The following is a 72,089-nucleotide window of genomic DNA, read 5'->3' on the forward strand; positions in this document are numbered from 1 at the left end:
AAAAATACTTATAATGACAGCTAAAAGCCGTCATAAAATAGGTTTAATGACATTTCTTCGTTGAAGAAACAACTGTCATTATAGAGCCCGTCATAAAAGTTTACAAAAACCGTCATTAAATTTATGACATTTTTTGTAAAACCGTTATATATACTTTAAAGATTTTATGTCAAAAAATAGTACTAAAACCATCATAAAAGGCATAAAAATATTGATTGTTGCATGATAACTGTCATTAATTTTAGTACAACTGTTATAATTTTCAGTAAAAACTGTCAAGAATCTTGTTCAATTTGTGATAGTTTTAGCAAAACCGTCATAGAGAAATACATTTTCTGAAAAAAAAAATATATTTTATACCATGAAAATTGCATGAATCATTTAGAATGTATACAATCAAACTCCATTGAAACTTAACATGGTCACGAATATAACATCCTATCCAGTTTGTGATCTATTCACAAAAGAAAATCTATTACATTCAATCATTTCAAAAATTTACATACATTTATCCAAAAATATCCCCAAAATATGTCTCAACAAGAACGGTTTACATTGTTTGACTTTCAATCATCGAACCTTGTCCAAACTTCACTTGCAAAAAATCAAATTCGATAATAAATAAATAAAATAAGCCTATCATGCAAAAAAAAAAAATCCCAAGTTATTGGCAACCATGTTGTACCCTAAATCACCAAGGACCTAACTGCTAGGAAACCTAGTACATTAAGACTTGTTCTCAAATATAGGTCTCTAGTAAGTGTAATTACTCAAACGTATAAAAAAATTCTCAATGAAAAAAGGCAGCAGATACAACTCTCTATTCATAACTACCATAGTGAAAGAACATTGCTCATAGAGATATTGCTGAAAACCGCAAAAGAAAAAAATTACAACAAGTAACCTTAAATTAATAAGATGCCCGCTTTTTTGAAGAAAAAACCAATATGCTCACCAAACAATCACCATTATTTTAGGTTACAAGGAAACTTGGAAATACCTTATTTGCTTCTGCCTTCAACTAACAAACTCTGTTTATGAAGGACATGAAAACTCTCCAATGTATTTGTACTGTAAAGGACACTTGGGACAAGACATCGATTTCTATTGTCGCGAACCTTTGTTGCATGGGTACGCCCTAATTTCCTCTGTATCGCGTACCCGTGTCTTGCGGACACAAGTACGGACACCCGGACACAAGCAAAACAGACCCTAATTCTCAGATCTCGCCATGTCCAAATCGTCGTACCCGTGTCCAAACCAGACACTCCGTCCCGTACCCATGCAACACAGTCGCGAACTATTGGTGCTTCTACTAATTGTTCACCCAACTCAAGTGGCAAAGATTTAGCTAGTAGTGTCAAATGATTTGAATTGAGGGCGTGTGAGCAAGGTGCATAAAAACCTGTTCAAAAAGCAAGTGCACATATTAAAACAAAGAACAACCCTCATAACAAAAAACACACATTCTAGAATAAATTCAAGAAGCAAGGTAATGCTCATCTCCCTATATATTGCATTGTCCAGAGTCAAAGATCTTGAACTAATTTATCTCCATCGATCTGATACATGGAACTGAATATAGTAAGAAGAAAAACTTGACATGCAAAAACTTGGGAAACTTAGAATTGTGGGGATGATTTTGACATGTATAGGCTAAAAACCCTCGTGTATAGGGTAAAACCTTACTGATTAGTTTATCTTAGTGTGAACTTTTCCCACTCGAGCTCCAGTCTATCCCAAACTCTTCCACTCCCCGGTTGTTTAAACTTTCCAACATAACTTAAACTATGAAATAACCCATTTGATACTTGGTTACTGACATTACATTCAGTCTTGTGATAATTGTTATAAAACCGGTGTCCAGACTGTTTAAAATAACATGAAATAACCCATGCTACCAAAACATTAGAGTTGGAGATCCAAGTATAAGGTCATTCCGTCATTGATGCCTCTGAGATTCATTATCTCGACACTTGTTACTCAGACTATAGCAGCAGAAAATTTATATTTATATCTGCAGCACGCAGGCACAGATCTCTGTTTCCTGGTTGTGTTGGTAGATATGTGGCAATGTTAAAATTAGCTATGCATTTCAGCATTTGGAATATAGGAGAGGGATGTTTCTCACCAGGATTTAAAGCTACTTCCAATCAAAGCATTCCCTTCTTAACAAATTTATATCTTTAACTCGTAGAGATCCTGCAAGGAAAAGTACGCATAAACTTTACTCCATTCATATAGACCGAGCATTCAAACCCAACTGGTGATGATTACTCTCATAGGGAACAAAAAATAACTTTGTTTCCAAAAAGCTAGCCCTAACATGACGAAACCCATCAAACAAAGTTTCGATATCATTTAAGATAATCACAATTTATAAAAGAGAGAATGAATTTACCAGTGAAGTTGATGGGGGACTGGTCGATACCTAAAGTATCAAGTTTGAGTGATGAGAATCTATGCCAGAACCCTTCATCTATTAAACTATCAAACGGTAGAGGAGGAGGCCGCATTCTCGTTTCTTCATTTGATTCAGATGAAACGGTCATAAAACTATTCATCTGATCAAAGAAATCAAATAATGATAACACAAATCAAAACACAAGATGCCACCCCAATAACCTCGAAAAATGAATTGAAGCAGTAATATGTTTAAGGAAATTGAGATAGAGATGCATACCATGATCGATCCAAGGCGCTAGTTCTAAGACCTCTTTACCGGAACGAAAATACGAAGATGCGAACAGATAAGAAATTTGGGAGAAAAGGAGACCTTTTTCTCCATGGCCCAGAGAAATATTCAATTTTTGCTTGGAAGCTAAGTAGAGAGCGAATGAACATACCTGCGAAGATGGAGGAGTACGATTGTGTCTGATGGACTTAGCACGCCCTTTCCTAATTTTCAAGTTTAGCACATAACAGACAAAGCGATACGACCTAATATGGGTTGAAGAAGAGAGAGAGGAATTTATCAGAACTTAACAATTTCTACTCGATATATTTCGTTGCCTTTTCTTTTCTCTTGAGTCTTGACGCTTCTCTGAAATAAAACTTTAATCGTACAAAACGTAAAACCCAGTGCCCTTGACGGTTTAGAGAAAATGTGTTAACACTTTTACCAAGCCTGTCATACTTATTATTGATGCATGTCTTAATCAGGTTAAGAATTAGCCACACCCGTCTTAAAATTATCATAATTTCACATCATAATGTTGAGACAGCCATCATAAATTATTATATTTTCTTGACACTTATGTCGTATGGGATATAATGTTGCAACAACTATCATAAAAATATCACTAAGACACCTATTTTGACAATTTTATTGAAAATCGTCAAGATAGATCGATAAAAACCAGACGTCATAATATGTCTTTTTTTTAGTAGTGCATGTCCGTGTACATTCTGTGTCCAAACCACATCCAAACCGTGTCCAAACTACCCTAGCATGTAGGATACGCACGTGCCACATTTGACAAGTGTCCAAGCCACATCCGACATAGACACGGTGTAAATTTAGAGGTGTTCGTGTTTTGGAGCTGATAAGAGCCCAAAACTGTAGTTTTAACCCTGTAACAATCATACTTTTAGACCAATTATGTGAGTAATAATTAAGAGTTAATACTGATTACGTGTTTTTATCGTTTCGGGCTTCAAAGTCAATTATGTGCAGAAAGGTGCAACTTTGATGAGATAAAGGAGCAATGGTTGGTTGCTAAGGAGTTCTGTGAATAAAGGCCAAGATTCAAGGAGACAAAGCCTTTGTAAAGCCCGGTCAAAAGCTGAAAAGTCAACACGGGCAGAAACAGTACACAAGTCAGCAGAACTTCTGAAGGCCGTATCTTTGAACTCAGACCTCGGAATTGGGAGTATCTTATGTCAAAATGACCGGCTCAGAAAGAGCTTTCCAATGGTCCAAGCTTTGGCCCAATCAGAAGAGCAGAAGTGGACGAAACATTTGTCGAAGCCAACTGCAGCTGAATAGCCCATTTTGGACTAAAGAAATTGGGTTTTGGGCCCAATTTTCCAGCCCAAAACATAGCTCCAAGCCCATGCACGATTTTTGATCTGAAAGTATAAAACAAAAGCTTGACTCTTTGTTAAGGGAGGTAGTTAGGTTAGGAAGCTAATGTTAATGGAGTTTAGGGTTAGAAAAAGATAGATCTAGATTAGTTAATTACTTAGTTTTCATTCCATTAATTAGTTTCATTCTTTGTTTTAGATTAGTTATTTAAATCATTGAATATCATTCATTAGATAAATAAAATAGTTGTTATTCATTCAATCATATCTTGTTCTTAATGTTTTATTAGATTTATAAAGTTAATTACTTATTCCATAATGGCATGTTCTTATTATTATTCTTGTGTTGGGAATGGTAGTATAGAAATTTCACATCAAATCATTACTCTCACCATTGTTCCTTTTGGGTTTGATTAGTTGAATTCAATTTAAGTCTAGACAGTTAAGAGTGGAACGAATCCTTACTCATTATATTGCTTGATTATGTTTTGAGAGTAAGAAGAATTGATTTAAACGTAAGAACAAGATGGGATTACGATTAGTGTTGTTAACATTAATATTTAGGATTCTATTATTTTTACGGATATCAAATGGCGCCGCCGCCCATCTTAATCTCGTTCAAGACAAGAATTCAATTGCTTGAATCCAAGGCAATCCCCATTCTCTACCCACCCACCCTTTTTATTTTTCATTCTTATTTCTTGAATTTTGAACTGTTCAATTGTTTTTAGGCATAGGGCTGCGGATTCACGAGAGAAAAAACAACGCGGTGAAGCATTAAACTTCCTCGGAAAAAAAATGCACGGAGCGCACTGCGCTAAAGTTACTGGAAGAAGCGACCACCCGCTCAAACACAAACTTCCTCGAAGTTTTTACACGACCAGCTTCATACCGAAGGCGCGACCAGCGCCAAAACACTGGAACTTCGAATTTACCGAGCGCACTCAAGCTTCCAAGTGAAGCGCACCCGCGCCCCGAATTTTGCCGGATTTCCACAGGTTTGATTCGAACTTCGATTTTTCAAGTTTTTCAGTGTTCTAACTTGTTATATACACTGAACACGCGTAAACAAGACGCTATTCATAAGCGAAGCAAGGACGCAATCAGGTATTCCTTTCTTCCACTCCTCGTTTCTTTTGTCAGAGGAGTTTTAATTCTAGTATAATCAGGCTTGTTTTTCGTAGACATAAATACCACACGCTATCTAAGAATTTCACACACACTGTTTCGGCAATAAACTGCTTCAACACAACGAGAGCAATGGTGACGAATGCACTAAGAAACAGAGGATTTTGATGTTGGGGGAGATGAAACTGAACCAAATAATGGCTGCCTACGTACCCAAGATCTATTCTCTAGGGATCAAGTTTCCACGTAGTTCCTTATGAAAAATGGTTTGGTATTTATATCGATAGAGTAGAGAGTCCTTGTAGCTCAAGTAATCTTGTATCTTGAGTAATTGTGATAGAGTATAACTGTCAACTGATAACTATCTCTTTGATAAGAAATGAATCTGGACATAAATCAATGTATATTAGTGGCAAGCCATGTGGCTAAGGTTCAGCCTTAGACACATGAGTTAATGGGCCTGTACATTGATCCATGATATTGCGAATTGGGCTTTAGCCCTGTTGATTAAATGAATAAAATAGAGACCCCTACTAATGGACGTTTGCCACGTAGGTGGGGGTGAAACGACCCCCTCTTTTGTCGGGTGAACAAAGTTCACATGGCAAAGAAAGTAAGCGAATAACATAACAAAGTGTCGTGTGAACGTAAAACGATAAGAAAATGGACAATCGGAAAAAAATTCGGGATTAGCGGAAATGAAAAAATTCAAATTAACGTTATCACGGGACGCAATGACGTAGTTAAATAAAAAAAAAAAAAAAATATAGATAGAATAAAAGATGCACATAAATAAAATTGCAAAAGAAATTGATTGGCTTAAAACTGCATCAACGCGTGGCGGATAACGCCAAATCCGAATTCGATGAAGCGTGCCAACGGAATAGCGATATTTGGATTATACCGTTGAAAATTAAACGTAGGAAAAATCCGCGAATTATCCGATAGAACGGACATAAATCGGGGAATTCGATAGATGTCCGAAATAACGAAAAGATGTCACGTGAAAAGACTACCGAAACTAGGACTCCTAAATTAAATCCGGATTGGATAAGGCTTATCATCAAGTCTTGCACATGAAGTCAGTTTGGCTAAACAGAATTACATACGGACGTAAACACTGGACCAGCGTATATATTAAAAGATGAACACAGAGAACTACGTACTTAGCAGAAATCTTAGAGAGGAAAACACCACCGTGTTCTCCAAATTATTAAACCATCGTGACAGGAAAAGCCGTACGGTGTCGTCGCTCGTTTTGAAGACGAAGAAAAAAACAAAGGTTAGTACTGTGTTTGATAATTATACGGTCCACTGGTTTCAGGCAACTCTGCTTCTCATCTTCTTCATCCCATCTTTAACTATCGCATCAGTAAAACTGATCGGAAAGGTCACGAAAAAAAAAAAAAAAAATTCCACAAAGCTCACTCTGTTATTTGGACGTCTTTGAGAGCGGCACTGTTATTCCAACAACTGTTGAAGCCATCTCACACTCGTGTTAAGGCGTGAGCAGGATTCCAATATGTAGCACTTTCAGCGCATTTTGGATTCCGATGATATAGCGGTAATTAATCTTTGGGCGTTAAGCTGTTTTGTTTTGTTTTTGCATGGCGTTGAACTGTTGAACCCCGATTAAGATTTGGGTGAGGTAGAGCGGTGTATTGGGTTTTGCCTTTCCCTCAACTGTTCTCCACCGTCATCGAACAGAAAGTATCGCGAAGAACCACAAAAACCCACAAAAACACGACGCTGTGTTTGTGAAAGATGAAGCGCCATTATCAAAACTGGTTTTCAGTTTTGAAGTAAAACATGATACGGTGCAGCTCTCCCAAAGGAAGGGCACCATACCTGTCACATTAACAAAGTGCGATACTGATTTTAAGTTTTAGAAACAAAACATGATACGATATAGTGCATCGCTAGTAAGGAGGGACATCGTAACCGAACTTAAAAACATGGTCCGGTGCATGCGGAAATAAGAAATACAAACAAGATACGGTGCAACACCAGCAAAGGAGGGGCACCGTACCTGTGTTACATTAATCTGGCCCAGTGAACCCGGTTTTTGAGCTTTCTGACCCGATTTATGACCTATCTGACCCGATTTTATGTGCTTTTTTTCAGGTAGAAACTACCGCACTATACGGGCGAAAAAACACTCGAGAAGAAAACTCGATGACGATCGCAGACTTGGTGAGGTGGAAAGAAGGTGACAGATATAGCGACCAGCTGGAACCGCGTCGATGGTCGCTTAAGGAAATACAGAAAATACTAGGACTCGAGAAATTTGAGATGGATGAAGTGTACGAATTTGAAACGAAAGTCGAAGAAGATGAAGTAGTAATGGCTTACACACAATTAAATTGCGTAAATGCAATTCCGTTGAAAGCGCAGAAATAAATAATTCATTGGAGTGGTGGCAAATTGCACCGACAACCTGCCGATATCGCTCGGTTAATCTTTACGAGAGCGACCGTTTACAAAATGAATTTAACAGTTTGGGTTCGGGGCTCAAGAAAATCTTCGCGTTGATAATGACCGAAAGCCATAATCGACGAAAGGGTACATAAAATTTGAAGTTGAATTCAAAGATTCAAACGAAGTTTTAAAGGGTTCCCAAAAGTATACACGGATGGGATAGATTTTTGTACCGCTTGGCGAGGGAAGTGGAATCCGGCCGAGTTTAAAGTGCCGTAACAGATTTCGAGGTAAGCCCAAATATAAGTATTGAAAATTGTACTACGAAAGTAAACCTGTTGACTAACACGAGTCATGTTGTGTCTAACAGAAAACGCGAGTACACTACCAGACATTGAATTGGACAAGGAAGTGGAGAACAACCTTCGTTTCTTCTTTCATGAATGCTCTGACGAAAGATTGGTAGATCTGAGCTACTTTGATGACATTGTTGATTTCCGTCACTATGGGGGTATAGAACAACGGGCCGATAGGTCCAAGGAGACACGTAGTGAAATGGCGAAGAAGAGTAAGAGTCTCAGAAATGCAATATTTGGCAGCGATAGCGATAGTGAAAAAGAAGATGGAACGGAGTTAACACACGCCGAGAACTAGTCTTTGAGTTTGCCAAGCAAAAAAAGTGAATTGTACAAAAGAAGATGTGCCACAAGAAAACGGGCGAACGGGGACCAAGAGAGACAACCAACGTTACAATGTATGATGCCTCGAGGGACGAGACTACAATGCACCAAACATCCCAGACAAAATATAATACATACGCAACATCAAGCGAAAAAGGTATGTACCGTAGAAAACATAGATATGTAAAAGTGTGGTGAAATGTAATATCTCGCTCGGTTTGGTATATACAGAAAAAAGAATGAAACAAATGATACTTACAAAAGATAGTGCAAATGGAGAACACAAAGTCGGTGAAAGAAAATAAATGGCAAAGCAAAATGCAGGAGCAAAGAATCCAACAACCACTGGCAAGTGGCGTCAGGGGTAATACTACTCATGGAGGAAAACCACAGAATCTGTTAATGGTAAGTTGACCGTTGATTTTTACTATTATTGTTAGGGCCGGTAAAGAAATTTGTGTCCAACACTAATCCGATGAAATTGGTAGATGAAGCAGAGATGTTCAAGTTTGGAAAACGAAGTGAAGGGATCGCCCGGGATTACGCCAATGGAAGGGCTCGAAAAATATAAAAAATGTGACCAGAATACGGAGAACCTCGGAGAATATGACAGAGCAATGTCAATGATTTTCGATAGTATAAACCAGGTATGATAGTATCATTTTTATCAGTTAGCTTCAAATTTTGGTTAAGTCTGAAAGACTAACGAAAATATTTGTATTTGCGTCGCAGGTTGAAACGGCGGAATTACGAGCAAAAAATATTGAGGAAAAGTTTCGAACGGAAAGATCACAATGCCGTAGAGAAAAAAATAATAAAGAAGCTGAATATAGTTGTCGCTTAGAAAGTTAACGTAATGCGAATTTTTTGCCGGAGGAGAAAAAGTTAATGAGCCTCGAAAGTTTCGCCGAAAAGTTCGGCTTAATGCCTTAGAAAAAATAATGAAGCTGGAGAAAGTTTTCGCGAAGAAAGATGACGTAATGTGATTCTCGCCGTACGGAGAAACGACGGTTTTACGAGCCTTGGAAAGTTTCGCTCAGAAAGTTCGGCTTAATGCCTTAGAAAAAATAATGAAGCTAGCGGAAAATTTCTGTCGGAAAGATTGGCACAATGCCTTAGAAAAAATAATGAAATGGGCAGATAGTTTCACTTGAAACGGAAAGATTTGTACGAGTTGTATAAGCGAAAAATTGGGAAGGAAACATTGGATTTTCCCAAAAACCAATGATTATGTGATTGTGTGAATGTAATACTATAGAGTGAAAAATTCTTTTTATGAAAAATAAAAATAAAGTATGGGTTTGCTATTGAATATTGTTGTTGTGACAGATAACATACCTGCGGAAAATTGACAATGTTGTTGATTTATGTAGTTGAAATGAAATAGACCGAGACGCCTCCATGTAGAGAAAAACGCCCCCAATGCTAACTTAACTCGGCAAAAATAGACTAAGCGAGTGTAAAACCGTTCGAACTTTGATTGACAAAACGAAACGCGGTGACTTAGTCGGATATTGTCGTAGTGATAGTAACAGACTAAGCGAGCGTAAAAGCATTCAAACTTAGACTGACAAAGCTAAACGTGATAACTTTGTCAGATTTTGTCGTGGCGATAGTAACGGACGAAGCGAGCGACAAAAGCGTTCAAACGTAGGCTGACGAAGCTACACGTGGTAACTTTGCCAGATTTTATTATAGTGATAGTAACGAACTAAGCGAGCGTAAAAACGTTCAAACTTAGACTGACAAAGCTAAATGTGGTAACTTCGTCAGATTTTTTCGTAATGATAGTAATGAACTAAGCGAGCGTAAAAGCGTTCAAACTTAAGCTGACGAAAAGATGAATGCAAAAAGTGATGTGTCTTGACCCTTCGCTTCTAACGGTGGCGGAGAGATAAGCCAATGAATCAGCATGACGTAAGTCATTTCGGGGTCTTTGAGTGAAAGACGATGCTATCAAATTATCGAGCAAGACTATATATCAAACTAAGATAAGCCGTCATACGCTCGTCTCTTGCTTCAAAAGACCCACAAAACTGATTGGCAACAAGGCAAGAATCCGTGTATAACTGGAGCTTTCGCGCCCCCAGTGTCAAAGCTGTTCTCAAGGCACAAATGGCAGCCTCATACTCGGCTTTGTTATTTGAAGTGGCGAAGCCAAGTCGCACAGACTTCCCAATCTTTTCTCCGCCGGGTTTAACAAAAACGCATCCAACTCCAGACCCAGATTTACTATGGGAGCCATCTGAGTAAACAATCCATAGGTTAATAGGATTAGGAATCGCGTTTTCATGTTGGTCTTCATTGCCCCCAGTTAGTGGCGGCAGAATGTCTTCCATAGATTCATCCTAGCGCAAGAAATCGCCAATAGGAGAATCATCAATCGGAAAATTAGCTATCAAAGAAGCCAGAGCATGTCCTTTTTCAGTAGTACGACGTCATCAATGAAAAGAACAGCACTAACAGCTTGAGTTGTAGCTGCTAGGTATATGTCACTAGGTTGACCCCTTGAAGGACTTGTCAATATAGGAGGACTGACCAAGTATTTCTTCAGTTGTTGCAATGCCATCTCACAATCAATGTTCCAAGTTGCCGCCCTCTTTAAAGTCTAGAAGGAGGGATGACAACGATCGGAATATTTAGAAATAAATCTATGAAGAGCGGCAACCTCACTAGTAAGTCGTTGAATTTTCTTCTTATTTTTGGGTGATGACATATCAATAACGGCGCGTATCTGATCAGGATTAGCCTCAATACCTCTACGAGTCATGAGGTATCCCAGAAATTTTCTAGAAGAGAGGCCCAAAAGAACATTTAGCGGGATTGAGTCTCATGTTATACTTGTTAAGCCTATCAAAAACAAGTTAAAGATCGGGAATATGATCACCCGTATCCTTCGATTTAACGACTATATCATCGATATAAGCCTCCATTATTTTTCCCAGCAGATCGGAAAAAATTGTATTGAAGAGTGAAATCCATTTCACCCAGAAGATTTAAACAGACAGACGCCCCCGGTCGAGCCTATGTGGAAGATGACACCTGCCATTACCTCTTACAAGAGTTAGAGATTTTAGGCGGTACACACTTTCGGTCCGACCGAGATTGTCTTTTTTCTTTATGCGTAACCAACCTATCTAGGTCGGTAGTTTGTCTGGGATTGTGGTCTTCCCTCTAATTGCTTCTGTGACACCTTCCTTCCTTGTCTGGTCGGACCTATCTAGAATGACGATTTTCCTCAAATTTGAGAGGTCGGCCTTCCCTGTCAGGTCGGTCCAGTCTGGGATGAAGGTTTTGCTTATACTTTCTTCCGCGACGCCTTCTTTCCCTGCATGGTCGGACCTATCTAGGATGGCGATTTTCCTCAAATTTGCGAGGTCGACCTTCCCTGTCAGGTCGGTCCAATCTGGGATGAAGGTTTTCCTTATACTTTCTTCCGCGACGCCTTCTTTCCCTGCCTGGTCGGACCTATCTAGGATGGCAATTTTCCTCAAATGTACGAGGTCGGCCTTCCCTGTCAGGTCGGTCCAATCTGGGATGAAGGTTTTCCTTATACTTTCTTCCGCGACGCCTTCTTTCGGAGGCGTTTGTACCGCCGTTTGTGGTAACGGCAAAGCGGTGTTCTTTGCCTTCCTAAACCTAGTAACAAAAGTACGTAAATTTTCGGCCACGCTTGTCGCTTGATGTTCAAAAGTGAGTCGACATCTTTTGGCGCCTTGCAATTGTGGGCGTAAACGATTAACAAACCGATTTTCTAGTTCATTGAATTGGTGAATTGATCTTGAAGGCAACTCACTAAACCGGTAAATGCTTCTCCCTTTAGAGTCGATGGAAAGAGCTTACATATGAGCGGATCATCTCCACCCCATAACACCAACTTATTTTTGAACGATAGAACATGCAAGCCAGGATCTCCTTCCGACTCATCATAAAGTTCAAAATCGGGTTGTTTGAAGTCGGGATGGTGGTAAGCTTCTTGAATGTCGACTGAAAACTTATCAAGTACGCCATCATTGACTGTCAAGTTTTTCATTCTTACATCCCTTGACTCTCTATCGTTAAGTTCTTTTGCAATCAACTCTTTCCGCTGTTGTTCTGTTAGAGTTAAAGTATTGGCTCGAACAACTGGACGCCCCCGGTCGTGCCCATGTGGAGAAGGATACCTTCCATTATCTCTTATTGGAGCTAGAGATCTTTACAGACGCGCACGATCGACTCACCGGTGATTGTCTTTGTCTATCCTCGTAACCCGTCTAGGCCGGTAGTCACCCTTTACCGGGTGGTCGGTATAATTATACCGCTTCCCATGTTTGGTTGCTCTTATATGCGGGATGCCCGCCTTCCCGTGTCGGACATATTTTTCGGATGGCGGGCTTCCCCGAAATTGCTTCTCGAGGTAAATCTTCCCTTTGAGATCGGACATGTCTAGGGTAGTAGTTATCCCCGCCAATCCGATTCTCCCCATAAGTACGGGTAATAGGGTCATTACTCCTAGAGCGCGTAATCGGTTGATTGTTATTAGAGAAATAGCACGCTTTGAGGGTGACGACGAAGTGGATTGTCAAGACGGTCCCATACACTGGAATGGCCTGCATCCCTTCGTGGTTGCCTTGATGTTGTTAAATTTGCAACATCGTCCACCGGCCTTTGCCTCTTTGCCAGCTTCCTTCTCAAATTCCTGTTTAAATTTTTGACTCGTCGTAACTCCCCTCAACCGTATTAGGGGTGAATTGGCTGTTACTATCACCTTTTCCGCTAGTTGGCGGAGAGTAATGTCCACATATCCATATCCATGTCAACCAAGGATCGACATGGACAGACGGCGGACCGCATGGAGGACTACTGACTTGTCGATTTTCTTGTTGCAAGGCTGTTAAGGGTGGTGGCACTTGTACTGCCTTTTGCGGAGGCAGAGGCGGTTGCGCTGCTACAGTCGGATGTTGAGAATTGATCCTACTATAAGCAACTTGATTGTTCAACGGTTCATGCATCGGCCGATTTGAATTTCGAGGGTTGCGATTCTTGTTAGTAGGAGGAATATGTTGACTATTTGGTCTACTTCTCGTGCTTACCATCTTAATTGTTTCACGTGATAATGAATTCTTTTTCCCCATAGACGGCGCCAATTATGTTTCGGCAATAAACTGCTTCAACACAACGAGAGCAATGGTGACGAATGCACTAAGAAACAGAGGATTTTGATGTTGGGGGAGATGAAACTGAACCAAATAATGGCTGCCTACGTACCCAAGATCTATTCTCTAGGGATCAAGTTTCCACGTAGTTCCTTATGAAAAAATGGTTTGGTATTTATATCGATAGAGTAGAGAGTCCTTGTAGCTCAAGTAATCTTGTATCTTGAGTAATTGTGATAGAGTATAACTGTCAACTGATAACTATCTCTTTGATAAGAAATGAATCTGGACATAAATCAATGTATATTAGTGGCAAGCCATGTGGCTAAGGTTCACCCTTAGACATGAAAGTTAATGGCCCGTACATTGATCCATGATATTAGCAATGGGCTTTAGCCCTGTTGATTAAATGAATAAAATAGAGACCCCTACTAATGGACGTTTGCCACGTAGGTGGGGGTCGAAACACACACCACCTGATATAATGGCTGAAGAAAGAGAGACTCCTCTCTCTGACTTCTACAAAGCCTTGAGCGATAGCCCCAAATCTTGCATCGTTCTAGCGCACTCCAGTGGGGGATTCCAATCCCTCCAAATATTTTTAATTTGTTACCCGTATTTCATGGTTTACCTTATGAGCACATGCGTAGGATTGAAAAAGTCCTAACAACATTCCACCATCCCACGGTTGGTGCGGAACAAATTAAACTGAGGGTATTCCCTTTCACCTTAGCCGATAAGGCGGCGTCTTGGTTAACTGCCCAAACGCCAAACTCTGTGGACTCATGGGCTCAACTTGTTCAATTGTTCATGGAACAGTTTACCCACCAATCGAAGATGATGAAATGCTTCACAAGATTCATTTCTTCAAAATTTAATCCTCATGAATCCTTTTCAGGGGCCTGGAATCGTTTCACTAATCTTCTCATTGAATGCCCGCATCATAATCTTGTGAAAGACACGCTTGTTCGTGCTTTCTTCAAGGGGCTTTCACATTATCATAAGGAGGTTCTAGATATCATGACTGGGGGTAGTTTTCTTAGTAAAGGAGCCTTGGAGGCTTATAAATTCTTAGAAGATCAATCTAAGAAGAATAACAATTGGGGAGGTAACGATTCCTCCCGCTCCTCTCCTTCTTCTCTTGAGGTTAAATATGATCCCGAGCTTAAAACTCTTATCGATGCCCTCACTAAAAAGGTAGATGCCATCTCTATTCAACAACAACCCACTCCAGTCATGAACATTAACTCTACTCGTTGTAATGTTTGTTGTAGTCTTGAGCATTCCGACTTCTATTGTCCTCTTGTCTATGCACAAACACTACCACAACCATCACACTTCAACCAGTTAACTCAACATCAAGGACAAGGGAACTTAGGTGACCAGAATAGAGGTTTAGTACCCATAACCCAGAACTATCAACATCAAGACATGAACGCTCAACAAGCTTTAATTCCAATACAACCATCTACAGACAAAGTAGTAGTGACCTTGTTGGAGAAACAAAATCAAATTATGCAACAAAACTTCAACTTGATGAAAGATCAACATGATCAAAACTCTAATATGATAAAACAAACGATGCAAATGATGCAGTCTTTGTGCCAAAAGGTTATTGACATGTCTTCTAACCAAAATAATAACCAAACCGGGCGTTTTCCAAGTCAAGCGAAGGCCTAATCCTAAGTCAACAAACACCACCTTTGAAATAAACGGTATTTACCGTAATGGTAATATAAACCAAGGGGACCTACAGTGATCCACTACCCTTCGCTCAGTATGCAGTAGTTGATAATCAAGTGACTATGCCTAAAGATTACCCAAACTAAAAATGATACCATACCAAATACTATAATAGAAACCTAAGACCCTACAACTATAGAAGTACCTCGTTAAACCACAACCAAAAAGGGAAAACATTACAAGACCCAATAATAGAAAGTGAAGACCCTACACCTGTAGAGGTTCCAATATGGACACCTAGATGGAAAACGGCTAGAGATAAAGCAAAGACTAATAATAATTTTATCCCTTCTGCTAAAAATAGCGATAAAACACCATATCCCCAAAGACTAGTTGTGTCTAAAAAGGACGAGAATTTTGATGAGATTAGGGAAGTGTTTAAAAATTTGACTATAAACCTACCTTTTCTAGAAGCTATAAAAAGTCTACCTGGACACGCTAAGTTTCTAAAAGAGTAGTGCACCAAGAAGATGAAAACCAACATACCCCACGAAGCATTCTTAACTGAACAATATCCTTCTTTATCTGAACATAATGGAATTGTTAAGTATAAGGACCCTCGTAGATCCCTCTTACAATGCACCTTAGGTGATACCTTCATAACAACCGCTTTATTAGACACGGGCTTAGTGTTAACTTACCCTTTTTATTTATATAAACAACTAGGTCTAACAAAACTTCAACCAACCAAAATGACTTTGCGTTAGCCCGATCGTTCTATTAAGTATCCCAAAGGTGTAGTTGAAAATATTCTCGTTAAAGTTCAGGATTTTTACTATCCAAATTTACTTTGTTATTCTTGATCTGAGAAGTTGCTCATGATTCCATTCCCATCATCTTAGGGCGTCCTTTCTTGGCAACCGCCAATGCCCAAATCAATTGTCGGGATGGCTCAATGACTCTTTCTTTTGGAAATCATTCTGTAGAAGTTAACATGTTTAGACAAAAACAGGGACAACTAGATTTGCCGGTAGAAGGGGAAGTGAAGTCCATTGAGAGTTTTGTACCTCACATTGGTGCGGCTGACACTTTAGTCCCCACACTAGTAGATACCCCTCTTATGGAAGAAGACAAGGATCACAATTTCTACTCCCAAGACGTGGATAACATCAAGGAGGATTTCCTTCGACTCTTTTGCAACCCTTCTTTGCCGCCTCGCGAGTTCTCTCCTATTGACATCCATTCATCTCTTGACGCCATGACGGAAGAAGAATTTTTCGCCCTCTATCCCAGTGATTCTTCTTACCCACCTATTGAGGAATGTCTTGCATATCTCAAGGCCTCTGATGATATAGACCTAAGAACACTAGTTGAACACCATTCACCCACCTCACATCCTCATGTCACTCATTCACCTTCCATCACGAATGTTCCTCGCCCTCTACCTTTTCAAAGAACCATTGAGTTTGTACTTGACCTTGGCGTTTCTCCTATGCTTCATAACTATCTAAAACCAACTGGTGAAGAAGTAACACCCAAGGACAAGCCACCTGACACTTTTTCATTTTTTTCATTTTTTCCTTCTCAAAATTATCCACATCCTACGTATCTTCCACAACCATCAATTTTCTCACGTTCATTTACTTGGCATCCCCTTCGTAGGAGGACAAAGAAGAAACTGTATGCTCGATTAGGTTTTAGATCTATAAGGCTTTGCTCTCATTCCACTAAGCTACGTCATAGGAAATCTTGGTGCTTAATTATGTTTGATGGTGCATTCCATGTTAATTATTTGTGGAAAGACCCACAACTTTTTCGATTGTTGATATATGGTAAACTGCATTTTAATACATATATATTAGATAAAGTCTCGAGTATCTGACTATAAAAGACTCATTTTATTCTTCGGTGTACTCCATTCCAATCTTATGTTATGGGAGTGCACTATTAAGGCAACCGGACCCTCCTTTAGGAGTGAGTGGTTGTAACTGTCGGATTCTTAGTCTACGTTTCATGTGACTCACGCATTTATCTCTTGCACTTTTTCTCGTGGATTGAGTAGTACTTCTCTATGGAGTGAGTTTCATTTTTATTTCTTTATCGTAATTTTGTTTTGTTTTTCTAAAAATCAAACATATAAAAACTAAATAAAATAAAAACATAAACATATATTAGTAAGTCTAGGGAATCTGACTTTAAAAGACCCAAGTTTTCGTACAATACCAACTTTCTGGAGTATAGGCCAAAGAAAATTTTCTAACTTAAAAAGAGTTTTCCAATTTTGTTTGGGGGTGGTATTTTTGGTATTCATTTCAAATCATGTTGCCACCCTAAGCCCTTTCATGTTTTGCTCCAAGGAGTTTGTGTTAGTTAGTGCGCACCCGTTTAATTGTGCTTCATATTATCATATCATCTTTACAATATTTCTATTACAGTCTTTTGAATTTTTTGCCACGTTTCTATGGTAAATTCTTTCCTTATCTCTTTACACTTTGAGGACAAAGCGTTCGATTGTTTGGGGGTGGGATAGAAACATTTGCAAAAATTAGACACTTTTAGGATGTAAATTACGCACTTTTATTTATAAAATGTTAAAAATTATAAAAATTAGTTAGTTACATAATTTAATTGTGCTATTGAATTGAACCCCCTTCTCCCAAATTGTTTGGGGGGTGGTATAGAAACACGATATAAATGTTAAGCACATATTAGGTTGTATATTACGTATTATTTGTCTTAAAAATAATAAAAATAAAAATAAAAAGTTTATGCTATACAGTTAGGAATATTAGTATTGTTTCTTTCTCTATGCTCTTAATAATCTAGAAGTCTCACGTAGCTTTTGCATTAGAATAGTTTTTAGAAACTTAGGTTAATATGTAGGTAATAATCTTTGCATCTATCTATAAATATATTACATGAGTATCTATGATTGTTTGGCAGTAAGTTTCTAAAATCTAGGCTAGAGTACTTATTCTACAAATCCTGTGAGAATATAGCCTAAAGCCTTATATGAGTGAAACATTTGAGAAATGACACAAGGGAGAAGTATATTCTGAATAGAGAAATCACACGTCCACTTGCTTGACCACTATACCATGTCCTAAGAGAGAATTTAGGCCCTTTTTGGATCGATATAGCTAGAAATTCTGACCTAAGTATATTTTCCTAATTAAGCCCCTTAATCGAGCCTTTCATTAGCCCTTCCATAAACCACAATTCCTTTACCCCTGTTACAAAAACAAAACAAAATATATATATAAAAAATCAACCTACCCATTTTAGAATAAGTCCGAGAATAGGATGAGTGAAGAAAAGAGAAGAGAAAACCTCGTGTAAAATGTGAAATTAGTTAGTTGCTTCCAAAAAAAAAAAAAAAAAGAAGTTTCCATCCAAAGAAAAGAAAAGAAAAAGAAAAAGAAAAATAGAAATGAAATAAAAACTCCAAAAATAGAATAAAAGGAGTCGAAAAGCCAAAAGAAAAAGGCTAAGGATGGAAACAAAGTATAGAAGCAAAAGAAAATAACAAGGTTTTCTCTAAGTTACATAATATGAAGACTCTATTATCTCAGACTTGTCCTTTTGAATATCCATTTCCTTCATTCTTAAACCATCTCCTAATCCCCGCAACACCTAATAAAGACCTTTAGCTCAATTAGGAATAGGTTAGTGTGATAGTAAGTGGCAGATGTGTTTGATCGACTCTGGCTTCCTTGTTGTCATTGAGATTGTAAGGTAAAGTGTGCCTACTACACACTGGAGTAGCGAAACTTGAGTGGAAAAATCAGAGGGTTGTATCTTGACTATTATTGTGAGAACCTACTTAAGGACGCTATTCCGAGTTTTAGAAACGAACCTGCTAGGCATTTCATAGTATTACTCATTGTATATATGTTTATTGTAGATGATTGATTATTATGCATATATTAGCTTAGGTTTCGACTTGATTACTCTATATGCATTGCTAGTGAGAGGTATAGTTAATTTAGAGCATGAATAAGGAAACAATAGTTTTATTTCTTAGTCGTTGTAGTATAGATGAAGTTTGTGAGTACCTTCACTGGAAAACTCTCACGAGGCTATAACTCGTCCACTAGGGAATTCCTAGTGGTTTAAGGCCTTGTTGCATATGGTCAATACAATCGCACTCAGCGAAACGAGAGTAGATAGAACTCCATTTTTGGTCACTTATTCTAATTTCTCATCTTTGCTTGAGGACAAGCAAAATGATGTTTGGGGGTGGTTTGATAAGAGCCCAAAACTGTAGTTTTAACCCTGTAACAATCATACTTTTAGACCAATTATGTGAGTAATAATTAAGAGTTAATACTGATTACGTGTTTTTATGCGTTTCAGGCTTCAAAGTCATTTTTTTTGCCACTTTGGTGAGATAAAGGAGCAATGGTTGGTTGCTAAGGATTTCTGTGAACAAAGGCCAAGATTCAAGGAGACAAAGCCTTTGTAAAGCCCGGTCAAAAGCTGAAAAGTCAACACGGGCAGAAAGAGTGCACAAGTCAGTGAGAACTTCCGGGCGTATCTTTGGACTCAGACCTCGGAATTGGGAGTATCTTATGTCAAAACGACCGACTCGGAAAGAGCTTTACAATGGTCCAAGCCCTGGCCCAATCAGAGGAGCAAAAGTGGACGAAACATCTGTCGAAGCCAACTGCAGCTGAAGAGCCCATTTTGGACTAAAAAGAAATTGGGTTTTGGGCCGATTTTCCGCCCAAAACATGGCTCCAAGCCCATGCACGATTTTGAATCTGAAAGTATAAAACAAAAGCTTGACTCTTTGTTAAGGGAGGTAGTTAGGTTAGGAAGCTAATGTTAATGGAGTTTAGGGTTAGAAAAAGATAGATCTAGATTAGTTAATTACTTAGTTTTCATTCCATTAATTAGTTTCATTCTTTGTTTTAGATTAGTTATTTAAATCATTGAATATCATTCATTAGATAAATAAAATAGTTGTTATTCATTCAATCATATCTTATTCTTATTGTTCTATTAGATTTATAAAGTTAATTACTTATTCCATAATGACATGTTCTTATTATTGTTCTTGTGTTGGGAATGGTAGTATAGAAATTTCACATCAAATTATTACTCTTACCATTGTTCCTTTTAGGTTTGATTAGTTGAATTCAATTTAACTCTAGACAGTTAAGAGTGGAACGAATCCTTACTCATTATATTGCATGATTATGTTTTGAGAGTAAGAAGAATTGATTTAAACGTAAGAACGGTATGATTACGTATTAGTGTTGTTAACATTAATATTTAGGATTCTATTATTTTTACGGGTTATCAGGAGCCCACCAACACAGTTAATACATTTCCTCAATCCAATATTCACTCTAATTCTGAAAATGCTGATGTGATTTATGAGCCATTTATTCTAGAAAAGATTAAAAATGTATTAGATATAATACACTAGTACTGAACAATGGGATTGAGTCAGACCTACCCCTCTGAGAACTCTTGACCTCAAAAATTACCTGCTCATTTACAGTGTAACTGAGGCCCTGATATGTAGGATCAACAAAGAGAAACATATATTCACCTTATATTAGTAGATACCAACCAAGAAAACTCCATAGGACTATATTTATAAGAAGAGTTTCCATATAAGGGGTTGGATACAAAATCTTTCTTAAATGAAAACTTAATAGATTGTCAAAGCACAAAACTAATATAAGAAAGAAAGGAAGAGCCTCAAAAAATCTATGACAGTATAATGAAAACAACTGACAACTTAAACACAAAAGCAAAACTTCAGCTATACACAATTATTACCTTGAGGGCATGAGGTGTGAGATAGATCCATTGAATATCTCCACACACAGAAAGAATTTGTCGAAGTTTAGTTAGATCCATGTGTGAGGGAATTCGACTTAAATAGCAAACTCTGTGTTTTTCAACTTTCTCAACCTCCCATAACAAATGTTTCTTTGTGCCATTTTCCCGTGTTTCCATTTCTTGGTTGTTACCTTCAGTATCCCCAACATTTTCCTCCTCTATATAACAGTTCATGATTTGATCTCGCTCTTCTTCAGTCATTTTATAGTCCAAAAGAAGATGAGAACCAAAATCCACATAATAAAAGCATAACAACACAATTAAAATGATACCTAAAGAATGCATATAATTAGCGAAATATGTACGCACTTTATAATATTGCCGGTTTGATTAAATCCCCTCCAAAAATTCAAAATAAATAATAAAAAATTCAACAAAAGGTATTTCAACCTTTATCATTTGAAATGAGAAAAAACATCTATCAATCAACATTACTAAATTTAACAAATTCATAAAAGCATCAAAAGAAGCCAAAATAACAATGACCAATTACAAAACTAAACCTCAAGTGAGAGATTGTACCATAAAGGGAGGCATAAATTTCTTGTTGTGATCACATTTTTCCCTTTCAGCTAAACCCTAAACCCTAATTTCAAAATAAAAAATATAACGGATACTACTATTTTGGGCTATGGGTACCCAGTTGGACCGGGTCATTGATTATTTTTCTACTTTTGGGCCGAATATTAAAGCGCACACAGGAAATCCATGTTGGTTTAAGGTTTTACCATGCGATCATTTTACTACTTTTATCTTTTTTAGATACTGAAAACTACTTGTACAAGGAAAAAATAGGATTTTCGGGCTTTGACTATAACTACCCACATTTTGTGGAAGTGGACAATTTAGTTATTGAGTTTTATAACCATTTTATTCTCTCTTTTATCTTTAAATAACTACCAAATATTTTCACTAAAAATAAAGTAATAGAATTCACTTATAACCACGTGGTTTGCATTTTAATACTGTATATCACAAACAAAAAACCACAAAAATTAAACCACCTACATTATAAACTTAATATATTTTAAAATGCAGATGCACAACACATTTTAAAATGCATATGCACCCACATTATAAACTTGCTTACACATTTTAAAGTGCATATGCACAATGCATTTTAAAATGCAGATACAAAATACATTTTATTATGATGTGGGTTCGACCAACTACTATGAAATGCAACGAGTTGGTTTATGGTTTAGTGTTTAGTAGTTTAGAGTTTAGGCTTAGGGCCTAGTTTACAGGGAGTTAGGAGTTAATGCCTTAAGGTTTAGGGTTTAGGTTTAATGTCTAGTTTATAAGAATTTTGGGTTTAGTGTTCAGACATGTAGACCACGTGGTTTGCATTTTAATACTGTATATCACAAACAAAAAACCACAAAAATTAAACCACCTACATTATAAACTTAATATATTTTAAAATGCAGATGCACAACACATTTTAAAATGCATATGGACCCACATTATAAACTTGCTTACACATTTTAAAGTGCATATGCACAATGCATTTTAAAATGCAGATACAAAATACATTTTATTATGATGTGGGTTCGACCAACTACTATGAAATGCAACGAGTTGGTTTATGGTTGAGTGTCTAGTAGTTTAGAGTTTAGGCTTAGGGCCTAGTTTACAGGGAGTTAGGAGTTAATGCCTTAAGGTTTAGGGTTTAGGTTTAATGTCTAGTTTATAAGAATTTTGGGTTTAGTGTTCAGACATGTAGGGTTTATGCTTAGGGTCTAGTGTCAAATGCCTATACAATATGGGAGGCGTAGCAATTTTTATGTTTTTACACCATTTTTATGCATTTTAAAATATAAAGTACGTTATTATAAGTGAATTCTCGACTATTTATTTTAAAATGATGAGTTCAAATAACTTAATTATCGAGTTAAAATGCATTAAATCAAATGCATTTTAATATTTATAAAATTTTAAGAGATTATGGAGGAGGAAATCTCGCTATTTCCAGTAGTTGCAAATAAATAAAGAGGGTATTCTTGTCCATTACTTCTAAAAGTGGGTTTACATGTGTCGAATTTTGGTTTTGGTCAAACTTGGATGTAAAAACTAAATATATTATGCATCTGGCTTTGGAGTCCAAACAATTCTTAACGGACTCCCTTAAACTAATTTTTTGTTTGTAAATTGTAAGTACTTACAAAAACCAAAACACAAACACTCCCTAAAAGTCATTTGAAAATTGAAAATTATGTCACTATTGATATGATTTTCAATAGGTCCTATTTTTGACATACTCCATTTTGTGTTGGGCAGACCTCGACCCAATTTGGGGTCTATAATTATGTTGGGCACAACATTGAGTGTTGGGCAAACCCCATCACCAAAACCCGAACCAAAACAAACCGGATAAAACCAGTTACACCACCCAACCAGTTTCTTTTTCAGTACGTCTCTTTCAGCCCCCAAACCAATTTCTCTGCGTCAGTTTGTCTCTTTCATCCTCCAAATTGACTGATGATAAACCTAAACCATCGTCTCTTTCAGCCCAAATTGACTGATACCATTGATTGATATCAATAATCTCTCTCTTCATTGCTCTCATTGCTCTGTGATTCGAAACTGCTCTCATTGCTCCCAATTCGATTGTCGATCAACTAAACTGTGTTTTACTACGTGGTCGGTGAGTATCTAAAACCACCTCAAGCTCTTCTATTTGTTTTGAGTTACCTTTGTTTTTTGCTTTCAGAGTGAGTTTTTTTATGCATTGTAGTTTTTTATGCATTGTAGTTTGTGAAATGTTAAGTTTGTATGAAGTGTTGTGATCTTTGTGCGGCATTGCTGCTTGTAATTTGATAGACTAATTTGACATTATAGATTGTGTTGTGTTTCTATTAATATCTTTGTGCGGCATTGTTGGGCAAAGATTATGTACCTGTTGAAGCAAAGTCTACAAGCAAGATTGAGGAGATTTCACATCCTCTCCAGTCCTAGTGTCTAATGAGAAGGAACGAGCAATTATACCTTCCCATCTTTACCTTTATAGGTTTAGCTTCCAATGTTCTCGTGTGATCTTCCTTTCAAAATATCACAGAACACGTCTCCTTTCAAAATGTTGTACTAAGCACTGTTTATCATCACTAGTATACCAAACATGATTTTAGTCTCTACTCAGTTTGTGAACTTGTATGAATTCGTATCACCGTACCTTAGTCAATGTAATATATAGATCATTGCAAGTTGTATGACATGTACCCTTACCCTTAAATACCACAGTATAATATGGATGTACTAATTTCGATGACCTTGTACTAATTTTGAGAGCTAAGTTGAGTTGTTGTTTTTCTCGAGACGTTATACTAAGTTTAATTTTGCTGCACTTTTTTCTATTTAGTAATAAGTTTTTTTCTCGAAAGATTTATAGTTGGACATCGTTGCTTTTTCTAAGGTCTCTGAGTCTTAGTGGTGCTTTCATGATGCAAATATATCTTGTTGTTTATGGAAGCGATTCGAAATCTCTTATAGTACTTATTGCCTGGACACTTGTTTTGTTTTGTTTCTGGTTTTGATTTTTGAGAAATATAATCCATTATGCAACATAATTTGCTGATTTACATATTTATGTAGCTTGTATCCCAAGATTTTCATGTATATATAGACCTATACAGGAGAACAATATAGATGAAATAATTCCTCTCATGGTATCAATTTAAGATCGATTCCTAACAAACACTAGGCACCAGGAAGTATATATACATACCCCTACAAGAGAAAAATACACATTAAACTTTTTACTTTTCATATATCCTTACCTGATTAATGACTTTGTTTGCTCATTTTTGTGGATTCTGACTGCTAGATGTCTAATGTCTAAATGATCCAAGAATACAACATGAGTTGTTAATATTCATTTAGTTTTGATTCAACTTTTGTTATATGTACTAATATTTGTTTTTTTTCCTATTTATTCTGTAGCAATGCCTCGAACAAAGAATGTGAAGAATGTAGAGAAAACTTTCTACACAGGTGCAAAGAAGTTATTAAGTGGGGGGAGTAGTAGTTCAGGTCATGTGAGGCTTTGAGAAAAAGAGAGAAAGGAAAAATAACACCTCTGCATCAGTCCGTAGGGGATCGAAAAGCGGATGATCCCATCAATGTAGTTGTAAGTGGTGTAGAATTAGAAAAGAAAAAGAGAATAAATGGAAGTGTTCCGAGTGATGTAAGCAATAGTGATATGGATAGTGATTTTAATGTAGATTTAAATGAAGATGTAGATTTAGATGAAGAAGATGTAAATATGGATCGTGGAAAGACTATAGTTGTAGCTGATGATGATGATGATGATGATGATGATGATGATGATGATGATGGTGGTGAAGAAGATGACGAAGAAGGTGTTGATAATGGAGAGGAGGGGGAGGATGAAGAGGAAGGTGAGGAGGAGGAAGAGGAGGGTGAGGAGGAGGAGAACGATGTCGAGGTAGCCCCTGTACCTCCATCGGCTATTGTGAGAAAGTCTAAGAATGACTTGGAGTTCCAGAGAAGAAATTATGGAGGTGGCCCTTATGGGTCAAATCTTTTGTATGATTATGCAGTGCACGTGGCTCACGATGTTTGGGAGGGGCAGGTGATATCATATAGTATCTATTAGTATTTAAGTTTTTTATTATAAAACCTTGTGCATACATTAATACTAAGTTTTTGTTGTTTTAGGCAGATTGAGGAGCTTTGAAGTGCAATGGGCACCTAATTACCAAGTTGGTACAATGGGATATCGTCGAAGAGTGTTCAGACTGCTCAAATTTTCATGAGGAGTTTCAAAGGACCGGCTTATGTGCTATAGTATTCGGTGTATATAGGCATCAAGATCCTGTGTTGGTCTCTGTGTTTGTAGACAGGTGGCATTCAGAGACCAATACCTTTCATATGTCATGGGGGGAGATGACAATCACGTTGGACGATGTTTCCCAACTCCTGGGAGTTCCGATCAGAGGCAAAGCAGTGACTGGAGACACTGATTTGAGTCTGGAACTGATAAAAGCCTAAAACTGTAGTTTTAACCCCTTAACAATAATACTTTTAGACCAATTTTGCGAGTAATAAATAAGAGTTAATGCTGATTACGTGCTTTTATGTATTTCAGGCATTGAAGTCAATTATGTGTAGAAATGTGCTACTTTGGCAAGATAAAGGAGCAAGGGTTGGTTGCTTAGAAGTTCTGTGATTAAATGCCAAGATTCAAGGAGAAAAAGCCTTTGTAAAGCCCTGTCAGAAGTTGAAAAGTCAGAGTCAACGCGGGCAGAAACATCACACAAAAGTCAGCAGAACTTCCGAAGACCGTATCTTTGGACTTAGTCCTTGGAATTGGGCCTACCTTATGTCAAAACGACCGGCTCGGAAAGAACTTTCGAATGGTCTAAGCCTTGACCCAATTAGAGAAGCAAAAGTAGACGAAAAGCCTACTGAAGTCAGATCTAACTGAAAAGGGCCCTGTGGAAAACATGGCTCTTCAGCCCATGCACGAAAATGTGGATCTGGTCTCCTCCATTTACACACACAAGACTTAGCTCTGAAAAGATACTTAGATTAGATAGAAGATAGCCATTAGAGATACTTTCTTGTTCAAAGACCCATGTTTTAAAACAAATTTTCTAAACTCTGTTCTATAAAATTTGTTTGGGGGTGGGGTGTTTGGTTTTTCCATTTTTGATCACTCAGCTTCCTATTCTTATCCCTTCCTCATCTCGTAGCTAGATTTCTTGTTGTTTGTTGTTTTGATGTTGTTTTTAGTAGATTGGATGTTAAGTTGTTAAATTTAGTAGTTAAATTTGAATTCGGTAGTTAATTGAATTTGAATTTCGATTTGAATTTAATTTGATTCTTTTCAAATTATGCGTTGATTTTAGTGTTAATCCCACCTTCCCAAATTGTTTGGGGGTGGTATTATTTCTTTTAGCATGGTTTTGATATGATTAACAATTTTAGAAATAATTTTGCAATGATTGTTGGGAATGTTGCCGATATTGGCATGGCTATGATTAGTTATTATAGTAGGATGAAATTTCAATGAGTTAGGAAGTTACTATGCTAAATACAACCTAAAAGATATTAGGCACTGTCAGTCAAAATTTTCATCCCGAAGCGACCGCCATCTTAGGCAAAAGTGAGTCGCCTCTTCTAAGTGCTGGAACTCGAAATTCACTAAAGCGCCCCACCCCCTACCCCAGTATCGCAGTCGAAGCGACCCAGCCATACGACCACCTTGGGCATGAAAAATTCCAATTTTTTGTGGGTTGTTCTAGGATCATTTACAGCTGTTCCAGCGAGTAGTTTGGTGATGACATCCTCTCGTATCATACCGGAACAGTCTTGTGAAGACTTGTTCCAAAGTAACACCTATGGTGCGTGGTTTTGTGAAGTGATCATTTTAGTAGGCTGGGAGCCCCTATTGGTAAGTCCTGATGAACTTTATTCTCCTGCACTTACATCTTATTTTTATGATAATTGTAAGTTCTTTTATAGACCAGATGGAGAACAAGTGTTCTCCATCACCATCGGGGATGGACCGATGGAAATTTCGAGGTTCTTGCTAGACTTTGTTCTTGGACTTGCTATGCCCGCTGAAATACAAGACTCATGGGCCTATTTGGTAGATAATATATACATGTATAACTATGAGGATTTGCATGAGCATTACTGGGGTGAATCTTTAGGATAGAGAACCAAGGGGATTATATCGTCGCCCTTGGTAGCCTGTTTATGAACGTGGGCACTGTTATGTTTTGGATCATGCTAAACATTAGAGGGGAATGGTGTTATTCTTCTGTGAATGACGAAACTTGTGATATTTTCCTTGCTTTAGCTGGGGGACGTACACTCTATGATATTCCCCAGATCCTAATGTCTAGTTTAGCCCGAGCCCATAGCAAGAGGCATAAGTACCTTCTTATGCCTGTTTTAATTTGTCGTATTATACTATGCTTCTTCCCTATTTTTTGTGCCCGTTTCACAGATTGGGTTGGGGTCGACATTGTGAGACCCACCAATTGTATTATTCGATCGTTCCGTGCAATGATTTAGCAAGGATGGAGGATACAACTTCATCAGGTTATACCTTAAACCCCATCCGACCAAGTGGCGCTTGACATGTTAGCTATAGTAGACGATAAGTGGCGTGAAGCCTGGCAAATCATCATGGCGTGGCAGGATGCGAAAGAACCTCATTTATGTATAAATGATGAGGAGGATAATGCTTAGATGCGGGAGTTAAGGTAAGTTTTTAGTTTCAGTTAGTGTCTGCTTATTTCCCAAGCAATTTATTTCTTATTAACCCCATAACGGGTGGAACTCATATAGAGTTGCGTATGTTCTTCTTTTTCTATATTAGTATGTTTTAATCTTGTTTTGCAGATGTTCCAGAATTTTACGCATTTCTATGGTATTTCTCTACCCTATTTATTTAAATACTTTGAGGACAAAGCATGCTTCTTGTTTGGGGGGGGGGGGGGGCATAGAAACACGCGTAATTAAGGCATCTGTTAGGATATAGATATGTATAATATGTACTTGTTTTCTAGTTAAAAATTCAAAAATTTCAAAAATAAATAAATAAAAAGTTATGCTATACACTTAGGAATATTGGTATTGTTTTCTTTCTCTATGCTCTGAATAATCTAGAAGTCTCACGTAGCTTTTGCATTAGAATAATTTGTAGAAACTTAGGTTAATATGTAGGTAATAATCTTTGCATCTATCTATAAATATATATTACATGAGTATCTTTGATTATTTGGCAGTAAGTTTCTGAAACCTAGGCTAGAGTACTTATTCTACAAATCCTGTGAGAATATAGCCTAAAGCCTTATATGAGTGAAACATTAGAGAAATGACACAAAGGAGAAGTAAAATCCGGATAGAGAAATCACACGTCCACTTGCTTAATCACTATACCATATCCTAAGTGAGAATTTAGGCCCTTTTTGGATCGATATAGCCAGAAATTCAAACCTATGAATTATTTTCCGCTAGTCGCCCCTCTGAACCTTTATTTAGCTTTTCATAAACCGCAAATCCTTTACCCTGTTACAAAACAAAACAAAACAAAATAAAAAAAAAATCAACCTACCCATTCTTTGAATGAGTCTGAGAATAGAGATGAAGAATAGAAAAGAAAAAGACCTTTGAAATCAAGAATTAGTTAGTTGCTTCAGATAAGAAAATAAAGTTTCCATCCAAATAAAAAAATAAAAATAAATAAAAATAAAAATAAAATAAGAGTTAGAACTCCAAAAATAGAATCAAGGGAGTCAAAAGCCAAGGAAAAAGAAAAAAAAATATGGCTAATGATGGAAACAAAGTGTAGAAGCAAAAGTAAAGAACAAGGTTTTCTCTAGTTACATAATATAAAGACTCTATTATCTCAGACTTGTTCTTTTTGAATATCCATTTCCTTCCTTCTTAAACCATCTCCTATTCCTTCTTAAACCATCTCCTAATCCCCGCATCACCTAATAAAGACCTCTAACTCAATTAGGAATATGTTAGTGTGATAGTAAGTGGCAGATGTGTTTGATTGACTCCGGCTTCCTTGTGTGTCATTGAGATTGTAAGGTAAAGTGTGCCCACTGCACACTGGAGTAGCAAAACTTGAGTGGAAAAATTAGAGTGGTTTTTGTCTTGACATTTATGTGAGGACCTACTTAAGAACGTTATTCCGAGTTTTCGAAAACGGACCTGCTAGTGCATTTCATAGTATTACTCATTGTATATATGTTTATTCGTAGATGATTGCTTATTATGCATATATTAGCTTAGGTTTCGACTGGATTATTCTTATTTAATTGCTAGTGAGATATATAGATAATTGGGAGCATAAAGAAGGAAACAATAGTTTTATTTCTTAGTCGTTGTAGTATAGACGAAGTTTGTGAGTACCTTCACTGGAAAACTCTCACGAGGCTATAACTCGTCCACTGGGGAATTCCTAGTGATTTAAGGCTTTGTTGCATATGGTCAATGCAATCGCACTCGGCGAAATGAGATTAGTTGAACTCCATTTTTTGTCACTTATGCTAATTTCTCATATTTGCTTGAGGACAAGCAAAATGCTGTTTAGGGGTGGTTTGATAAGAGCCCAAAACTATAGTTTTAACCCCTTAACAATAATATTTTTAGACCAATTATGCGAGTAATAAATAAGAGTTAATGCTGATTACGTGCTTTTATGTATTTCAGGCGTTGAAGTCAATTATGTGCAGAAATGTGCCACTTTGGTGAGATAAAGGAGCAAGGGTTGGTTGCTTAGAAGTTCTGTGATTAAAGGCCAAGATTCAAGGAGAAAACGCCTTTGTAAAGCCCGGTTAGAAGTTGAAAAGTCAGAGTCAACGCGGGCAGAAACAACACACAAAAGTCAGCAGAACTTCTGAAGACCGTATCGTTGGACTCATGCCTCGGAATTGGGCCTACCTTATGTCAAAACAACCGACTCGGAAAGAGCTTTCCAATGGTCCAAGCCTTGACCCAATAAGAGGAGCAGAAGTGGACGAAAAGCCTGCTGAAGTCAGATCCAGCTGAAAAGGGCCTTGTGGACTGAAGAGATTGGGTTTTGGGCTCGATTTTCCGGCCCAAAACATGGCTCCTCAGCCCATGCACGAAAATGTGGATATGGTCTCCTCTATTTACACACACAAGACTTAGCTCTGAAGAGATACTTAGATTAGATAGAAGGTAGCCATTAGAGATAGTTCTAGATCTAGTTTTGATAATTTTTAATTAGTTTATTAATTAGTTTTTCATATCTTGTTTTAGATCTAGTTTTATGTTCAAGTAATTAGTTTAGAACAAAGTAGATTATTAATTTAGTTATTTGAATCATTGTTTATTATTCATTAGATCAATAAAATAGTTAGTTCTTCGTAATTTTGATTTTGTTATTTAAAATTGTTTAGATCTAATTTCGATTCTTAGTTGTTAATGATTTCTTAGTTATTAATTTAGATTTGAATTATTGTTAGTTAAATTTAGTAAAGTTAGAACCTTTATATGATGTCTAGTTTAATTTCATTAGGAAATGATAGTTTGATGAATCAAAGCTAAACCTCCATTAGAGGGGTTTGATGAAGCCTTGATGAAAACTTGATTGTGTAGTGTAGAATCGTTGTAAGAGTCTATTCCACTCTAGAAGGGAGTTGATTCGCCATGGGAATGGGTAGAACTTCCTTACATGCTAGTTATTAGTTGGTAGAGATTGCCATGAATGATTAGGGTTTAGAACGACCAATTCTTTTCATAAGAATGTAAGAATTGGATTACAACAATCTATGCTAAGTTATTGAGTTGAATTCAAGGTGGAATCAAATTCCCCTAATTCTTTATCTATATTTGATTCATCTATATTTAATTACTTTAGTTAATACTAGTAAATGGGCACGTGCGTTGCACGTGCTAGAAAAGAAAATGAGGGTGTAAAAAATTAAAGGCATGAACTTATGTAAATTAGAATAGTAACAAATTACATATGTTTGAATGGATCGAAAAAAAAAGAAAAAAAAAAGGATTATGTAACATGTTTTAAATTAATACAGGTCGATTATATAACATGTAAATAAGAAACACGTTAGTTGTGTTCTTTGTTCAATTCGATTTTTGTTGTTCTTCCATGTTGCGAATAAATATACTCGAAGAGGTATTTAACCGCCTGTAATTTAGTCAATATATAATTATTAGTGCATAACTGCATATGCCACAAACTAATTTACCAAAAATATAGGTATTATGTTGATGAAGTTAACCTTGGTGCTACTGGTTGTGTAATTATTTTGTCGAGCATTTATTTGTGATTGAGGAATATTGTTGGATTCATATGAGTGTGTTACCTGTAAGATATAAAAATATTATATCATGTTGTGCGACATAATTGCTATTCTACACTCGAGAATAAAATATCTCAAAAAAAATGCAAGAAGAATAACCTTTTTTTTTTATCATTGTCTTCAAAATGATATAGTGAATCCATCTGTTATTTTTTCTTTGTCGGCTTAAACAAACAGGTAGCTTGGACAAAGAAAGAAATTGTAGCTAGCTAATAAATGTCATTTTTTTTTATATATTTAGAAACGAGTATATTGAGAAACAATAAGAAAAAAATACATTGGACACTGTTAATATTTGTTCTATAGATCTATTAAGTCGGAAATAATATGTGGAGTGAATTGAATGTGTAAATAAAAGCTTTCTGGAATATGTCTATATGGCTAGATTACCATTTAAAAGCTTTCAATATAATGTGGATCTTATTTCATGTATATGGAGATTGAATGATTCAAATGATGGAGTGATGATTTTTTCAAATTGTTTGTATAGAGGCGACAAACGGAAGAAATTATGGATGCTAGTCGCGACGTTAAATTACATATGTTTCATCCTGTCATTAGTCGCATAGTCCTTTGATCAATTCTTGCATTGGTTATTGGTCCCCATTCTGAAAATGTTATTATCACCCAACTCAACATGCAGTACTTTGGCAGGTTTTGGGCTTCCACTTGATTAACATAATGCAATGGAATGTTGGTTCTTTGAGAGTCAAATTAAGTGTAATGAGTAGTTAGCAACAGGTGTAGAGTGCATAGCGAAGGAGTGGACAGGCATTAAAAGCCTGACCCATTGTGCATACTCACTATTATATGCCTAGATGATTATAGAAACAATTTGATTATAGAAACATCCATAATACAGACTGGTGTACTGTGAAAAATGCTAGTGGTCTTCATAAAAAAAAATTGTTGGAACTGGTATAGAAAACTCTAATATTGCATCCAATTGATGCCTCTGTCCTTTGTTTCCTTGCCATGAATCCCAAATGGAATCCATCGGGTCCTCCAAAATCCTTAACACTGCCAGTGAGATTGGTAGACTAAAGTTTTGCAATGAGTTCGACACCGTACCTTAATCAACTGGCCTTTGTATCTACCAACTTAGTTGTCCCTGCTACTCAATTATGAACAATATTAAATATGTTGCAAATTTTTCTGTCCTAAAAAAAAAAGAAATTGGATATTCGACAGATGAAAGAAAGGATGGTAGAAATAAAAAGAAATAACTAAGCGAACATGTCAAAGTTCTAGGACAAAAAGGAAAAACTGAATTAGAGTAGTGCTTCTAGGTTTATAACATTTTATCCGTTCACACTCCTGCCATACCAAATGTCTGATTCACGCACCTTACATCTATGAACCTCTAAAGAAAAAAAAAAATTGAAGAAGAAATCGCGAAAAGAACAAACTCATTGACAGGTCACATATTCCTTATTAATTGTATATAATGGAAATGTAAGTGACCTTATAACAATGTAAGTAACCTGAAGCAAATCCGGCAACAATTGTCAATGTGTAGCAACCTTGGGGAGAAAGCATTATGAGTAGTGTACTGAAGACACTGAACGTAGTTCACCACTTCCACTTGAGCAGAGGTCAGGTACCTCAATTCGCCTCAAAGCACCATCGTTATAAACCACTATAAGTATCAGGTGTGGGAATCATTCAGAACCAAATTTTTTTTTTTGGTTGCCGCCTATGTCACCGACCGAAGGAGAACCGAACGAAGGATCAAAGGACGGGCAACCGGACTTGGAACTGAAGCCATTGAGCCTCCCAACCGCCTCTCCCGGTTTTGGCGAGGTCCGGGACACCGTGCTTAAGGACTTCGTTTCTCCTAACTTGGCCGATCCTATCACCGGATGTTTGCCACAGGAGGTACCTCTAATCTAATTCTTGTGGTTGAAGCTAAGCTGCCCATATACAGGACTTGTAAAACAGCTGTGTTTTAATTGCTCGACATAGATATACAGAAGATTTTCTAGATTTAGAGATGCATAGCAAAGAAATGTAATACTGCAAATACCACAGATTTTTGGCTGAAATGCCTATTAAACATTTGCTTCCAATTCTATACTATTGTTACATTACACTTGGCAGATTCAAAACACATCAGCTCAACTTGGGACATGAAGTTTAGATATGATTCTTGTTCATGGATATATATTACATCTACTTATGAGATTAAGCTGAATCATAAGTCAGCTCATCCAGGAAACTCACGGTCAATCAAGAAACAAATTGAGTAGAGAGTAATAGATGACTAAATTGAATGAGTAGTTAACTGTGAAAGAGTAATCAAAACTACATACAAAAAACTTCCAATGAAGCTAGATAATCATAGTAAAAGTATTTTAGAATATTCGAGTCAGGAGCCATTTATCTATGTTCTAATGCCAATCCCATCAATGAAAGTTGAAAAAGAATGCAGCAGATAGGGTTACATTCCAACAAATAAAGAAAAAGGAACAACGGAAAACTGGAGTGCCACAGAAGAAACTCCTCTTATCGACTTTGATCTTGAGACTCCCTTTCACCAAGTTTCTGAAAGAGAAAACATTGCAAACTTAAGTCAGAATCTGGAGCAACTAATGCAGCAGAGATATACCAGAAAATGATATAACAGAGCTTGAAGATGCAGCGGAGATGTTATATTGCAAGTCACCAGGAAAAGATATAACAGAGTAGAAGTTTCCTAGTTAAGGTGAGTGAAACTACAGAGCCTCTCTCTCTTCTATACCGAAAAATAACAATATCTCAGATATATATTAACGAACGAAATAGAAACAACATGATTAAAACATGGACTACACCCTTCCAAAAACAGAACCAAGCATGTTGAAACCACAGCAATGAACTTAAAAAGCTCGGTAAAACCAGTGCATTGCGGAAAAAAAGATATTTCATCCAACAGTTCAAAGACTAATGAATCAAAAGATTTAAATTTGTGGTTCTTGGACAACATAAACACAAATTTCGAACAAACACTCATTTACTATGTCAAAATGCTTTGCTAGATGAGATTTTGAACTTGTCATGTTCAAAAAAACAACTCTGACATTCTATAAGGTACAAAGATACTAAAAAAAGAAAACAATATAAAAGGCGAAATAAATGGGTCATCTAATTTATTAGGAATAAGCACAAAATGCAAGGATCTTCTAAAGTGAGGTCCCTCTAAAATAGATGTAAAGCAAAGTTCAACATGTGCAATGAAGATTAAAAATGAAATTTAAAGACGATAGAGTTGTCTATCCATCAGTAATTGTTAATCAAAATTGCGTAGTTAGAGAAGTATCAAAATAGTAAGAAGTCAGAGAAGTATCAAATGAGATTTGTTTATCATCAATTGATTCAGTTGTAGGAGTAGGTGTAGTACACCCCTTATATAATTAAACAGATGACAACAACCAAGAAAAATAGAAAATAAGACAAATAAGTGTCATCAATTGATTGAGTTGTAGCAGTAGGTGTAGTACACCCCTTATATAATTAAACAGATGACAACAACCAAGAAAAATAAAAAAAAAAGACAAATAAGTGTGGATAGTTTCAGGTTAGATCAATACCTTTCACACGTTAATTGACAATGGATTGATTGATTTGTCTTTAATTTGTTGAGCATATGTGGCATTCTTTGTCGGCGTCTGCTTTCGTGTTAGTAACATTGATTTGAGCATTGTGTTGTTCTTTTGCATCCTTTGAACCACGACGAACTAAAGTAGAACGGAGATAAAATGGAAGGCAATTATGTTTTATCTAAATTATGAACGACATACTAAGAAATTCACACATATTTTTTTTCCCCGCATATATTGAAGGTGAGAAGGTCACATACAAACACAGGTGAAGGTCGCATACAATCAATCTCATACAAAAGAAATATGGATGGGCTAAATGTCATACCAACAATGAATCCATTTAACCAAATTCAAAGTGAATACATTTTTCAAGACCCAACTAAAGTGTTTGAAATGGAAAGTACATAGTAAATTTTATTTTAATTTTTGAAAGAATGTAGTAAGTTAGTAATGCCTTTTCATTCATTTTTTTTTCCCTTCGAAGGCTTAAATTGGAATAAAAAGTTAACTGGAAAATTAATTAAAATGTGGAAAAAAAAAACAAAAACAAAAATGAGTGAAAAAGAAGACAACAATTCTGAACGAAAATAAAGTTTTACAAAACAAACAATATTTAGATTCCACAAATATTCTGAAGCATACCTGGCGGTGTTTATGTAATGAAGTACTCCAGCAACAACCTGTAATTGACAAAGTGAATTTAACCAATCCAAATAAAACATAAAAGTGAGGATGAAATTTATCTTGCATTTTCTCAAACGATTAAAAGTGAACGGGACAGAAAGAAAAGGTAAGTAAATCTGTTTCTAAGAAGAGGAGTTTTCTGCAGTTATCTGCAAATTAAACGAACCAAAGAATATACTCGTGATTCGTGAAGAATAAACCCACCCACGGTGAATTTATTCGCCATGGAATTTAGATTGAAACTTGGAGGGAGATAGAAGAAGAGAGCATTGTTTTTATTCGTGAAATTGGTACACTCCAATCGGTGCGTTTTTTTGAAAAGATAACGAACAATTGGTTTTTCTATTAGGAATATCGGCGAAACGGTGTGTCTGTTCCACGAAAGTTTTTTTTATTAGTCCGAGAATATGTAATTTATCAATTTACCTTTCTAGCGAAGAGCAAAAAGAAAGTGACTGTCCAACTTTCCGGTACCCTTTGGATTTAAAACTTTGGCCTAAAACCGGGAATATGGGAACTAATCCAAAAATCCAATATCCGCTTTAAATAATCAACGAGGGAACATAATTGGTGAAAGTGTGGGTCTGGCCCTAGCCTGGGTTGTCATTTCAAGGGAATAGGGTAGTGCCAAACCTCCAAGAGCAAGGTCTACTGGAACCTAAACCACATCAATACCTTGTATTTTCCTTTCATTCTATAGTCGCACTTTATAGCTCGTTTGCGCTGATTTCCTGCCCTAAAGTCATAATACTGAGATATTTTCTATACCAAAATGACTTTTCAAAGCTTCTAACTTTTCTTTTCTTAAAACAATATGTATCCCATTTCTCTCTTGATTTCTTGCCACATAACCCACCCTCTCTTGATTTCTTGCCCTCAATTCATAGATACTGAGTTTTCCCTGTAGTAAAATGATCTTCCAAAGCTTCTAACTTTTCCTTTTCTTCTCAAACAATTCCAAACCTCTTTAGCCAATCCTATTTTTCTCTTTCTTTCTCATATCTTACTTCCGGTCTAGTACTAATAAGTTTAGAGTCTAGAAGCTTACTACTAAAGTATGCGAGTCACTAACCAAATGAAATATACGTAATCAAACGGTGATGGCTAAACATGCACACCAAGGGGTGAAATGATACTTAGATATATCAGGGGGTTGCTAAATGGTAAACATTAGATATATCAGGCGTAAGGCATAACTGTGTAGCTTGCTCCTGGTGTGAGGTGCTGACCTGGCAAGAGAAAGCACCGAGGGATCTTTCTTTACATACCAGAGTCGAGAAATTTTTAAACCGTCTCTCGTAATGAACATTTTGATAGAAATAAAAGTATGCTGGATGAAATAAGGCCATAAAAGACCACAAATGACTATAAGAGAAACAATACAGTGATACACTACAACCAAGTAAGAGTGCAAGCAGAAATTATCTCCATTCTCCACAATATAAATATACATATTCCACTGCAGATATTTAGATAATTTTTGACTTATGGAGCTCCGCAATGAAAATATTATTAAGAGAACAACGGTAAGAAAATGCAAGAAGTCTATACCTGAATTTTTGTGCTTCCAAAATCACAAAGCTTTACGTCATGGGTATGAGTATCAACCTGCTCCAAAAGAAGAAAACTTAAACAATACATCTCATAACACTTGAATTGAATATAAAACACTGAGAGAGTAATTACCAGAAGATTTTGTGGCTTCACCAGGTACAGTGTGAATATATGCTAGCCATCTAAAGATCTGAAATAAATTCATCAATTACATAGTGTCCTATCAAAGTACCATAATAAAAAAAAAAAATATGAAAAAGAAGGGAACTACATACTTGGTATGTATAGAGTTTCACATAGAGGAGTGGCATCCTCTGATTCATGTTCGAGTAGTCATTAAGAACTCTGATTAAAAACAGTGCTTTAATGAAACAACGTTTGGGTGATCCATTGAACACATCAACTGAAGCTCACGATTCTTATATCTGTCCTGTAAAACCTTCTTTATAGCCACAGTCTCTCCAGATTCTAAGCATTTAGTCTGACATGAAAGAGGGTGGAAAGCATGATATCAAAGAGAACGGACAACTCCAAAAGATCCATTTCCAACAACCCGGTCTGCCATGTAGCTAATGGTCTGCAAGATGAAGGACAAACAACATTAAAATTCAAATCGCCCGAGAATAGTTAATCTGAAAGAAAAGAAAATACTAAATTATGGCAATGTAAAACCAACGAAAAAAAAGAGAAGATCGACAAACGACAGTAAGAAAACCAAAGTTGCATAAGTTGCATACTAAGTAATATTAGGAAAGAATAAAAATAAAAAGACAGCCAGACCTTTTGATTTGAAGAACGAATCATAGTTGTTTGCAAACCCTGGAAAGCGCGAAGGTTGAAAACATACCTCTGACATTGGGACTGGAGAGTGACTAAATGAAAATGAATTGAACCGATGACATAAGAGAGATTGATAATCTGGTAGGACAATTTCGGTTCAGTAAAACAAAACGAACCAAAACAATGAATAATCAAAAAACAAACAGTGAATTAGAATTTGTGGTGAGTGAGTTTCGGAAGATGAGGAGAGTCGGGATGATGATGAAAAGCGTTGAAGATCATTTGTGTGGCAGTTATTTGTTTCCGTTTTGTGATTTGTTTCCGTTTTGTGAAAGGGTACGTCTGTTGTTTAGTGTTTCTCGGTTGTAATTTAAGTGAATTAAAGGGCAAAGTGTGTTGACGATTTTACCCTTTGTGTAAAGAGCAAAACTAAAGTGGTTGTCTAACTTTCCGGTACCCTTCTCATTAAAAACTTTGGTGTAAAACTGGGAATACGGGAACTAATTGAGAAATATGGTATCGGCTTTATATATAAGATTAGTATAAGGTCAATTGATAGTATTATCTCTTAGTATAAATTCACATCCATAATTATTGCTCTCACTATTGTTCCTTGTGTTTGTTTAATTGAATTTGTTTAAGTCTTGAGAGTTAAGAGTGGAACGAATCCGTACTCTATATATATTGCATGAATCTATATGTGAGAGTAGGAAATAAATAATTGATATCGTAAGAATAAGGTTAGAGTAATCTAATTGAGTTTTTACGGGTTATCAGGAACAGACAAAGAAACTCTTCCACAAAGGTCTTGGCATACCCATGGACAAGATAGATGCGGAGATGAAAGCCAATAAGTTCACTTCCAGAGTTAGGATGGATTTCTTGTTGAAGTAGTTTGCTGGAAAGGTGACGAATCAAGATTTACGTGATGGAAATGGGGTTGTTGTGAAGAAGGCATCAGCCCAGAAAGAGTTGCAGTTTGCTATGAGAGCTTATCTCTTATTTTTCTTTGGATGTACCGCGATTCACCGACCGCCTGAATTGTAGTTCCCGCTTGTTATCCGAGGTCGCTTTTGAAATTTAACGAGATCGAGACTACTACGGCGTTGGGTGCAGCCTTACTGTATACTTATACATGGGTTTTGGGACTCACGACAAGTGCCAAGGTGAATGGTGTTTCAGGCTATTTAACTCTCCTACAGGTATGAGTATTTTCGGTTTTCTTTTCATTGTTAATTTTATCTATCTATTAGAATGTTAACTGGGTGTCTATATTAATCTAGGCATGGATCTATGAGTACTTCCCGAGATTCAGGCCATTCCCAAACTTGAATTATAACTTGAGCAAGTCGCATACTCATAGGCACTCAGTTACTCAGTTGAGCTATGCTAATATAACAGAAGCATTGAACTATACTCGAGCGATACTTAATGATTTGACTTATCCCGATGTAAGTATTTTGGGTTTGTAAATAATTTTATTTATTAATTGATTATTGAAGTTACTGGTTAATGATTGATTTCCTCAATCATATGCTATTTGACAGGTTGAATGGTATCCCTATGATAATGTCCGAGCCACACGCCCGGTGGATGAAATAGCTTTTTTCGAGGGATTTATATGTTTCCTTGATGTTATGGAACATTATAATGTTTCTAGGGTTATGCGTACGGACATGTTCAGTTTGTACCTTTAGATCCCCCAAGACCAAAGACCTCGATGAGAATCCTTTCTGGATGTGGCTACGACGTGAAATATAGTATTGCGCATGCCTACTGGGGTAGATGGCAAAATCACGTGATACAACCCCAAAATCGAGGACCTACAGCTACTTATCCATGTAAGTGTGAGAATAGGTACATGTATTGGTATGAAAAGCAAACTCATATTCTAATGATTAACCGTGATCTTCCTATTCACTTCTCCCTATAGAGTTGTCCATATCATAATCTGGTTAGTTAATATTCAAACTTTAGTTTTTTTCTTTTTTCTTTTGGTCTTTTAGAAATGTATATACTAATGTAGTTTTACATTTTAATTTTGGCAGCACCCCATCATCGATGAAACTACTCACTTGCTTAAAAAGGGACTTCAATTGGGTGGGACTGCAATTCTAGAGGAAGCACGGGATGAGTTCATGAATGCATACAATTTGACCTAGTGCAAGTTCTTTGGTGGACAATATCGTGCTGATACATCTTAGATAGGAATTTGTTGTTTTGGATTTAATGTATTTGGTGTCTAATGTATTATGAGATTTGATATATGTAATTGTGGGTCTTTATGTATTTTTAAGTTAAACGGATGTCTTTGTATTTGTCTTAATCTTTATTGGTTGTTTTAGATTTGTCTTAATATTTATTGGTTGTTTTGGATTTGACAGGGATATGATTTTGTTTGGATATGAAAGTCCCAAAAAACCAAATGAATTTTGCCAAGTTTTTGTCCCAAACGATGTGGCCACATCAAGAAATCCACTCCCCAACGATCTGATGGGTTCGTTACAGAGCTAAAATTCCAGCAGCATCAATTTTTTTGTCTCGAACGATCTTTCCAAATCGGGGACTTCACTTCCTAACGAATTGGCCATATCGTTCCAAAGCTAAAATTCCAGCAGCATCATTTTTTTGGTCGCGAACGATCTCCTCACATCGAGAGACTTCAGCACCAAACGATCTCACCACATCGATGGGCTTTAGTTCCAAACGATGTGACCATATCAAGGGACAGTAAGTCCAAACAACCACATCACATCGTTCCAGAGGTACACTTGAATTTTTTATACTTTTAAACAAATGAATTGATATTTGTATAAATTTTCAAATAATTTTAGAAAATTCAAAATTATTATGATTTAAATATTTTTTATTTGAATATAGCAATTCTATGAAATATGTTCAAAATTTCAATTTGGATACAATTTTTTCGTACGAAAACACTTCTTCATAAAACCTAAATCCTAAATTTGGTGCAAGTAGTTTTTAATGATAAAATGAAAAATAACAAGTTTAGATTTTAAAAAACTAATATTGTACTATATTTGCTTTGATTATAATTATTCTCATTCAATTTGTTTGTGTAAACCCTAAGTTGGTCATACATGTATTTCGTGCTGATACCATCTCATAACTGACAAGTCTTGCAACTGTTACATGCAAGACTTGCTATAATTTTAATTTTTCATAATTCAAATTTTCAAATCAAATTACAATTTTTTTATCTTGATTGGTTGTGTTGATATGTTATAAACTTATAAGACATATGTCAAAACCCTAAACGTATTGAGATATACATTGAGTTGATGTAATTTGGTCGATAATTCATCCAATTTAATCGATTATTGTTCAATTAAGTATTGTTAATTGAATTTATAAAGTTTTAATTAATTTCACAATTTGTAATGTTCAATTAGCGTAAACTGTGTTGAATACATATGTCAAAATCCTAAACTTACTAAGATATACACTGAGTCGATGTAATTTGGTCGATAATTCATCAATTTGAATCGATTATATATTGTTCAATTAAGTATTGTTAATTTAATTTATAAAATTTTAATCAATTTCACAATTTGTAATATTCAATTAGCGTAAACTGTGTTAAATACATATGTCAAAACCCTAAACTTACTAAGATCACTACAACATAAATGACATTTCCCATCACTTAAAAAGTGATGTCAAAAGTATAAGACATCACTTTTGAGAGTGATGTGAATGGTGGCGACGTGAAAAGTCAGGGTTTTCCACATCACTTTTTAAACGATGTCCACAAGTGATATTACTTCACATCACTTTTTAATTGATGTCCACAAGTGATGTTATAACTTTGCATCACTTTTTAATCAATGTCCACAAGTAATGTTATAACGTTTAACATCACTTTTTAAGTGAAATCAATAAGGCCGATTAACATCACTTAGGAAATGATGTTTTATTCAGATTCCAAATTACTTGTAAAGTGATGTGAAATAACTCTATAAATCACTTTAAAAGTGATGTCTCATTTATCACAATAATAAAATATAACATAATATAATATAATAATAATAAAAACAAAATTGCCAATATCATCCCAATATAATACTATTTTCCTGGTCATTTATCATCAAATAAAGATGAAATGTATATTAAAATCACATTCATCACACAAATATCATCTTCAATTACAAATATTACACTATATACAAAAAATTGTAACGAGCCAACATATACCAACAAAATCTAATCTGCAGTACCGAAATGAGCCAAAGAGAACTACAATCACCTAACCAAAAACCTATCACAGCCTGGCTTGATGCAATCAATTTAATCTAAGAACCTATCACAACCTAACAAATTACTCTGTTTTCTTTTTTTTGTAGTATGAAACATTGTACTAGAAAATCAATGCAAATTTTATCAAAGGAAAATAAACAGATGGAACATCCCCATAATATAGTACCTAAATGACAAAGGAAGTTCTACAGAAGACAATTACTTGTGTTCAAGATCAGGTCCATCCCTGTGCCAAAAGCTGGTTAGAGGTTGAGTTAAAATAAAAACGTTGTCGTCCATTTTCCTGCATCACTAGCGGAGTAATCTAAAACTTGTGTCTGCCCAGAAAAAAACATATAAATAATTGTTAATGATTTGGGCAGTAACACCAATAGCATGTAAGCTACACCAATGCTTCAGGTGCACCAAACTCTTTTCCAATGAACAACTTTACCCAACAAACGATTATTACAAAAGAAGCCTCTTCAAATAATCCATCCCAACATCCCAACTATTACAATAGAAACCACTTCAAATAATCCATCCCAACATCACAATTATTACAAAAGAAACCTCTTCAAAGAATCCCAAACAACATTTTCCCATACCAATAACCTGACATATGACATATTAAACATATCTTTAGTGGTCATCCACACGGAGAACTAATGAGAAATATAAATAGGTACTCTGTAAATGAAAAGATTAACAACTAGAGACAACATAAATAGTAGTTTAGAGTCTTAAATGAAAATATTAGCATCTAGACAATCTATTCCAACTTGAAGACTACAAATGCGTCCAACATGTTGCAATGGCCAAATATATACTTTTTGTGTCTTAGTTAGTAAAGATGGAAGTGTTTGTTGACAACTTATAGATTGATTGATTAACCAATGAACAAATATATATACTTAATGTATCATATGAACGGATGTTTAACGTGGAAATACAAGAAGCCAATGATAGATATAATAATCATAATAAAATTAAACCTACTTATTAAAAATTGAATTCAACAAGCTAAGTTTACAATTTATTTGGACCACATGGAAACTTACAGATCGAGGTGGAAGTGTGGAACAGCTAAGGACTTGGTGCAGACATAGGTGGAGCAATTGCTTGTGCAGTTGAACAAGGCTGTTTCGAGTTAGAAAAAATGTTCAATGAGAAGATGAGATGACATAAAAACTTAAAAGTTAACCAACAGACGACACAACCATGCACCAATACCAAAGCAATTAGCTGAGACGGTATAAGAAGAAATATTTAGAGCAAACTATATAATAAAAAAATAAGAATAAACTTCCTTTCACGAAATTTGATAACACTGGTTTTAACCCTCAAAACACATTATATCTAGTGCTATTGTTTCTAGTACACTCAGACATGCATGATATCCTAAAATCCTACCATTTAAAAGCCAAGATTTTGGTTCCAAAACAGTTATGATTAAAAATAATCAACAACTAGCTAGTTTTCCAAAATTAAATCAAAATCAACAAATGAAATTGAAAGGAATACACAAAATTCACCACAACCACACTTGTTCAAAAATAAAAACAATCCCAGGATTCCCAGGAATAGATTGAACCACCAAGGAAAACCATGATTATACACAATACCAACTATAAAAACCATCCGCATTACCACCCTAAAAATTCCAACGACTTCTATTCACCACTTAAAATTTGATACACAATATAATGTACATCAAACAACTAATTTCACAAAATTCACAACTAAACATGAATTTACTGACAATCCAAATCCCATCAACACACTCACAAGTGTTGTATGTACATAAAAATCCACCATTTTCAACAGAATTTTGCTTTTCTAAACATAACCTATTTTAATTTCACTACAATCAAAAGTACCTGTATGATAAGAAAAAAAGGCCCTCTATTTCAGCATTAATGGTGTCACTATCTGTCAAAGTCGTCAATATGAACACAGAGAAAAATTAGTTAACCACTGAACAAAGAGAAAATCTATTAGCTTTCAATTGAGAATATCAATTAAGCTTTGAACTAAGAGACAACAAGTTTAACGTCGGTGGTGGTGGATTATAAAAAAGTTGAACCTTACTTGAGATTTGACGGTGGTGGTGGAATATGCAAAAGTGAAAGTTTTAACGTGGTGGAGGATACCCCAAACTCTAATATGAAAATTTCGTTAGGTAAATTTGGAATTAACCCTAAACAAAGATTGAACAAACCAAAAGTCGATGCTTTAATGGTGTGGAAGATTAACCAAAATTAAGGCTTTCAAATTCAATCAAAAGAAAGAAAAGAGAGACTAATACCTTTGCTTTGACCGCGCCAGAGGAGAGGAGGGAGAAGATTTTTTTTGGGTATGAAGATGACTCAGTGGCAGTAACGAGGTGGAGTATCACTCATATACCCATACACATAACCCCTTAGCTATTAATTATTATTACACATTTACACCAAAAACAGATCGAATACCCAAAACTTCAATTGTAAAGAAACACACACTTATCAATAAGTAACAACTTCCTTTTCTATTATGCATTACAACAAACAAAAGTTCAACTTTGATTTAGAAATAGAAAAGAACATCAAAAGAATAACTGAAAAAAGTTCAAGGCTTAAGCTTTTTTTTTTTCTTATTGAGTGTGTTTAAGTTGAGGACCTGAACCATGTTTTAAAACAAACATTACCATCCAGATTAAAAACCTCTAATTTCAGTATACACAGAGCGTCCACAACAATAAGAAATATTTGTCAATCCAAAAGAGAAGTAAAGCTAAGGTAATAACCTATTTCATAGCTATGAAAGTCGTAAATGCGAACCCATTTCAGAGCTATGAAACCTAAACTGAATGTCACAAACAATTTACATAAACTTGGACGTTAAAGCTAGAATTACCACCAGGTAATAACCACACCCCAAGGTAACTATTTACAATGCTTTATGGAACTCTGGAATCAATAAGTGTTAAAACAAACTTCCTCCCAACAGCTTAGATATGTCTGAAACCCACTTAACAGAAGCAACAAACTCTGTATCATCGATCCTCCCATCTTAAATAGGGAATTTCGGATTGAAGCAATAGCCCGATGGCTGATGGGTAGGCAATAGTGATAAGTGGGCTAAGCAGTAAAGGCGAGGCTAATTAGAAAGGGTGCTTTGAAGCTTAGTGATTTCTATTTTCTCAATTGCAAACAAAAATAAAAAACTAATTGAATGAATATACAAATCCCATAGGAGATCGAATAAGAGACTTACCAAAATCCGAAGCTTTTTAGAGGATTACTAGTAAACCTAAACCCAAAAAAAAAATCAAAGCTTTAAACCATTTAATATGATTTTTGAAAAAAATAGAAAAGAGAAGAAGTCGATAGCTTACCTTAACTTCGATGGCAGTGGAAGATAGATGGTTAAAGCTTCAAATCCTTTGATGGCAGTGTATGGAAGATAGATGTCAGTATATGGAAAAGATATTGGCAGTTTGGCTGACGAAGTATTTGAGGAGAATATTTAGGTTTCCAATTTAAAGTATTTTCGTAAAGCCGCCTAACTTGAAACTAGCCCGGGAAAAACTTTTCTAGTGAAAATAAATAGTTAAATACCGCCCCATTATAAAAAAAAAAAAAAAAAAAAAAAAAAAAAAGGCCCATAAGCCACGCTAATAGCGTTGCAACAGGGGTCATGCCAAATAAATTTTTATTTTCATAAAATGTTGCTACAACGGGAAAGGCGTGGCAACAAGTTACGTAAACAGTAGCAACAACTATGACGTCATAATTGATAATTTTTTATTTTTAAAAATATTAAATTGGGAACATTTCTCATGCCATAGGCGACTCAATAATTGTACAAGTGACTTGGTTCACATAAAACATCAAATTTTTTTGCAACCCTATAGGCGTTGCAAATTAAAAGACACTTTTTAGCAACAATTTTTAGGCGATGCAAAAGAGTGCGCTGCCAAAGACCCCTTCTCTTGTAGTGATATATAGATATTACATCACTTTATAAGTGACACGGTGAGTGACAACACCTTTAAAATGATGTTGAATATATAGATCTTATATCACTTTATAAGTGACACAGCGAGTGACGTAAAAAGTGTTACTTCTATCTCGACATCACTAATTAAAATGATATTGTACAACTCTACTACATCAGCTTCTGAAATATGTGATGTTAAAAAAAAATTGTGATAATTATTACATCACATGCTAAGAAAAGTGATGTCATAGTTTTCTTATGACATCACTTCGCTGAAAGTGGTGTAAAATTAGCGATGTCATATGTCATATTTGTTGTAGTGGATATACACTGAGTCAATGTAATTTGGTTAATAATTCATCAATTTTAATCGATTATATTGTTCAATTAAGTATTGTTAATTGAATTTATAAAGTTTTAATCAATTTCAAAATTTGTAACGTTCAATTAGCGTAAACTGTGTTGAATACATATGTCAAAACCCTAAACTTACTAAGATATACACTTAGTCGATGTAATTTGGTCGATAATTCATCCATTTTAATCGATTATTGTTCAATTAAGTATTGTTAATTGAATTTATAAAGTTTTAATCAATTTCACAATTTGTAATGTTCAATTAGCGTAAACTGTGTTGAATTTTGAGTCCTTTAACCCAATATTAGGCACAAATGGATGAACACGAGAATGATTCTAGTAGTGTGGGTGGGTCGTTTGGAACATAGGATAATCGATATGCCCAGGTCGTTTGTAATAAAGGTTGATCGATATGGTCATGTCGTTCGAAACAAACCTGCTAGAATTTTGGCTCTGGAACGATATAGCCAGGTCATTTGGAGTTGACTTCCCAGATGTGGTGAGATTGTTTGAGACCAAAAAATTGATTCTGCTGAAATTTTGGCTCTGGAATGATCCCATCAGATCATTTGGGAGTATAATTCTCGATGTGGCCACATCGTTTGGGACAAAAACTTGGCAAAATTTATTTGGTTCTCTGGGACTTTCATCTCCAAACAAAATCATATACTACCCTATCAAATCCAAACAAAACCAATTTACTATAAAGATCAAACCAAACAAACATATACATACATCCAAACCATCCAAATCAAGCAAAAATACATCCATAAATCAAATTCCACCAAAGAATTCCATCAAATTTAAGAAATTTGTATCAAAAACCAAATTATAATCCCAATCACATGAACATTAATTAAATAGACTTATTTGATAACATGTACTATTGGTGTTTCAGACCCATAATTAGTGTGCTCATCTTCCAATACTAAATTGGGAATGTTCAATGCCGTAAATTGCACATGTCTTGCTTGTAATGTAATATCCAAACTATTTGCAATTAAGTGTCGAGCTCTACTCCATCTTTGCATCGGTTTTGGAACCAGACAATTATCAGCAAGTTCAACATGGACAAAATGACATCCCTGTACGTAAGCGGTACCTAACACTTTCTTTACTCTCTCAGGATTTGCTTAGGTTCTCAGTGGTAAGATAAGATAGCAGTACGTACTTCCTAAATGTACGTGGATGACATTAAATCTCAAAGCAAATAGAAATCCAACAAACGGCATGCTCATCCACTTATCAAGGGGTGCCCAACCTTTTTCATGTGGAATTGTAGGTTTCACAAGACTAACCTCACTGTGAGTGTACAATGTAAAGTATAAGGGGAGGTTGTCATTAATTTCTTGTAACAACTCATTTCTCATCCACGATCACTCTTCCTGACTTCTTCCCAATACAATGCATATTGCTCTATACCCATGAATTTCTATCACCATCGTGGTCATCCACTCTAACAATATATTTTTATGCCTTCTTCCGGAATATCCTCAACATAATGTCGGCCCCCGTGGTGCCAATGTCTAACTTTTGAAGTGATTTTTTGAGAAGAGGTATTCCGTTGTTGTGGTTGTTTTTTAGGTGGTAAAGGTGATTTTTAAGAAGAGTTATTCCGTGGTGTGGTTGTTTTTGGTGGCTGATAAGAGCCCAAAACTATAGTTTTAACCCTTTTAACAATATTGTTTTTAACCAATTATATGATTAATAAGTAAGAGTTAGTACTATTATCGTGTTCTTATGTATTTCAGGCATTGGAGTCGAATATGTGCAGAAATGCGCCCCTTTTGCGAGATAAAGGAGCAAGGGTTGGTTGCTAAGAAGTTCTATGATAAAAGGCCAAGATTTAAGGAGAAAAAGCCTTTTTAAAGCCCGATCAATGCGGGCAGAAACAACGCGGGCAGAAACAAAACACAAAAGTCAGCAGAACTTCCGGAAGCTGTATCTTTGGACTTAGACCTTGGAATTGAGCCTACCTTACGTCAAAACGACCGGATCGGAAAGAGGTTTCCAATGGTCTAAGCCTTGACCCAATCAGAGGAGTAGAAGTGGACGAAAAGGCTGTATAAGTCATTTCCAATTGAAAACCCCTTTGTGGACTGAAATAAAGAGGTTTTGGGCCTAATTTTCCAGTCCAAAACATGGCTTCTTAGTCCATGCACGAATTTGTGGATCTTGTCTCCTCCATATCAAGAGACAAAAGCTTAGCTCTTAAGTTACTTAGTTTTGAATTAGCTTTACTTAGTCTAGATCCAATAGTTAGTTTTAGATTTAGTTAATTAGCATCAAATTAGTGTTTAGAACAAGATTTAGTTTTTAGAATTAATAATTAGTTTGTATTTCAAGTTTTAGTCTCTAATTCATTATTGAATTCATAGATTTAGTTTGTCTTAAATTTATAATTAGTTATTCATAATCTTAGTTCTACATTAGTTGTAATTTTAGTTTAATTCATGTTAATTCTTAGACTATTTGTTCTATTCATTTAATCAAGTTTATTTCAAGTTTATTTTAATCAAGTTTAGTTTAATTTAATTATGTCTTTCTATTATTGTTTATTGTCAATGAATCCAATGAAACTAGGCTAAAAACTCTATTAGAGGATGTTAAAGACGTCATGTGAGGATGATTGCTTGTTAGAATAGTTGTTATTTAGAATAGAATTTCAAGTTCATTATTATGAGTGTTTAGAGATAAACCTAATAATGATGAACTAGAGTTTAGAGCCACCATCAAAGAGATTTGTGGTGGAGCTAAACTCTCATGCTAGTGGAACATTGATTCGAAAGGACTTGGTATTCACTAGGGATCAAAATTCGATTCGATGACTAACTAATAGCCAATCGAATTGCATGGTGGAATTTCGCCCCTCTATGTTCTTCCAATTTATTAAATTCACCTTTTAATTGCTTAGTTAAATTAGTTTAATTTATAATTAGTTTTAGTTGAAATAAATCACAACATTACTCTCATTGTTCTCACCATTGTTTCCTTGTGTTTGATTAATTGAATTCATTTATGTCTTGTTAGTTTAAGAGTGGAACGATTCCGTACTCTATATATTGAATGAATATATATGTGAGAGTAGGAAATAAATAATTGATACCGTAAGAATAAGATTAGAGTAATCTAATTGAGTTTTTACGGGTTATCACCAGTCATGCATATTACTGTTTTCTTGATGGTTATTCAGGATATTTCCAAATAGTCATAGATCCTTCTGATCAAGAAAAAACAACGTTCACATTCCATTTGGTACATTTGCATATAAACGAATGCCCTTCAGCCTTTGCAATACACCTAGTACTTTCCAATGCTATATGCTTCACATTTTCGATATAGTTGAACGTTTATGGAAGTCTTCATGGACGACTTCTCAATATATAGTGATTCTTTTGATAGCTGCTATCAAATCTTGAAAATGTCTTTACACGCTAGAAGAGAAAACCTCATTCTTAATTGGGAAAAATGTCATTTCATGGTTACAAAAGGAATAGTTCTAGGGCATATTGTTTCAAAGGACGGAATTGAAGTCGATAAAGCTAAGATTAAAAAAATTGCTTCACTTCCTATACCAAAAACAATTCACAACATTCGTGCATTTTAGGATACGCAGGGTTCTATAGGAGATTTATTCAAGATTTCTCAAAGGTTGCTCGATCTTTAACCAATCTCTTACTTAAAGATGTCGTCTTTGACTTCACTTTCACTTGCAAACAAGCTTTTGAGACTTTAAAATATGCCATAACTACTGCTTCTATAATTCAACCACCTAATTGAATTAATGTGTGACGCGAGCAACTATGCTATTGGAGCAATCCTAGGGCAACGCCGAGAGGACAAACCAATTGTCATTTACTACGCTAGTAAAAATCTTAATAAAGCTCAACGTAACTATACCACCACTGAGAAAGAGTTTCTCGTTGTGGTATATGCCTTGGATAAGTTTTCAATCACTGAGAAAGAATTTAAAATGTGGTCTACAATCAGGACCAACACCCACGCATTACATTCGAGAAGGCATACAAAGTTTTCAAAAGGGATCGATATCACTCAAAGATATGGACCGCTCTTGCTTTTAAAGTTCTATAATTTCGTTAGCACATGGCAATCCATGGATGGTGCGTAAATAACACCCACAAATGAACTTCGAGTCTTTAGCATCATGCATTACGCGGGTATTCAGTTCTTTAAAAAAAGCAAGTCCAAACATTTTATAGAGACCCGGGTTTAAAAGTGCACAAAATAATGGAATTTTGTGGCGGTCTTTGAAGTTAGAATCGGACTCCTCTCATAAGTACCTCTAATCTCAAACATCCTGAATCTCTAAAATCGGATGAATCAAGTAAAATATACCTAGAAAATCATGTCCGTTTTGTGTTTCCTAGAACACGCTTCACCGAGCATGAGACCCTTCAACTCTATTGGTTGTTGTACTCCCAAAGTGAATGTGTTGGTTTGTCTAATAACATACGAATCGATCCTTGTAAGGCCACCAAGTCTCCCGCAGATCACTAACAAAATTGGAGTACTCAACCCTATAGTGTTTTTCCAAAGCAGCAAATGTACGGTTGAAGATATCCTCAGTCATCGATTTCACTATAGTGTTCCACGAGAACTGGCCTTTCTCTACAAGTTCTGTGGTTGGAAAAAAAATCACAGTATTTCTGAAGAACACACGTAGCGATATAGGGAACACAATATCAGTGGCATGCATCAAGGCTAACTCCTTATCAGACACGATCACAGATGGCCTTTCGTCACCCAGCAAGCCGTTAAACTAACGTAAAACCCACTCATAGTCTATCGTTGTTTCATACCGAAGCAACACTTGACAGACTGTGAAAGACTTCCAGGTTGAAGTCACACCCACAAACTGTACAAAAGGCCACCGATACCTATTAGTTTTGCAGGTGCAGTGGCGTCTATGATGATAACTTTTGGAAAAGTCTGAGCCAATTTAACTCCCTCTAGATGAGGCCATAACAACATAGTTATCTCATCTGTATTTGTATCCTCTCTCACCTCCTCGAAATAATGGTTTTTTGCTAACATCTCATGCAATCTCTGCATTTGCGTGCGACTGTTCATATCCAACGTCCTCACCTTGTGCCTCACATTATAGACTTGATATATGCTAGATAGGTTTTCAGGATACTTATTTTTGATGGACTTCAAACTTCTTTAGGCTTAACTGAATTTGTAGTCACCTCTGACAAGTACTCTAATTGTGGACGGTCAGCCGAGTAGTAAATGCATATCCTTCAAGGGTCTTCACTAGTGGATGGTTGTGAACACCATTAATAACAACAATTTTCCAACTATCGACATAGTCTTTACATTGGAAAAACATCTTAACTTAAATGGACATCCACATTTTGTGGTTCCTATATTTCTCTTATTAACCTTATCTTCACCTACCTTTTTGTGTGAACAATACACACCCAAACTCTCACAAGTTAAATCCAGCCTTGGTACTCGGTTCCCATTAACATTCTGCGACTTCCCAATTACTACAACCACATTATATAGTTTTCCCCGAGCAGTTGCCCAACCAATTACCTCATTATGTGTATGAAATACCTAAAGATATATATATATAAAAAAAAAACAATCAATACACTAATATAATTTCATTTAGAAAATAAAAACAAATAAAATCAATGCCTAATATGTATCTCATCTGTAGTAAATATTTCAGTTGTATCCATTGAAAATGGTTCAACATCATCCACGTCATTCGAGTTTTCAGGGTTCTCGAAACCCCGCAAAGGATCCTGCATGAAGAACAATTGTTAAGTGATGTATTATACAGATGGTGAAACTAATCAATGTGGTTGGTTCGTTTGAGACTAAGACAGTTCGATGTGGTTGAGTCGTTTGAGACTAAGACAGTTCGATGTGGCTGGGTCGTTTGGGACTTACCCAACTAGATGTGTGTGTGGGTCATTTTGGATGGACTCACCTAATTCGATATGATTGAGTCGTTCGGGATGAATAAATGTGATGTAGCTGGGTCCTTGGGACTGGAAATCTCGGGTTTACAAACACATAATCTAGCTAGCTAGGTTTATCTTGGCATCTCCATTATCTGACTAATCATATCATCTTCGTTTTCACTTCCCATTGCAACTTCTTCACTTTCAACATTTTCTCTCATTTGGTTATCTTCCATTCCTGTCTCTTCTTCATTTTCTCTCATTTGTTCCTCAAACATTTGTTCATTAAATAGTTTATCTTCATGTTCTAAAAAGTTCGGGTCTTCCATTTTAGTGTTTGGAAGTTTAGGATTTAGGGTATAATTTAGGGATTAGGGATTAGAAACGTGGGAGAAGAGAAAGACAAAGGCTAAGCAGGTTTGCTACAAGTTACCTTTTTAATTAGGGGGGGGGGGGGGATTGGGTGGAGTGGCCAATACAAATGAATAGGTCAATAGCAAATTTGTAATAAAATGTTTTTTTTTGTGTCCTCCCAACACAAAATGGGAGGTGCCCATAGGCGAGTACCTTTTCAATTGGGAAATATTTTGGAAGTCCCGGTCAATACATCATCAAATGGGTGGTTACCCTGTGAACATATTATAAGTCACTAGAAATAGATTAGGTCGTAATTGCCAATGTATATATTATTAGTAATCACTGTTATAGTACATCATGGATTGTTGTTTAAAACATATATAGAAGTTGCTGTGGATAGCATAGAAAACTCGGGTAGAGCTAATTTAGTCAGAATTCAGCAAAAAAAAAAATAGTAAATAACAAGAACACGTAGTGTACTGTACTGTGTACGTGATGCTTGATATATATGTTTACTAGCTCAATTTTAATATCCAATACCAAACCACAACTGCCATGGGTTATTGCCCAGAAGGATCAGACCGAAACGTTGCTTATAAAATAAATAAACAAATGGATCTATCACAAGCTCATATAGTATCTTCTATAAATTAATGGCTGGAACACATCATTCACAAAACTGTGTCAAAGATTTTCACAGTAGTTTCCTTCCTTTCGTTACCTTCTCTACAATATTGGTTGGCTGAGTTTCAAACTTGCATGCATGATCTTGAAAGAGTATGTGTAGTGCGTACTTGAATTTTACACTTATTTGTTATCACGCTTTTCTCGAACTCTAATTGTTGTGCCCATAGATGATATATCTTTTGGTGATGATTCCATGTGGAATGGATGAATGGTGTCCACTTGAATGTGATACATGTGAAGAAAGTATTGTGTCCGTCACCGATAACGAAGGCGCTCAGAACTATTGGAAGGGGGAGTGCATGTACACTGGGATCAACATATAGTGAACGGTTGTTTATGGTATGTGGCCCTATCCCTACTTTGGATTCAATCCATCAATTTCTCAATCGTCCTTTATGTCTTAATTAAGAAGAACCAATTCTACCTATAGCTTCATACAAACGTACTACTGAATTTTCACATACACTAACGCATTGTATTTATGCATTGATCTCATTGTGTAGATTGGAAGAATTCAACGATCCATTGAAGACGTTGGGTTTAAGGCTACATTGATTGAGGATGACTTGATAGTTAGATTTTTGCATATTTGTCATCTACACATTAAAGTAGTGACTTGCAGTTCATGCACACTGACGATTGAGTGTGTTTGGGGTATGCACGACATAGTACAAAATATCCCGATATATTCCGATATTTGGGGATATCTATCCATATTCCAGAAAAAGATATATAAATATCACGATATGTTCAGAGATATATACGACTGCAAATATCGGTGATATTTCAACGATATTTGTGATATTTGCGATATTTGGAAATATTTTGCGATATTTTGCGATATTTGGGGATATTTTGTGTATATAATAATTTTATTTAATATTTATCATTATATTTCAAATAAATATAAATAATATATCATGATATATCAAAAAATATCCACAATATCTACGATATTTTTCGATATTTTGGATATATCCACGATATTTGCATGTGAAACAATGTCAAATATCTTCAAAGAGGGGGATATATCCACGATACATATCCAGAAATTGAATATCGATAAATACCCATATCCTGATATTTTGTACTATGATGCACGGTACAGAAAAATCTCAATCTTCATAGGCAACCGAAGAAGCCGAAATTTGATATGATCCTAAGGATGCGAGCGGCTAGTAGTGCAGGCCATTGCAGGTACTTGCTTTGATGCTGTACTTATCTAGACTAATAGAAGCAAGATACATCTCAAAATAGATGTACTACCCAGTAGTCCAGTAACCACTACCGGCCAGGAACAAGCCCCAAACATGCAGGACCTACAAAATTCTACTAACAATGAGTGAAATTGATCTGTGCAATTTAGTCAGTCTTATAAATCCTAAATCTATTCCTTTGAGTCTGATTTGTTTTTAAACTTTGGTGCTTCTCACTACACATTCAATGTATGTTCTCAATTGTATAAAGCTTGGTTTTGATACTAAATTTCATAATCTGATGAATTAGTGAGCTCTGAGATAGATTCTCATCTCTAGCACGGAGTGTACGAATCTTCCTTGACAAATAATTCCACCTACACAATTTGTCGTATAAAGCATTTCGCCAAGGGTCTGCAATTCTGCAAAGATGGATGCAGTTAGGATATGGAAACAGTGTTGCATACTTCAATTCGGTCGTTTTGGTCCTAATAAGAGCAATTTCACATGATTTAAAACCTATATGTTTGAAACTAGCGCAACGCTTATTTCAAACCTTTGAAAATCTACGAAACCAGCTCAATTCTTAATTATGTTATTTATTCCATCTAGGAAAATATTTGAGACCATTGCAGAGCTTGACAGGAAATGTGATTTACTTAAGCTAATACGTATCTGCTGAGAAGTGGAAATAGAGGAAGTAGTTTCATTTGGTACCTTGAAAGCAAAGCAAGCTAAGCAAGTTAAGCTGATTTGTAAGTTCATTACAAAAGGAGACGGTTGAAGATATTGTGATTGTACTTGGTACTGGGGTAGCAGGACTGACCACAGCCCTGGGGCTTCATAGGTATATACTCCAATCAGCTCCACCAAATAAAAATAGGTCCGAATGAATAAATATATACGCAGTGATAGACATTTATTAATGGATAATTTCTCAAATAGACCATGATAATGTCAATTTCTTCTCAATTAGACCACGCCCACACATTTTGACTTTTCAAAGGTTTTTTTGATTGTTTTGCCCTTGCGCATACTTCTAGACAAGAACCACGTGGACCAGCAAATTTGGTTTCGTCAGTTTCGTCGGTTCCCAATGTGATATGATTTGTTGTAATTAGCAACCACACGATTATGTTGAGATTAAAACTTGAAAATGAAGGGCCAAGATCAGTTTCGCCAATTTGGATAAAATCATACAGTTTCATCCAGATACAACAAAGGGCAAAATCGTTTTCACCATTTTTTATTGTATTGTTGAAAGTGAAGCTTGATTGTTGAGATTAGAAAGTGAAGTTTGATGGTTCAAATGATGAGAAAGATAATAGACATATTAAAGTGCAAAATGGATCAACAAGTGTAGAAGAAAACAAGGGTAAAACAAAACAACATAAGAATAGAGAACAGAACTAACGAAAATAAAACCTAAACAACAAAATAAGACCAGACAAAATCAGTCTTCTTCATCATCATCGTCCTTGTCTTGCTCGTTATTAGCACCCCCACCATCGTCGTCCTCCTCGTCAGTGTCCTTCTTCTTCTTCTTCATAGGAATATCTCCAACATAGTAGGGATCCTGAAGCCAGTCGTCTTCTTCTTCTTCTTTTTCATTTGTGTAATCATCAGTAGAGTAGGTATTCCGACCCACTTGTCTGAGTTCTCTTCATCGGAATAGTCAGTTGTAGGAGGGGTGTCATAATTTGGGATGGTTGGGATGGCTGGAGATGGCATTAAAACTACTAAAATTAACAGGAACAAATTATTTAGAGACATGTTGTTATGTTGAAGGTATTTGTTTAAGGTATTTGGTTACCTTTTACAAAGAAGAGTATGTTGGATCTTGGTGAATGTAGTCTCCACGTGTTAAATAGTAAAAATAATAATGGGAAAATCAATGGAATTAGATTAGAAAATTTAATGGTTCATACTTATCTATAAATCTAACGAATATTGGAAGTGAAATAGTCTAAATGCAATTAATTGTGTGGAGTGAATTAAGTTTGACACATAAAATAATAGAAAAATACGAAATAATGAATGAAATTTAATTGTTGTTAATTAGCTGATATAATAAAAAATAGCGTATGTCTATCACAAGTCTATAGTGGTTTGCATTGATAAGTGTATTTTGGCGGAAAAGAAATTAGGACATGTTTCCCCAAAAGTTACCAAAAATTTATTAAGGTTGTTGAGTACCACGTGTCAATCATCTCAATATATATCGAAAACCCAATTAATTACATGAATTGAGGGGGGAAGTTGCAATATTTCCCTATTTCCAATGAAATACAAAATTAAGAAAAAAACAGTCAAATTCGAAAAGCCTAACATTATTGCCTTTCATTAAAATTGTCCAAATTCGAAAGTTTGAGTTTACTTGTTACTTGTTAGAGAAATGAGGAGCTGAATTTGACTTGTCGAATGTCACTAGATAAAATGCACAAATTGTTCGATGCTTTTAGTGAGGAAGAAAAAAAGAGGATTTTGAAATCTTGCTTTGGGAGTTTTATGCAAATCCAAAAAGAAATATGCACGCAACAACTACATTTATTTGTGTCATTTATGTGCACATAGTTGGTAGACTTTATTCTGGGATCATTAAGAAAAGATTTGGTGTTTAAAAAAGCGATGTTGCTTTGATTATGGGTCTCATGTGAAACACAAGCAAACTCATTCTACACAACAAGCGTGAAGAAGAAATCATCTGATTTTTAGATTCGCAGTTTTTAAAAGGAACTACTGTTTGGTGAGAAAGAAATATTAGCAACTCTACAAATGGCAAAATCTAGTGGTAGGATGATAAAACTGATATCTTTAGGCTCAATGGGTTGTATGTGTTGCTTCAAGTTGTTCTTCTGGATCTGCTAGGACTATAGATGGAAGGTTTATTGATCTTGGGCAGAGGATTTAGTTGCGTTTGATAAGTTTGCATGGGGCACTCCTTTATGCGTTTGAGATGTTAGAGTCTTGTCTAGATGATATTCTGAAAATGTTATAGCCTGAAAAGGGATTCATATGCAGGTTATGGTTGTGTGATATGCTTGATGTTTGGGCATACCTTCACATCTAGCCTCTTGGGGCTCGTAGAGCGTGGAAGGTAGATTCCTAAGAATACTTGATGGGGAAGAGTTGCTTTCCAAGAACTTAGATCTCAAACTTGGAATAAAAACTCCGACCTTTGTAGGGTAAGGTTGTAGCTTTTGACACTTTAGCCTTGTGCCTTTGTAGGGTAAGGTTGTAGCCTTTGGTGAATATGAAAGTAAAGAAGATGTAATCAAGGAGGCTCTGATCATCGGGGGCACCCAAAGTGTTGCATCGGTTCAAAAGCCCTACACTAGTAATGAAATGCTTGAGAGACATGCTAAATTGCTCAAAGGATTTGTAAGGTGTAAAACTTTACTCATGTGTTGAGCGATTTACATATTTAGTACTCTTATGATATGTTGTATAACTTTGTATATCAAGAATTACAATTTATTTATATATATCTTTAAATGTTTAAATGTGGATAGTACTTTTGCAATGCAGGTAAGTGAGGAGGTTATGGTGGTTAGGAAGGAGATCAAGAGTGAAATAAGGGCAGGTATGGAGACAATAATGCAAGAGTTGTTTTAGACTGCGAGGAAAGTAGGTAGTGTAGGTGAAGGTTCATCTGAGGGGATTATGAAGGGATAGAGATCAAAGAGAACAAGGGGAACAAATTCAAGGTCTCCCATTGCTAATGATGTTGTCCAAGAACCTAGTACAAAGTCTACTCAGAAGAAGGTTAAATCAGTTGAGAAAGAAGTTATGGATTCAAGATCAAAGAGAACAAGGGGAACGAATTCATAGTATCCCATATTGTTGATGTTGTTGTCCAAGAACCTAGTACAAAGTTTGCTCAGAAGAAGGTTAAATAAGTTGAGAAAGAAGTTATGGATTCAACAGCTGTGAAGAAGTCATCATCTTCTAAGAAACTTTCATTTGATCTTTCTGCTAAGACTACTGAGGAAAAAGAAAAAAGAACATTGGAAGATGGAACTCACATTGAAGTCTTCCAAGATGGCAAAATCCGTCGAGTTTAGAATGGTAAAGAAAGAAATCGGTGAGCGGGGGAGCAAGTGAGAGTCACAGCCGTCAAGATCAAGTTAAAAGTAGTACAGTGCTACAAAAACCAAAAGATTCGTAACAAATGTGAAATAACTACGGAGAAAACAAAAGGATTGGACATTAAGAAGGAAGCAAAGAAACCAAAAGAAGAAAAATCTTATTAGTTCACATGAGTGAAAGATGAAAATGATCTGAGAAGAAATTACGGTTGAAAGATTTGCGACTAATGTTTTGAGAAAGATTAATGAAGAGATGCCCAAGAGCTGGAGGAGATTTTGAAAAAGTCATCGATTATCAATGATAATGGAATAATTCATTAATCCGCAAGAAATCATTAATTACCACTATTATTCATATTTTCACTATAAATTTGTCGAGTATGTTGTCAAATTTTATCGTATTTTTATTTTAGATTTGTATTATAATTTTAATTACTTACGAACTCAATTTTGCCGTTTTCGCTTTTTAATCCGAATTGAAAAACAAATTTTTATCGAAGATCGAATTTATTCAATATTTTTCCATATCGAATTTTATGGTATTTAATTGGTAACTATGCCACTAACCCACTAATTTAGACTAAATATGTTAAATTTGTTCCGGATAAATTTTTAAAAATCTTAAAATTTGTCCGAATTTCGATGAAATTATCAAAATTTCGGATGGGATAGGATGTGGTATGAGTTGTAATAATAGTGAAATTTGTCTAGAATTTTCGATAAAATTATCAAAATTTTGATAGCATTGGTTATGGCATGAGTTGTAATAATAGTCGGGCAAAATCGGAAAACAAAACGACGTATGAAGAAACATTATAGGTGGGGGCTGCTTTTAAAGGATAGATGTACAAGGCATTTACAATTTATTTATTTTTATGTGAAAATTTTATTACTAATAATAAAATTTTACAAATAATTAGATACGTGTCGCAACAAAAGCTACGCCGCAAGTCCTTTTTATTTTTTATTTTTTAAGTGAAATTTTTATCGATATCGATAAAATTTTTACAAATAATTGACAATGCTTCAGGCAAATGTTCTCAATAAAGAATCCTATTATTCTAAAAACAAACTCGCAACTAAACCGGTCATAACGCGCCCAAAACTTTCTCAAGTCTCTTCGAGTAGCTCAATGCATCATTATGCAAGAAAACCGAAGTGTCGAAACTAAATGGAATGAAACAATGCCGGTTTGCCGTGCAAGCTTCCTCATGTTTCTCCATCTTTCCTCGTCAGGCAGCTTCTCTTGGGACGCTTCCTACCTCAAAGACTCCATTCCCAACCCTACCAACGAGAGGCCCAGCTACATCAACACACGCTTGTCTCCCCTCGCACTAACTCGCATGATCAATACATCCGCAGTCAAGTGTAGATCTTCCTCATTCAATTAGTAGAAAATTAATGAGTCTCTTTTCTTCCAATAGACTTCAAATTTCCAAAATGATCACATAAAATATCTCCGACATACGATCATGTCGGTATTTAAAACCCGGAAATGTCTACCGTATTGCATGATCCCCGAAAGCATCTAGTCTACTTTTTGCAAATGGCATAGACCACCATCGTAGTACAAAGGAATCATGAGACAAGATCGAGAATAGAACGATACTTCACCGACGCATATAATGTACCGGCCCAAGTCCCTCCATCTGAATAGCAAGTAGAAAATCATTTATGGTTCTCGACCGCAAGCATCAATGACTACCTTCACGAAAGGATAACACAAACTCCTCTCAATACTAACAAAATCTTACTATAGAACGCTCGCCAAAACTTTTGTGGTTTTGAGGGGATCTGGAGCATTCACGTACCATAACTCAGGTCAAAATCGTAGACAAAGATCAATGCATTGCTAGCAAATATCAAGAATCTATCCAAAGGCATCAATCCACAACTCCTCTAAGAATGTGGTTTTGAAGCTCGTGTCGCTATAGTATTTAAAAAGCGCCATTAATGATCAACGGTAACGCCAATGTACGCTTCGCCAAAGTATACCGCGAAAAAATTGGGGTCACAAAAGCTAAATGAAGACGCAACAATTGGCGCCGCAAAGCTTGAAGGTTATTGCAACGCTGTCCCATTGCTATTACTTTATTAGCAAGTAAAAGTATTTTGCCAAACTAAAATGATTTTAAAATATTTAAACTATTTGGCGACAAGCAAAATGTTCTTTTAGTCAAGACACTGCTAAGCGTTGCAAAAGGGTTACTTTTAGTTGCATCAAGGCCACAAAAGAAGCAAAGCATTAGCTTCTGTGTCTTTGTCACAAAAGGTTTAAACCATTAACTGCGCATGCTTGCCAAAGTGTGTTTTAGTCATTTCTGTAGGTCTTTGTCAAAAAAGGTTTAAACCATTAGTCGCGCTTGGGGCGCTAAGCAAAAGTGTGTTTTAGCTACCCCCTTAGTGGTTTTAGCCGCACTAAATGTATGTGTTGTAATTGTTTAAACACATTTGCAGCACCCTAATTCTTTTTTACAACGAGCTCCCGGCATTGCAAATGGGTTTACTCATATATATAATAGGTATTACGCATTATTTTGAATCATTTCAATTTATATAAACCCCGCCTAATACAATTTATGATTAAACTAAAACACCGATCGATGTATTCATTCACAATAAATTATAGCAAAATATATTTTATTAATTAAGATCATCCAAAATCATTATTTGAGCATCCATACAATTAGTCTCTTCCAATATACTGAATTACAAAATCTTCAAAGCCATCAACTAAATAATATTAGTTCTTCAAAAAATAAGATTTTGGCCAAATTCCCATAATCACGCGATTCTAACAACATCCACCCAAGTTTTCTTTATCAATATACACATAACTAATCTGCCAATCTGATACAAACAACAAATTGGAAAAGAAAAGAGACATTAGTAAGTATAATTATCCAAATTAAAAGAAGATTGAAGCAAAAATGCAAGTAATCAATGCATGGGAAATATTTTTATGTGGTCAAACTGGGGTCCCATTAGTACAAGCCTAACAAGAAAAAGAGACTGAGAAAGCATATACTACTCTTCATCCCTCTACTCAATACTGAGACCAAAGAAAAACAAACATGGAGTTTAGCTGATGGATTTCTCTTTGCCACCATCCTTTGGATAATCTATTCATCTTCTTCCTTCTGGTCAAAATGGGTAGTTTCATCCATCTTGATCTCCAAGAGGCAAAACAAAATAGTCCATACATAGATTTTTCTTTTAAACCAGGTACTTCTTTCCATAAAACAATCCAAGCATTGTCATGACAATCCACTCCCCCAAAAAACAGTCCAACACACACACCCCCCCACCCTCCTCACAATTCCTCCATCCGAGAAACGATAAATCTATCAATACGACTCAGAATGGATTATTTGATCCTCGCAAACCAAATAAAAGGGCCATGTCCCATCAACATATCCACAATGTTATTACAATTTAGACATTAACAGAGCCTCCCATATCTCTATCAACTTCCAAATTGCCACTTTTTCCCATTTGTACTGCCAGAATTATCATATTCACCAATGCACTAGATCCTCATACCACAGGTCTAACATCTTCCACCTCCTCCCCGAAATTGATCCTCACATAATGTAATCACCGCCTTCAGATGTTGAAGGTTAAACATCGCTGTTGCCCCTCATTAATTACATTTTAACTCCGTGACGAGAAAAAGTTGATTGTACTTCATTCACCTACACAAATCCTTTTATGCCAAATTTTGACTTAAATAGGAAAGAGGAAAAATCACAAATAGAACCTTATCGCTGATGCTATTAAATGTGACTTGAAATGCAACCTTTAATTACCAATCTAAAATTCTACATTAAAAATACAAAACAAATGTCTTCAAAGAGTAAAGAATATTTCGCTTTGTAATGAATATATCTGCTTTCTAATGAGATGCCTTTCCCTCGCTACAAAAAGACCTTGGAAATATATCCCAAATAGCTATTATACTGATTGAAGTAAAAACACACCTAAACTCTGTAGATATTACATGCTACATACCTATACAATAGGTCCTACCCTACCCCCCGATTCTCCAACAATAAAACATGACAACCCGAACACTTGACTTAGATTTAAATAAATATTCCATTTGGCTAAGCTAGTCGAGAAGGAAGACAGAGTTGAACCGTAACCCTGTCATCATAGGGCTGCAAAGGCACTATCGGGAGAGGCTTTTGAGAGAGAAGAGATAATGGGTGAAGCGATCCTTTAATTGACTATGCTAGGTGTCATAAAAGAGTCTCTTTTCAGTTGATTTACCTAAAACGACTGCTTTTTGTTGGCTGCTGTTGGTAGTGGTTTCTTTTCATTTTTAGGCAGGATGGTGATAATCTAAGTAAACAATAAAATGATTAATCTAAGTTATTTCTGGTGAATAGAAGACAGATTATGAGGTAATACAGAAAAAGTTCGAGGAAAAAGGATACACATATAGTTCTCACAGACAAGTATAAATCACACTCAAGATATGTCCAACTTCCCCTCTTCCCCATAAATCTATAAAGGACATTATTTGGTCCTGAAATACTCATAGAAACAAAGCAATCATGTAACCAGCAAATCCAACAATATAACCCAGGCACTTGAAACTGTAATAACTTACCAAAGTTGTGACAACTAACACAAAACATCTCAAAAGGAGTTACTCTATCAGGCATGCAACCAATCAATTTAATACAAACAGTTCATACGCACCATGAAGAACCAAAGCGGGACTTGCAACATCCAAGCCTCAAACCTAGCTTGACGAACCGCCATCTCCTCTATTTTACTTTTTGAGATATCATTTTCAGCAGTGAGCTCCCTCGTTAAGCTTTTCGGCTTCCTCGACCCTCCTCCTTTGCACTTCCTCCTCGTCCCTCCTCCTTTGCACTTCCTCCTCTAAATGAAGGGATGCCAGCCTTCTAGATGACTTTGGCGGGACCCCATTCCCAAGGCCATGGGAGTATCCGCACCTTACACCCAATACTATAATAAATATTTCATCCTCGGGTCTTTGCTCTGGCCTTCTACTCGGACTTCGGCTTTAAGTTGTCGCATTCGGTCCTATAAGTTTAAATTGGCCATAAATATATCGAACTATAAGTACACCATGGTAAAGCTAGGTACAAATAAATTTACTTACATAGTTTTGTTCAGCAATGAGACTAGTCCATCCCTTACTACTGCTAAAGTGGGTTCGACGATAGAATTCGATCTTTCCAATAGGTTCCTGAGTCTCAGAGTCACGCTATAAAGATTTGAAAACATATCCCTTTATAATTTACTTCAAATAATATCAAACTGCAAAAAAGCAACCCAATGTATGTAAATAAAGAAAGTTACAGATTCCTCCAAGTATCCTAGGAATGACTTTGAACCACCATAATGGTTTGTTTCGAGCTTTTGCCGATTATTTGAATTTTGCTCGCTAATTTTCTGCAATAAAATGAATACAATATCAAAAACAATGCCAACAAAAACATTAAATTGAACTCATTCAAAATCCAATAAATTAAGTACTCCCTACATCATCCAAATAGAAAGACATACCAAGCTAAAACATAAAATTACAACGAGTATGTAGTTTTTCTTTAAGAAGTCAACACAAACCTTAAGTATAATTCAATACATAGCAGTTTTCTATAATTAGCACAATAAAGTATATTACCTTGAAATCTTCTCTTCTAAACCAATCACAACATGCATTCCATTTTTCTTGTGCCAAGCCACTATAAGGGTGTGATCGTATGACTCCATCATTTCTCGAACACCTATAATGCTTGTGAAGATTACACCTAAATCCTCTTAAACGTGTCCCCCTAATATTAAGGCCCACAACAGACTTCACATGTGGAAGGTGCATATCCACATCCAATTTTTCCTAACAAGAAATGTAGTTTAAAGTTACATAAAATAATTATGGTATATCATATAGCTAAAACATAAAACTCCATTACCGTAATCACGGTCAATGTAATGGTTTTCTCACTTCCTCTCCCACTTTACTCCAATCATGGCCAATAAGAGGACCGTGTCGGCGACGCTAACTAGGCCAATCTCCCTGACAAATTGAGCACTCCACTTCCCCACAGGTCTAGTATTACCCGGTTTGAATTTCTATCCTCGGTTTCTGACCAATGAACGTCTTTGTAGTCTATGACTTTCTCGATTCACAACCCTTGCCTCTTTTTCTTCTTAAATGGAGCTGTTAAATAAAAAGTATGAGCTTCCATGACATTTTATTTGAACTAACCAACGAATTACACAAAACCATTAATTATAATCTTACCGACACCGAACCATTCACCTCGTTAACCACGATCGAGGTTGTGAAATAGATTGTGCCCCTCGAGGGTCGATTTAGACCGAGTACCATAACTATAGAAACGGATATAGCATGAATATGAAAGAAAGAATTCATGAATGATAAAAATCAGGTTTAATATAGTATGCAACATATCCAAAAATGAAACACATGCTAGAAAAATCAGGTTTGATATAGTAATTCTACTCAATGGAAAAACAAGATAAAATCTAAGATAAAGCTCTCCATTCAATAACAAAATGGATAATGAAGTTACTAAAAAAATATTCAATCTACGTCCGTGTCATCATCACTCGATATGATAGCTTCTTCCTCTGAACAATAATCCATTAATGTATCATCATCCTCTTCATCAGTTTCCTCATCAACAATGGTATTGTCATGAAGGCAACTTTCCATAGCAGTCACGACCTCACTGGCATCAACTTCATTTGGGTCCATATCATCTCTATTTAGTTGTATGGGTGTTATAGGTTCATTTTGGATTCCGCTGCTACTAGCTTCATGTGTTTCATCATATTGGACATTATCCAAATCCATCCCTCAGATGCTCCTCCCGTTGATATGCCTCATCGCTGCCTCCTCGCTTCAATCTCTTCTTCCCTCTCCGAACATCAAACACATTTCTAGGCTTTGTCTTTTGCACAACTTGCCAACTACTACCCAATTTGGCATCATCGGCGTAAAAAACTTGACATGCTTGTGTGGCTAAGACAAACCGGTCATCTTTATACCACGCCTTAGAGGTATTAATACTAGTGAAAAACCATCCGTTTGTATCCCCGTCCCTTCTATTACCAACATCATACCAATCACATCTGAAAAGATAAACTCTCTTCCCTAATAGATAACCGACTTCAAAACATTGGTCAAAATACCGTAAAAGTCGGTCTCTTTTCCTTGGTGTTCTCCTTTTACAAGAACACCACTATTTTGGGTTCAAGATTTTTCTCTCGATCTTTGGTGTGAAACCTAATCCCATTAACAATGCAACCACTATAACGTTTCACACGTGTATCAGTCCACATGCCAATGAATACAATTCATCGGTAGCTTCGGAGAGTTCTCATTAAGTAATATTTTGCATCTATTCATAAAAATGTACACCAAATCAAGAAAGCATAATTAGCATATTATTCCGTTCATAACAATAACATTAAAATAAACAATACAAACACTTACACGCTTTTCAAACCAACTAGGAAACAACATTTCTTGTCTCTCGCAAGTTATGTGAGCTTTCCATTTGAAGCTCGTATGTGTTGACTACATGCATATCAAACACATAAACTTAACAACTTAAAGTGGCTTAAAATGTATAAAACATAATTGATAAGTTAAATGCAGTAGAACTTACTCTAAATAAGTTGATAACTCCTCTGTATTATTCAACACATAGTAATGAGCCTTGTCTCGATCCTTTGGTTCGAATGATATTTGTATAAGCTCCAAATGGTCGAACATTCTCAGGTGAAAACATCAAATCCTCGTCTTTTGATTCTCATTACCACCATCATAATTTCTTTCTTCACGATTGAACCGAAGTTTCAATTCCTTGAAGATACATGGAGCAAAACGTGAGACATTCATTGTCAACATATGCTTCAAAGAATTGAACCTTCGGGCGAGCCTTATTTCAACGTATTGTTTTAGCGTGTGTAGATACCTATTTACAAATCACACATGTATGATTAATGTATAATAAAACTTTTAACTTTAAAATGTTAATTTCACATTAAATGAATTGTAAGTCATATGCCTTACCTTTCAATAGGATACATCCACCTATACTTGCACCGGTCCTCCAAGTATCGCCTCGCTGGCAAGTGGACATGACCAAATGAACCATTACATCGAAAAAATGCAGAGGAAATATTTGCTCGAGCTTACAAAGTATAACTGCAATGTCTTTTTCCATCTTCTCAAGCACTTCCAATTTTAGCGTCTTGCAACATAACTCTTTGAAGAACAGGCCCAACTCAACCAATGCAATGGCTACATCCTTCGACAAGAAACCACGTATTGCAATCGGGAAGTTGTTGCAGAGAGCACATGACACCATGACTTTTCATTCCTGTTATCTTACCATCTTTAGCATTTGCACATCGAGAAATGTTAGACGATAGCCATCGAAACTTCACCGACTTCACCACTCGCAAAAAGATTTTTTCTCTGAAGATGACAATGTGTAACATGCCGGGGGTATTACAAACTTATCACCTCTTGGGATTAAATGCAACTCTTTTCTTATACCCAATGCGGCCAAATCTAATCGAGCTTTTACTGAATCTTTTGTTTTGCTATCTAGGTCAAGCAATGTCCCCACAACATTGTCACAAATGTTCTTCTCAACATGCATAACATCAAGGTTGTGTCGCAGCTTAAGAGTGTCCCAATACGGTAACTCAAAAAATATGCTCTTCTTTGTCCAGTTCAACTCCATCTCGGTACGCTTTCTTTTTTTTTTAGGCTTTCCAAATTTCTGAAAGGGTTCTACATAGTTCACTTGTGATAACAATTCATCCCTAGACAACTCTTTAGGTGGCAACCTTGCTCCCCTATTTCCATCAAATAATTGTTTGCCACGAGTTCTCCAAGCATGCCTTAACGGTAGAAAGCGGCGATTTGCCATATAACATAACTTTCGTCCATTCTTCAAATACATGGAAATCAGATCCTTGTTACAATTAGGGCAAGCTAGTTTGCCCTTGGTACTCCAAACCAGATAAATTACCGTATCGGGAAAATCATTTATAGTCCATAACACCGCAAAGATGCAACCGAATGTTTTCTTTGCCAATTGCATCATAAGTCTCTACCCCATCTTTCCACAACTCTTTAAGTTCATCAATCAAAGGTCGCAAATAAACATCGATATCATTCCCGGTGATGAAGGTCCCGGAATAAGTAACGCCATGAAGGTGAACGGTTCTTTCATACACTTCCACGGTGGTAAATTATATGGTATCACCATTACAGGCCACATAATTGTATTGGCTACTTATATTGCCAAATGGGTTAAATCCATCAGTTGCAAGACCCACCAAAGCGAACATTGCGAGGATCATTGGCAAACCACTCATGTTCCTTATCAAAATCGCCCCAAGCTTGAGAATCATTGGTGCCCGAGTACATTCTCCTCCCGATCATGTTTTTCTTTGTGCCATCTCATATCTGCAGCAGTAACCCTCGACATAAACAACCTCTTGAGCCTTGGTTTAAGTGGAAAGTAACGCAACACTTTTTGTGGTATTTTTTTAGTCTTGCCTTCACAAACTTTATACCTTGGCTCCCCACATTCGAGACAATTTTGAAGACTGTCATTTTCTTTCCAAAACAACATGCAATCATTCTTGCATGCATGTATTGAGATATAACCAAGTCCCAAGTTACGCATTAATGTCTTCGCCTCGTAATGAGACTTTGGCAGTGTCTCACCTTCAGGCAATCCAATTTTAATCAACTGGAGAATCATAGTAAACGATTTGTTACTCCAGCGATTGATTATCTTTAAGTGAAGCAATTTCACAAGATAATCTAACTTAGAAATCTTACAACCTGGATACAAAGGTTGGCGTGCTTCCCTCAAAAGGTCATCATATGGATCTACATTTCCTCCATTGTTGTTAAAGCCACCTTCACCTTCTGTTGCATTCAATGCATCATCATCTCCGGATTCCCCATGTTCCACGTGAGGCTCCAAATTATCAACATGTGTTGAAGCTTGTAAATCTTCAATCATGTCATCTAACCCATCAAAATTTACCATTTGAACACCATTGCCATCATCATCGTCGTCATCATCATCATCACTTAATTCCTCATATTCTTCTCCATGAAACACCCAACGAGTGTACTTCTTGTCCATGCCTAACCTCTCTAGATCATCATTTACCTCATTGATGTGCTTGTAATTCCTATTTTTGCACTCTTTGCATGGACACCTAGTCCTGCCCGCACTGTCTACATGACCATGAGCAATATCAATAAAATCCCGAATTCCTTTTTTATACGCTGGCCAAAACCTATTTGGCAATTGTATCCAACTCTTATCCATTTCCGTGTTTCCTACTACAAGATAATAATTGTACAATCAGTTTTGACATCACAAACGAAAATAGTACACATGCCACACCAACTTATCAGATTTGTTTCTGAGAACTTAAACTTTCACTTATATAACAACTAATAAACTTTCAAACCCTTAAACTTAAAGTGAAAGTCACTTAATGAAAGGTACTTTTGAGATTCACTTCAAGAAAAGACAAACTGCAATATAAGACATCTCACTTTTTAACTTTTCAACTTTACCCCTAATCTTCTCAAGATAGTTTAGGTACTTTATCTCTGGAGAAAGAGCATAGTTGTTACTTTTTTTTTCAAATTAAATTGGTTACAAAAAGTTTACTTCGATTTATTCTTTTTATCACTATAATTGTCTAATGTAGTCATTGTATGTTAATAACTTAATATATTAATATTTTTCGATAAAATCGAATTATCTATGCTAAATATTTTAAAGGATCTCATTGTTAAAATTTTGTTATTGGTATAATTAAGTATGATGTTGCATTAGTAAATGAGATATTTTGTGGTTAGAAATAACAACACTTTTGTCAATGTTGTGCAGGGAGAAAGTGACGTCCACGAAAAACCTATAGACGCTATTACCTTTAATTAGCTACCAACAACTAATAAACTTTCAAGGTTGTATTACATTGTCTTTACTAGTTGTACTCCCGCTCTACTACTAGACAAGTTACTTAACTTATGACCCTAAGATTTGGTACGTTAATTAGTAGGTTTATGTTTTTGGTCTTATTGAATGTCTTTTATTTACTAAATTTGGTTTATTGAACTGCTCAACTAATGCTCAATGGACAGAGATGCTCGAATGACATTGATATTGAATACTTTTTACATAGTCCTGCTTTTTTTTACACCCTATAATCGGTGTGTGATCACTAGTGTGCATTTTTCAAAAAAAAGAAAAATAATAGCAATGCAAAATCATGAGGAGCGAAGTCCGTTATGAATAAGCAAGACCTATATATTCTTGTAGTGAGACAAAAACTATACGGTCCAAGCACTAGTTCATTTTTTAACCGATACAATGAAACTGAAACAACATACTAATCCAAGTATAAAACCATATCTAGGCAAGGTAAAACAAACTCCTCTAAACAAAAGAAACAAACATTCAATCCATGTACGTATATAATATCATAAAGGCTTGTATATAGTGCTCATTAAGCCTGCAAAACAAATAAAAAAAACAAATTCTACTAATCCAAATAAGTCTCAAGAGACAAAACATCATGCAACTAATTATAAGTTTTCTCTTAAGTTTAGAAACTTAGTTTTGTAATATCGCTAAAGAAAGGCTACCACAAGCCTCCACCAGCCTCGAATGTTCAAAAAGCTTTAATGGCCATGAAAATTTTCATTGTTTGAACCTTGAGTAGAATTCTTCAATTTGGATTCGGTGGCTTTCCTTTGTAAAGACCAACAATTTCACCGTGAATATTATACTTTTGTGCTTCAAAATTTGCTAAAGTTTCAATGCATTTACAGTCCACTTTATGAAATTAAGTTCTTATGATGTGATAGTTATTTCTTAAATTTATTTATTAGGGTTAAACTTGGTTAGAAAAGATTAATAATAATAATGAGGAGAGAAATAATGATACGGTGGTAATGACAGCCCACCACCGGGTATGGATGCAACAAATGAAGACGACCATGATAGCATTAGCAAGAAGAATTAGTGAGTCAATCAATCTCAATGCAATTTACAAGACTCGACAAGATTAAATTAGGAACAAGCAAGTGTTCCTAAGATACATTCGAATCGTTACCTTGATCCCTAAACTATGGCTGATTCAAGAAATTATGTTTTATTTTTGAGAATGTGATTCAATGGTGTTATGTGATGTCTTTTTTGTTTAGGACGGTGATTGCTGCATCATGTGATTATTAAGCCTTTTTCCAATCATAGCTAACTTCCAATGAAGTTTATGTAACAACTCAACTGCTAGTGCTCTTAAGAGTTAATAGACTGTAAGAGATGGAATAGATATTGTCTTGAGAAAACTTTGTAAGCTTGCCAAATTCTACGTTCTTGTCTGTTCTGGACTTCTGCATTATCACTGAAGTACATGGAATACAGGTTGGACGAACTGATATAGTATGTATACATTTTCATAAGTTTAGATTGGCTCGTTTGATTCATTCCTTTTAATTTTTGTTGGGGTTATCAGAGTTATATTCTTCATGACGTATGTTGATTATAAGTGGTTTGCTGACTATTTTCTAACAAGTATGTGCTACTGATTCCTTAGGATGTTGAGTTTCTTTACTGTTTCTGTTCTGCGGATGTTGTGGCAGGTATTTAGAACGATCATTTTTTTTTTCCCCGATTATTCAATTTGAGTTTATAAGACTTGATTCTAGTGATCGCATAGATAGATAGTGTTTTTGTACTCCCCTAGAATTTGATTTTATGATTGACGAAGTCTCTTTGGCCTTTCTCACAACTAGGAAAAGTC

The 72,089-nt window shown here is 35.9% G+C and overlaps 4 long non-coding RNA genes across 6 annotated transcripts; 2 read left to right on the top strand and 2 right to left on the bottom strand.

Annotated features, from left to right (window-relative positions):
* Positions 1-471: 471 nt before the first annotated feature.
* On the bottom strand, positions 472-3,049 carry LOC147476166 (uncharacterized). 2 transcript variants are annotated; one of them, XR_015208750.1, is made up of 4 exons: positions 2,684-3,049; positions 2,402-2,564; positions 2,132-2,202; positions 472-1,405 (listed from the first exon to the last, which is right to left on the bottom strand). It is a non-coding gene; the product is annotated as an uncharacterized LOC147476166 (long non-coding RNA). The 2 variants fall into 2 exon arrangements; XR_015208749.1 differs by having other exon boundaries at positions 2,402-3,049.
* Positions 3,050-8,527: 5,478 nt separating this feature from the next.
* On the top strand, positions 8,528-9,120 carry LOC147476167 (uncharacterized). Its single transcript, XR_015207688.1, has 3 exons — positions 8,528-8,657; positions 8,741-8,899; positions 8,985-9,120. It is a non-coding gene; the product is annotated as an uncharacterized LOC147476167 (long non-coding RNA).
* A 24,950-nt stretch (positions 9,121-34,070) lies between these two features.
* LOC147476168 (uncharacterized) lies at positions 34,071-38,564 on the bottom strand. Of its 2 annotated transcripts, none has more exons than XR_015208778.1 (7): positions 38,428-38,564; positions 37,856-38,157; positions 37,713-37,770; positions 37,578-37,634; positions 35,985-36,022; positions 35,331-35,477; positions 34,071-34,305 (listed from the first exon to the last, which is right to left on the bottom strand). It is a non-coding gene; the product is annotated as an uncharacterized LOC147476168 (long non-coding RNA). The 2 variants fall into 2 exon arrangements; XR_015208777.1 differs by having other exon boundaries at positions 38,361-38,502.
* Positions 38,565-53,834: 15,270 nt separating this feature from the next.
* LOC147476169 (uncharacterized) lies at positions 53,835-54,779 on the top strand. Its single transcript, XR_015207883.1, has 2 exons — positions 53,835-54,277; positions 54,442-54,779. It is a non-coding gene; the product is annotated as an uncharacterized LOC147476169 (long non-coding RNA).
* The last annotated feature ends 17,310 nt before the right edge of the window (positions 54,780-72,089 follow it).

Source organism: Coptis chinensis, chromosome 9, assembly GCF_015680905.1.
Source record: "Coptis chinensis isolate HL-2020 chromosome 9, ASM1568090v1, whole genome shotgun sequence".
Lineage (NCBI taxonomy): Eukaryota > Viridiplantae > Streptophyta > Magnoliopsida > Ranunculales > Ranunculaceae > Coptis > Coptis chinensis.